This window comes from Rhipicephalus microplus, chromosome 4, assembly GCF_043290135.1.
Source record: "Rhipicephalus microplus isolate Deutch F79 chromosome 4, USDA_Rmic, whole genome shotgun sequence".
Classification (NCBI taxonomy): Eukaryota; Metazoa; Arthropoda; class Arachnida; order Ixodida; family Ixodidae; genus Rhipicephalus; species Rhipicephalus microplus.
The window spans coordinates 74,811,903-74,883,991 of record NC_134703.1 but is presented as its reverse complement, the minus strand read 5'-3'; the positions used below and the strand labels follow the sequence as shown (position 1 = coordinate 74,883,991).

General features: G+C 45.3%; 1 protein-coding gene across 1 annotated transcript; it reads right to left on the bottom strand.

Annotated features, from left to right (window-relative positions):
- Window positions 1-13,129: 13,129 nt before the first annotated feature.
- On the bottom strand, window positions 13,130-53,942 carry LOC119172728 (solute carrier organic anion transporter family member 4A1). The gene is made up of 12 exons (XM_075893103.1): window positions 53,612-53,942; window positions 47,963-48,274; window positions 45,142-45,244; window positions 43,032-43,131; window positions 41,400-41,521; window positions 38,804-39,157; window positions 27,335-27,424; window positions 25,373-25,571; window positions 18,488-18,644; window positions 15,694-15,946; window positions 14,542-14,744; window positions 13,130-13,309 (listed from the first exon to the last, which is right to left on the bottom strand). The coding sequence occupies exons 1-12, from the start codon at window positions 53,933-53,935 to the stop codon at window positions 13,130-13,132; spliced, it is 2,397 nt and encodes a 798-aa protein (XP_075749218.1). The 5' UTR covers window positions 53,936-53,942.
- Between the last annotated feature and the right edge of the window lie 18,147 nt (window positions 53,943-72,089).

Here is a 72,089-nt window from a genome sequence, read left to right as displayed (position 1 = left end):
AATTATGCGGGTGTCCAACAAGAAGGGCGGCATAGGCGAGGATATCCTCCTTAGGGCCCACCACGCTTTCCTCATGAGCCATATCATATACATAGTGGCGGCTCTCAATTGGACCAAAACGGAAAGGGATAAATTGGACACGCTCATGCGCAAAAGTGTCAAAAAGGTGCTCGGCGTCCCAATCACCACTAGCACAGAAAAACTCATGAAGTTGGGAGCGCACAACACCACTTCGGAATTAATTGAAGCGCAAAGGTCAGCACAAATAATTTGGTTATCGAGTTTCAAAACAGGAAGAAAACTGCTCGATGCGGCAGGCCTCCGTCCTATCTTCAATCAGGGAGAAACTACGCAGCTTGATTATCAAACAAGGAATTCCTTTATTGTTGACCCTCTTCCACGAAACATCCATCCCCAACACAATAAAGGTCGTAGGTTGGCGAGGGCTAGGGCTTTCATAAAGAACCTCTCCGGAACAGAGACATTTGTGGACGCGGCGCGCCACGCCGGCGGCAGCAAGTTTTCCGTGGCAGTCGTCAATGACAGGGGAGAACTTGTCTCGGCAGCTTCAGTGAAGACCTCCTTGGTCGATGTAGCAGAACAGGCTGCTGTAGCGCTGGCATTACTGGACACGAAACGCACCACGGTGTACACCGATTCCCGAGCGGCCGTTAGGGCGTTCGCATCGGGATTGATAGCCACAGAGGCAGCCAGAATTCTCCACAGCAAACCCCCCTCAGACGTCATTCATCACATAGTCTGGTTTCCCGCTCACATGGGACCAGACGTACTGCCGGGTCACCTGAACCCAAACGAGATAGCCCACGACTGTGCACGAGGTTTCACAAGCCGCGACGGGGTGGTCTCTCGGGTGAGATCGGGAGAGCTCGTCCACAGTGATCCTCTCGTTACTTTTCACGAGATAACATCTCATTACAGAGGAGAGCGACAGACTTTTCCCTTTCCCCATCATAAGCTTCACAGATCACAAGCAAGCACGCTCCGCATGCTCCAGACGGGGTCTTACCCCTCTAGGGGCTTTCTGAGCGTGCTTCATCCGGATATTGATCCACTTTGCCCAGATTGTGGTGAATTTTGCTCTTTGAGTCACATGCTCTGGCAGTGCCCTGCGTTACAGGAATTTAAAACAGAAGAAGACTGGACGACGGCAATCACAGACCCCAGAAAAGACGTCCAGCTTCAGGCTGTCCAGAGGGCCCGTGAACGAGCGGAGAGGCATGGCCTCTCTGTTCCGACATGGGACTAGCCAACGGCTGGGTGGGGACCTCCATAGTTGGCCCGCTGCCTTGCCTCTCAGGACCAAATAAAGTTGTTTGTCATGTCATGTCATGGAAGTATTTTTTTCTGAGTGTGGCAAATATCTTCAAGCGTATTAAAAAAACACGAATATAGGAAAACTTTTATTTTTTGTATTATGCGGCAGGAAACATTGCTAACGTATTGAAACTGTCTGGTTTGTTTGGACGCTAAAATATGCTGTGCTTCAAAAACAAACATATGGAAAACGTTTGAATTTAACGATTTTTTACTAGTCCTCATAGAATGAAGCAGCTTTCAATATCGGCGTCATAAAGCTGTTTTCTAATTAGGTGAAACACATGTATGGTTGTTCTGGATAAGAGGTCGTAACTAGTTTTGAGCTGTAGCTACATCATATGCCATGTGCCAGCTTAGGTCAGTCAATTCGTGACATTCTCCTGCTCTCACTAAAAACCAGGCGTCTAACATTTCATAGAAGTACATCTCGCGGAGTCCTGACAAGGACGGGAACGAGTTATTTTACGGCAGATTAAATTACACGCTTGAGTTTATATTCTTACATGGGTTTTACGTGATTTGTAGCGAAAACGACAACCACAGAACCTTCATGGCGCAGCTGTGTTCTAAGGACTTCTCTATGAGGGTCCCGGTTGATGTGGCCAAGAGTACTCATGTACTCAGTATCGAACACCAAGTTAAGTTCTACGTAAATCCCGTCACTTCATATTGAATCACACCTTCCGGGTTTTTTTAGTTGAAAAGCTTGTTCTCGAAGACCTTGTAAGTAAATAAATGACTGAGTAAAAATGCTAGAGCATTCAACCCGAGCAATCGCATAGCAAAACATGAAGGATGATTGAGCGTAGCCTTCAATATTAGAATGCGATGTCGTGATCCGGCTCCATGCGCAGCGCCTTCTCAACTGTTAGCTTATAGGGGGCTCTCGATAATTGTTTCAACCGTGTCGTAAGCAAGCGAATGACTGTGTGCGTAACATGGCCTTTTCAGACTATCCTTAATTGACTACGGCAAATGCAGTGGTTAAGTGCCTACTACGTCCTAAGTCTTTGCTTCTCGAATCAACGAAGGGCTGAACATGCTTACAGTGACAAAAAGTCTGAACGCTTTGCAATGGGTGGGCCTTTAAAGCACCCACTCGTCACGCAATTCATATGTTTTGACGGCTGGCGCAATTATATGCATCGGCCAAGCAATACTACATGTTTTAAGGAAATATCTTCACTGCGTGACCATAATATAGCGTTGTTTCGACGCAATTAAAAGCGATAGCATAGCGTTGTGTTAGAACCTTGCTTGCCACGCAGATGAGTTGGGTTAAATTTTAACTCAAACCTAAGTTTATTGTTAGCTATAATATTCACATATATCTCAATTTTTCCCATGAACAAGATGATGATTTTTCGCTCACAACCAAAGTCAACAATACTGCCGCCGACGCCTGAATTTTTAAACAAGCTTTTTAAGGCTATCACTTTAAAAAGGCCGTCATAATAATAGAGTTTCAAATTTGAAACCCTCTTCAACTCACTAACTTTTAGTAAAAGAATATTTCAGGCATCCTTGAAGCTGCATAGATATCATAAATGAAGGCAGCCGTCCACATTCAAAGAGTACTCTGAAACTAAAATTGTTGTGACTTCAGCGCCAGCTCATCAGTCTTGATTTTTGTACGGAGTAGATGTAGTTACTACATTTCACAAGAAATTCCCCGAATTCCACTGCGCAGCGAATATGTTCAGCAATAGTAATGATACTGAACTCATCAGTCTGGTTTGTGGGACGATGGAAAGAGAATAATTATTGGAAATGCGCAAGTGAAAATAACACAAAATTTATCTCATAAGAATGTAATTATTAGGATTAGATATGGTACGAAATTTCAACAGAACACAAAAATGTTCACACAAAATCTACCGAAGGAAAGAGCAAATCTGCCTGCAAACATACGTGACGACTCAGCGATCACAAGTTCGAAACTCAGAGGAAAATAAGCCTTGTTATAAAGAGGGCTACCTTGATCCGTCAGAAATCTTTGAGCTCTCGCTGGATGATGTACCAAAGCAAACAAACTATATGAGTGATTATGTACACAGCCCCGGACGCTAATATGCTAGAAGCTCCTATTTGCTGCTATATAAAACATATTGCACCTAATAAGGGTCAACCTAGTAGTGTCAATGATGCATGCGCAGCGTGCTCTGTTTGTGTACCTACGTTGTTTGTGTGTTACTCATAAAAGCTCAGTTTCGTTTATTGCGTGGTACCAAGCAAATAACCAGGCTTGGCTCACTGTCATAGTGTAAGTGATCTATAGTATTTTTTTTTCTTTTTTGCAGCACGGAACTGAGGGAAGAGACCATATAAGCTTGCAATAGGCGAAACGTAATCCCGGCAGCCATGTTAAACACGGAAGTAAGAAGAGACGTTGCGGTCAATCTTTATGACACGCCTTAACCGAGTCCACCTGCAGGATATATGACAGCTTACTTATCTTTTCTGAGTTCTGTACTGAATATTTAAATGTGCTTGTGTTTATTATGCACAGACTGCAATTTCACCATCATAAAAAAGAACCTAAATATGCGACTAGATTACGGCTGACTGCTCGGCATTCTGCACTTTTGTTTCCTTTTTATGCAGACGCTCGCCCCCCGTCATCAGAAGCACTGAAATGCTCTGTGGGGTGTGTAAAGCTCTTATTGCACTCGAGGTTTAAATGACGGAATCTTACATGAGCTAGCTATGGAAGCTACATATACATTCAAATCTCTTTGACTATGATTCGTTCAACCAGTTTTCTCGTACTCAAGGTTGTGCTGTTTTCAATACTGCAAGAAAATGTACTGCGACAAGTTTTCTGCAAGGTAGCTGGAAAACATTCCATCTATAAGAGCCTTATCAACCTCTGTGCTATTTGATGTTTAATATGGAAATCTGGAAAAGACGAAAGAAAATAATGATGGCCTCTGTGGAACTAAAGTGTTACGCCAGTGAGCCGACATGTGTCACCGCTTGAATGATAATATTACATCCGCTACCGCTCACATATCGTTTTACTAAGTAACGTTGTACTAAGCACAGTAACGCTGTTAATCTCACAGCACAGGGTGACGATGCGCAATGACAAGAATCAAGGTGGAGCTCGGACTCCCAGCACGAGGTACGTTCTTTCAGAAAAAGATCCAAAGAAGACCGCCTACTAGATGGCATTAGGAAGGGAGACTAATTGCAAACTCTTAAGGCTTCACTATAGCCCACTTTTGAGGATTAAATTTATTATTTCGTCTCGAATTTTATATGGCAGTTCTTGTACACCCTTTTAAAATGCTAGGGTTCAGCGCATGGTCTGCACCGGTGTCTGGTCGTTTAGCCCACTCTCATTTTGGTTTATTGCCGGATTGCACATCTCTATTACGCGAGATTACATAATGGGTGACATATGATTCTATAAATTTATGTCTTTTTCTACATTTTATTGTTTTTAACCAAAACGAGCCCACCAAGTAGTTCTCTCTAACTTCTTACTTTTTTGTTTTTTTATAGATTTACAAATTCGTCTCTGTTTTTCGTCCCTGTTTTTGCTTGAATTTTTTTCTGGTCTTGACTTAAAATATCGTGTGGAAATATCTGTGTTTGATTGGTATAAATCGTATGTTCAAACATTCATAAGCATTTTGTTCTCAAACTACGATGGTAATTGAAGCCCCTTTCTATTTCATCTTCAAGGTTTTATCGAAGCGCTCACGCCAAACACAATCTTCTGTACACTCTCAATAGTGCATACGGGACCTTCTAGTATCTAAAAGCAAGAATTGCAAGTAGTGGTACATATCTGCCAAATACTGACATCTTCGTCAAAGAAACGCCCAAGTTATAAAGTTAAAAAGTTGTTGAGTTTTCAAGCATCCACTCAAAAAAATCTCTCAAAAATTTTCCAACACCTAGTTCCGTTCTTTTAAAGAACTCAACACTTACAGTTTATACCGTTCAGTATATTTCGGTCAGTTTCAGCTTAATAATATAGGAATGCCACTATGTCATGCCAACTCATCCGATATCATTATGGGTAAGCTCACTGCATCAGCCAGATCAGGACTTGAGTTATTTATTGCAAATAGAGCAGTAGCATCGCCTTACCTGAAAGTATTGTAGATACATTGATTCTGATACTATACTCCCCGAGTATTTAAAAGACCGGAAGGGAGCAATTATGCAAATATTTCAGCACTTCAGCTCTGCACGGGGGCATCATGTAATGTTAAGGTGCCAAAGAACTGACGCTTTAGTATTCAGCTGCATATAACTTTTTTCAAATGAAAGTACGAAGCTCATTATAAACTTTCAGACCAGTATGAACTCGGGAGTCAGTACAGAGACAACAGACATGTCTAATATAAAAACGCCAATTGCTGTACGCTTTACAAAGAGTTCAAGATTCAGGTATGAATCTAATTTATGCATACATGTGCTTTGCAGTCGAATCTATGGTTCCAGCTTCCAGCTGATCCACTTACTGATTACAATCCTTGGCATATATTTACGGTGCAATGACTTTCGTGACTTGCCTTAACTTCTAGAGAACAGTGTATTTTATTGCTGGGCATGCGCAGAAAGACTACCAATTCTGAACCAGTTCACTACCCGACCAAGGTCCACGTAAACACGGTCACTACGGCGTATATTCTTGCTCAAAGACATCCTCCATCATACGTGCATTTTGCGCTCGAGCCGTACACCAGACAAGTCATAAGTGTGGTCTGCCTCGATGCGAGGTGCTTGCTTCTCCTGAAATCCTGACAGCGTCGTGTATCCGAGTGCTTTTTCCATCGAGTTCAGAGGAATATCATTATTCTCTTTATTTTGCACGCCTAGAGAAAACTGATACGCTTTCTGGCCTCCTTTCACGCCCCGACGTCCTTCTGTGCATCAAAAAACAAGCTAGTAGATCCTGTCTTCGGGTGGCCCTGGAAGAAAGCTCGAGAGGTGACGTCCAATCTGGCCCGAGGAGACTGTGGCTTTCGGGGACTGTCAGGCGTCAACGCATCTGCTTAGACGGGTTCGTGCGTGTTCTCGAGAAAAAGTTTGCGTTGTCACGTATGCAGAGCGGGTGCTCAGGGTTGGCACGTTACAGCATGGCATTTGTGTACGTGTATTTCGCGCAGTGGTGGCGCAAGGAAAAAGATGAGATGCGATCGGGCGGAAGAAGCATCGCATCGCATATGTGTAAATGCTTGGATGTGTAGAACGTGCGCATGGTTTGAAAAATAGCGTGAGCTGCGAAATCGGTCATGGACTCGCAAAAAAGTCAAGACAGCGCACCCTACAGTTGTCAGCTTCTTCTACAAGCAGTGGAAACCTGCTGGTGCGCTGATGTTTGGTCACGGCCATTGGATAGTGTGATTCTGCTTAGAGTCAGACAGTGCTAAAGGGGGCAATGCGTGTGGAAATTCTTGCGTTCGTACCCTTGTAAATTTGTGGTGAGGTATAGAACGCAACACATCCAAGGGTTATGACTTAGTTGAGACAATCATGAGTGGCAGCAAGTTTACCTTTCTAAACTAAGTTTTTTTTTTGTTCAAGTAAGCTACATCAGGTGAATAAATAAAAAAGCAAGGAAATAAAAATTAGGGCTCCGTAAACCTTCGAGAAAGAAGAGTTTATTGACAAAAAAACACAAATACAACGAAAAAGCACATAAAGGTGGAAACTGCGAAAGTTGACAAGATTCAGTCGGCAAGTGACCATCAAAGAATATTACATTTTGTGCTGTGAATTCCTTTCGCCAGGACAAAAAAAGTAGCTTGGTGTATTTTCAAAGGACCGAAATAAGTTATTCGTAATAGGTTGCTGACAAAAAAAAAAAGCTTCGTACAGCATGTGTGTGAACAAGACTGTTCAGAAAAAGCTTATTTACACTATGTAAGGAATAAGTTATGCGTGATCAATTAGTAACCAGAAGTACATTCACATTTTCACGCTTCATCAACACACAAAGAACTATATTTTCACATAGAGCAAACAGCAGAAATCAACCGATTGATATGTCGGGTTTAACGTCCCAAAACCACCATATGATTATGAGACAGGCCGTAGTGGAGGGCTCCAGAAATTTCGACCACCTGGGGTTCTTTAACGTGCACCCAAATGTGAGCACACAGAAATCAAATCAACAGAACAACAAATGCTTATAACACACAACTGACATTAAAGGGAAAGGATGAAATGAGTAAATGGGTAGGTGCACATAATTTTCCGTAGTATACTGTGGAACAAACTTGGTAGAATCACCAGGGCATGAAATACTAAGGTTACAAATACAGTTAAAAAGGCTACTTCTCTTGTGAAGTATCGAGCGCAGGAAAAGGCTCACATCTGGACATCGTCTTCAAGGTGTGCCCATTCCGTTGTCCCGTTCTTGCCCTTTATTTTGCGCTTAGATATGCGAAACTACAAATTATGGCAACACTATTCAAACAGTTTTGCGTGTGCTTATGTTCAAAGGTTAAAATGTTTCGTGTCACATTTTAGGGGTGAAGCTCCTTATAGCAGCACCAGTTCGTCCCGCGTCCCGTCGTAGTATGTAACCAGTCTTATACTTTGACCTGCAAGGTGGTGGCGGTGGGAAATTTCTCCTGTGCGTTGTTGAAAAATAAAAAAAATTCGCAGCGTGCGCGTCAACTAAAAGCCGAATTCTTCTGTCTCTCATTCCCCATTAGCAGCCATTGGCAAGTTCCAGTAGGAAACGTTAGTAGAAGTAGAAGTGTAAGTGTTAGCTAAAAGCTGACTTCTGCTGTCTCCCATTCCCAGTAGCAGTCATTGTTTACCTCCGTGATTAATGTTCAAAACGCCGTTGATTGATGAAAAAACCAACGACAGACGCCAGATGACTTCTAAAAGCAAAACGAAAAGACGCCAGATGTTTCTAAAGCAAAACTAAAAGACGCCAGCTGCTTAACGAAAGACGCCAGGTGTTTTCTAAAGCAATGGTTTTCTAATCAAAACCATATCGCGATACAGGTTTGCAGTTGGCGATTCTCGTTGCCTTCGGTGTGTGCTCGTATGGATGCAGGGGTGGATGCATGGAAGAACCCAGAGCGGACGCACGAACAGACGCACAAATAGACGCACGCACAGACGGGCGGATGGATGCATGGACGGTCACACAGACGGACGCATGGACGGACGGAAGCAAGAACGAACGGACGGACGACTGCTTCGCCCCACTCTCCATCAATCACTCCGTGGATATGCTGCCAATTTTTTTATAACTTGGCCTTCTGTTACGATTCCTACTATATTGAAAAAAAGATCACAGCATATCCATAGAGTGAATGATAATGGGTGGGGCAAAGCGTCCACCAGTTCGTCCGTGCTTACGTCCGTTCGTTCTTGCTTCAGTCTATTCGTGCGTCCGTCTGTGCATCCGTCTGTGCGTCTGTCTGTCCATGCATCCGTCCATGCATCCATTCGTCCATGCCTCTGTCTGTCGGACCATGCGTCCGCCCAACCTTGCGTCCATACCTCCGTCCAACCTTGCGTCCTTCCATCAGTCAATTCGTGTGTCTGTCCATGCATCCGTCGATGTTCGGATATAGAGGTACTGAAAGCGGCCACTGACATACGGTGATAAATGTGTTGAATTCGATAACATGCCCACCCAAAAATGACCTTTTATAGGAGAGGACGATAATTCATCCTTTTTTTCGCCCTTTATTGCTTTTAGCAGCCATTCTATTGCTTTGTAGTTCCTTGCACGGCATGCCCCACCACCACTCGATACATTTGCTTCTTTTCACAGATCGGCATCCACCGGACGCACCGATTAACAAAGAACAAAAAATTAAGCATAGCTTTTATTCTACAACCTTTGCTGGTGCTCAGTATCTGCTGACACCGAGAAAGCGTGGCCCTACCAAGTGACACGTGACGGGCTCACAGGTAATTGCGTTGCCATTAATCGTCGGACTCTGTGACCTCAACGAGCAGTCCTCCTAAATCTTTCTTTCCAGCTTGTCTGTTTTTGGTTGGTAAACATCTGGCCCTCACCTTACCTGAAGACTGAAGCATAGGCGAAAAAATCACAGCATATCCACGGAGTAAATGACGATGAGTTGGGCGAAGCATCCACCAGCCCGTCCGTGCTTCCGTTCGTTCTTTCGTTCTTGCTTCCGTAAGTCCGCGGGATCCATGCGTCCATCCTTGCGTCCGTCTGTGAGTCCGTCCATCCATCTATCTGTCTGTTCGTTTTTGCGTCCATCCGTCCATACGTCCGCCCGTCTATCCATTCTTCCGTCCATCTGCTAGTCTGTCTTTCCGTCCGTCCTTGCGTTCATCTAGTGAAAACTCCAAGTACCACTGTCACAAAACGAGCGCTCAAAGAAGAGCGCGCCGCCAAATTCTCGCGATAAAGCGCCGGAGAGACGCCTCGAGGTCAACGATGAAGAAGAAAATAAACATCCAAAGGCTCCCCGGGTGCGCCGTCCCTCTCCCCTCGGAAGCGTAGGTTCGCCGACGAACATCCTCACATAAGCGGCCGAGCAAGCCCTGGAAAGTTCTCGTTGGAAAGGGGCGTGGTGATGCCGAGTTGAGTCATCCGACGCGGAGGGTATTCGAACCGTCTCGCGCTTTCCCCAGCCTTCGCTGCGTATTGCGCCAACGAGATGATCAGAATTTTCTAGAATCTCGCGCGGAAGGTATTTAACCGAGCAGTAGAGATGGGAAAGGAGGAGAAGAAGGAAGTTAGTGCCAGTGTGCGTAGGGTCATTCCGCCGCGTCTGTCGCTGAAGGTTTTGTCCTTTGTGACAAAGCAGGAGAAGAAGAAAGTACGCGCCAGAGTGCGTAGGGTGTTCCGCCTTATCGGCGAAGTCTTTTGTCCTCAGTGACAAGGGAGGAGAAGAAGAGGACTTCCACCTGAGGGGTGAAGACTCGAGCTACAGGCAAGAGTGTGTGTCTACCGCCAGCGAGCGAAGACGCGTGGCAACAGCTGCGTGTGGGAAGCCGACGTGTTACTGGCGAAGAAGTTTGGAGCCTGGAGAACGGTCAATTGAAGACGCGAGGTTTCCTGAAAGAGAAAGTTCGGGGGCAGCGGAACGACAACACTGGACTTTGAGTGAGTGATTCTCGGAAGAGTATCATTCAGACTTTTGTTCCAAGAACTTTGGACTGAATAAGTTTTCTAACTCTTTAGTCTTTAAGTTTCTTGGTTGTTCGATGCATGCGACTGCATTGTAGTGCGTATTGTTGTCTGTGTTTGTGTTGGCGTTTGTTTCGAGTGTGGCTGATTGTACTGAGTAGTACGTTGTTTAATTGGTGACATATTGTATTCAACTATTGTGGAGTGTGCACACTTGTGGATTGTTTTGATCTGCCATAATAAAGAATACAATTTTGTTTTGTTTATCAACTCTCGGCTCTGACTAGTTCTTTGGGCCACAGCCGGCGTCCGCAGGCGCGCCGCATAGGACCACTTCTAAATTGTCCACGCTTTCGTGGTGCGGTTCGGAGGGCCGATACTTCGGCCCTTGGAATTAGCCCGGCGATCGCCTCCCTAATTAACGGGACCTGTGACAACCGCCGTCTCTCATCTCATCTCTCATCTCATGTGCCACAGGCGATGCGAGATGGGAGATGGCGGTACAAAAAATGGCAGCATATCCACGGGGTGAATGATGGAGAGTGGGGTGAAGCATCCGTCTGTCCATTTCTTCTTGCTTCAATCCGTCCATGCGTCCATCTGTGTGACCATCCATGCGTCCATTCACCCATCCGTGCGTGCGTCTGTTCGTGCGTCCGCACATCTATCTGTGCGTCCGTCCCTGCGTTCGTCCACAAATCCGCCCCTGCGTCCGTTCATGTGTCCATTCGTCCGTGCAGCCATCCATGCGTCCGTGCATGCATCTGTCTGTGTGTACATTTGTCCATCTATTCAACACTCCAAGTAATACATCTCGTGTCTTTTCATCATATATTCCCCATATAGAAGCACCGCCATCCAGCGGACATTCCAAGGACTGAACGAGAGGAGGCACACGCACACTTTTTTACGGCTTGCGCTTCGTGTCTACTCCCTACCTTTAACCACCTCGAGTTCATGGTATATACTAGTTCACTGTATTCGTGGCACTGCGGCCCAACGCTCGCTAAACCTTTATCAAACCAAGGAGGTTACGCCCAGCGAGTATAACGTAGCAACCCTTTCTTGTCAGATAGTGCTCAATGTACATGCTGATGACTGCTAATGGGAAATGAGAGACAGAAGAATTCGGCTTTTAGTTAACGTGCACGCTGCGAATTTTTTATTTTCAACAACGCACAGAAGAAATCTCTCACCGGCACCACCTTGGAGGTCGAAATGTAACACTGGTTACACACTACGACCACGACTACGAGGGACAAAGGGGTGCCGCTATAAGGAGCTTCTCCCCTAAAATAACCACAGCTTTTTGACTCACATTTGTAAAATCGTACGCACGTGCGTCCGTACGAACGCTCCACAACGCGTTTCTTTCGCCGCAGGTATTGCTACGGCGTCAAGCAGGTTGCCAATGCTGGGCGTGAACGTAATGCTCTTCTCGCACGCCTCTTTAGCAGGCGCATGCTGACGTCAATTTTTTCCTCACCTACAGCTGCCATTTCGACGTCGCGTGTCTGCAGGAACCTCTCGGCGTGCACTTCACCGACCACAACGCCGTGGTAGTCGAGGAAAACGTTCGCCTGCTCCAGTCCAGCGCTCATCTCGACTCTGTAGAAACGATGACTACAAAGTCTCGCCAAACGTTTTAAGAGGTATTTAGCAAGCTACGAAAAGACGTTACGGAAATACAGGGTTCCTTTCAATATGCGCGTACAATGGTCGCGCATGCGCACTCGTCAGCCGGTTCCGTGTTGCCGTCTTTGCGAAGCGTGTTTTCGTTGCTTGCTAAAAACCTCTAATGAAACTAGCACGAGACCTAACCTGCTTTTCGTGTGTTTGTGTTTCAATCAAACGTTTACTCGAGTAAACGCTACACCGAGTTTCACTTCAAACCTTTTCCAGCCCCCGTGTCGACGCCTATTTCGACTGGGCAAACGCCGTGCGCACCGCTGCTGCTTCGCATCCCATCAGGGTTCCTTTTGGGAAGATGTTTTGGCGAGCTCTCACCGCTATACCCTTGGCGGAGGGCCCGCATTGCAGCCGCGCTGCGGGCTTTCCGCGCCGCTAACTTCAATTCCAGGGTATTTATGATGGTTAGCTGCGCGGAGATGTGCACTGAGCTCACAGCAATCAGAAAGGAAGTGCACCGAAAAGACTTGTGCTCGTGCTCGTCTCGACAAAGACTGGTGACGGTGCGCCGAAGGAGTTGCCCTGAGCAAGAGGAGCTGCGCCCCTAAAAAACCGGGCGTCTCAATACATCTGTTGTTTGCTACGCTGCCTTTGACTACGGCTACACAACGTTCTAAAACCGCTGATTCGGGGCGAAACCTTATTGATGTCGTGATGAAGTAATCCTCTATTTTGCGTTAACGGTAGAGATGGTCACGAGTCGTTAGGACGCGCAGGAGCTGGCGCTGCATATCTTACCAGAATTAGATCAAGCGACTTTACACAGAATGAGTTACGATCGAGGCTTGGGTTATAAGCGAAACTGGTCTCGACCACCGAGCACACATCTGAAAGTAGTTGGATACTACAGCTACACGTTATATTACAACAACCTCAACTGCACGACGGCAAAATAAGAGTTCCTTTGATTGTGTAATAGATGGTCAGTGTGACGCACTGCTTCATTTTGTTCGCTTAGTAATCAATATGGTTCTCTTTATTTCCGAAATAGCTGCGCTGTGCGTCCTAGTTTCTGTTGTCGTCTTCGTTGAGGAGCTTGTCGTCCCTATCATCGCCATGGTCCCCGTCATCAACACGGTCCCCGTTGGCAAGGTCGTCAGGAGAATCTCCTCGATCCTTCGTACCTCCGTGGTCACCAGCCTCCCCTTCTAGAGCTGTTCCTCCGGACACGGGTTCAATGATGTCCTGTTGATGAAACGATCGATTTACCGAAAACCTCGATCTATGCACTCGTCCCGAATTCTCGAAGTTAATTTTAAACTGGCAAACCAACTTACGCCTAACTTATTCCTGCGTTTTGTAGATGTTTATTAAGTTGCGCTTTTCTTCATTTCAAAAAAAAGAAAGAAAAGCGTCGATCTTCTGCAGGTCTTACTGTCGTTCCCAATACTGCGCCTAATGCAGTTCCACCACAGTTAAACCTAAGGAAGTGTGTAGCACTGGCAACACAGTGATTTTCCTGGTACACGTAATCACCACGTTAATCATGCAGTCTAATGGAGATGGCACTCTCTCTAGCGCGAAGTGGGCATCAGTCACATATTTCAGAAAGGGGTTATGTGGTTCATATATATGTCTCGAATTTCGGTAAAAGTAGTGCATTTTCTTACTGATTCTGAGCATTGTTAGCCCTGCTTTTGGTCCTCTATCCTCTGCATGATCCTGCTACATGACAAAGTGCATTAAAAAAATTGAGATCCTTAAGCTTCTCCTTCAAGAGTTGAACACGATAGCGATATCCTGGTCATTGCGTTTACTTAGGGCATACTTTTTTTTGTTTAATTATTCTAGAATTCTAAATTGTCCATTTCTACAAAGTAATTGATAAAGTTGAAAGTAGCCTAAATCAGTAAAGCTTTCGAATATGACTGTATTTTGTGCAACGAGTAGCTAGTTTCATATCCCGATGCGCAGGAAATGTTTTCGAACTAGCTATTCTCCCATTACGTGGTCTTTTGTCACACCCCGATGCGCAAGAAATGCCCCAATGCGCATGGAATGTTTTCGAACTGTCTATTCACCCACTAAGTGGTCTCTTGTCATGGGTGGCTGGTATTAAACCATGAAGTCGGACTGATAATAGCATGTTCTGACGTCTGATGGCTTCTACGACGCAATATTACTGGGGCATAAAATGTTTTACCGGGAAGCTTGCATACAGGACGCCTGGGCTTATAAAGCATAACGTTATTTCCACGCACAATATCACGATTTTTTGCTCCCTACAAAGGACACCGACGCCAACGCCCGCATTTCTACAAAACTAGCAGCACTATTGCGTTAAAATTGAAGTGAAAATATCTGAAGAAAAAACTGCATGAAAATTCATGTCTCGAAAATTCATTTACCATGCTATGCCTGATAGTGCAAGAATGCGTGCGCACGACACTCGCTTTGAGAATAGACTTTCTGCTTGCCTCAGCCTTGGTGCTTAGCGACGCGCAGAAGAAGAACATTATGGCGGCAGACTTGACGACGATCATGACACGGAACAGGTTGACGCCCATTTCGCTGTTCTCGTAAATAGCGCACGCCCCAGTTCCACCGCTGCACGTGGTTTGCCACAAAATGCAGCTTTGGTCTATTAAGTGGCCGAACACTATGGGACCCGGTATGGTCCCTGCAAAGCGACAATCAAAATGCCGTGAGGATCCTTAGTTTTGTCTAAACACTCAAGTGAGCACGGGTATGTTACATTGTTACATCACGCGTAAGTAAAATTTCTGTCTATGCACTAAAGTTGCAGTACCGTCTGATGAGTATTGATTATACCAAATAGCGATTCTGTGAGTCTTCATACACAGGTGCTTTGAGCTCACCAATTCACGTGAAAAACTTTTCTTAGGGTATCGGTTTTCATGCTGCATGCCTACCCACATGAGTGTCATATCCGATGGCTTGATTATAAGATGAAACAGACTTGAAAGAAGATGGCAAATATTTGCGTGAGGAGCTTTATCAGGACGCCCGAACGCGTGTATTTATACCAGGAGTACGACAGAAGTCGCTTGTGCTACACGGTCGCTACAGCCAAACTTTGTTCTTTTGTTGTTTTTTGCGTGCTATAATTTTTGCTCTTTGCGCGATCTTTGCGTTCGCTCTTACTCGCTACGTCTTGATTTTGTTTCACTTGTTTGTTTGCTTTTTTTGCACGAGAAACAGGTGAGTCGAATAAACTGAAACATTTCTCCTGCGTTTTGATTCATATAGGCTAACATTTAGAGTAAATATTCTCGTGTGTGTGTGTGTGTGTGTGTGTGTGTGTGTGTGTGTGTGTGTGTGTGTGTGTGTGTGTGTGTGTGTGTGTGTGTGTGTGTGTGTGTGTGTGTGCGCGTGCGTGTGCGTGTGCGTGTGCGTGTGTTCGTGAAAGTTGTATAATGAAAAAATTGGTCAATTCGTTTTTCTGAATCCTTTATACCTTATTACCAATAGAATTTCACTAAAGCCACGTCGCAAACGTGTTTCATTCGTTTATTCTTCGTAGATAACCGTATGTACTCTGCTCTTTCCGCCTCGACTTCTTGTACACATTGATGAGACGAATCAACCCAGCACTCGTAGTCGCGTACCGAATATCCTCATGAGGACATAGTTGACCCCTATTCCGGTGGACTTGATGTCTTCTTCGAGGGAGCGCAGCATGGCCGTCAGAGCGGGCACTACGAGGAGGAAGGTGAAGAACAGGGCGATGAATATGGCGCCCGCGTAGACGAACACGAGGCCACAGTCGGCGTCGCAGGGGTCTCGCTTGCCCATGTAGTCGTACACGGTGTCGTTGCTCTCGGCGGTCATGTGCAGCGTCGGCCCGTTTACGCAGGTGCACTGCGTGTAGAGCTGAAGAGATTGCGAGCCTTTCAAATCGCGTCGTCGTGAGAGTTTCGAGCTCGGGGGTTTACTCCGCCACTATGGCCGCAGTGGTCAACGTTGAGACCAACAACCTACTCTCGCGTCAAGCACTCGTGTCGCCTTACTGGCATAAGTGAAACCAGTCTCTGCCACCTCACCAATCCCCCCACCTCCATTCATTAGTCGCTGAAACATGCTCTCACTGCGTGGTGAACGATTTTATATCGCGTGTTATTGCTTGGTTACTGTTAGTTCGTGGTTAATTCTACATGATGAAACAAGCGCTAAAAATACACACACTTGGTCACGCTATCTCTCTGCAGTTGTACCAAACATGTGCCATAGTTTAACGAAAGAAAGGGTGGGTTGCTGAAGGTTCATGTGAGCGTGTGATGCAGTATCCAGAAATAAAACAAGAAGAAAAAAAACGACTCCAGAACGAGAAGTGGTTGTCCTGTATACAATCCTTTCTTTTTGTATCTCGTTTCCGTGCGCTGCTGAATATGTCGAGGTGATGTGCCATAAAGGCCAAAACCATGCCGTACAAAACAATCTTGATGTGTTTTCTAAGAATGAAGTCAGTCCGAGCATGGCTGTGGTTCGGCATACGATATGGGAGACTGGCGCTCGATAGGTGGCGTGCCGAAAAGACCACCTGGCGGAGAGTTACGACACAACTCAGCCGCTGGCGCCCAGACGACCACCCGCGTTCCACCGCGCTAAAAACGTGCGTGAACCGCTGCTGTGCTTCATTTTGGAACGAACAGCTCGAAAAGCCATTGCGCCAGTAATACTGCACTGTGGTTTAGAAAAATACCTTTGCCCGAAGGCTACTCTCGCATAAAAAGCAATGAAAAACGGAGAGAAGTCCCATACAAAGCGGACTGCGCCTATGAATATAGCATTGAAGGGACAGTGCAATGCCGTGATGACGTCCATATTTTCTGCTTGCATGTTGGTATTTGTGTTAAGCTGGTGCAGGCTGACATGTCTTCATCGATAAGCTCATGCTGCGACAATACCACCCTGCCCACATATGTAGTAAAACAAAACAAAAGCAAAAGAAGTGGTAGCTGCGTCAACTTTTTTTTTATGGCATCGTATGTACGCTTTGTTCGCTGTATCTATGCCTCGGGACGATTGTCCAGCAAACCACCGTAGCAGCACAGCATGCGTGGTGTAAAATGCAAAAAGCACCTGTGAACCAAGATATATGTGTGCATGGGAGAACCTCAAGTGGTCACAATTAATCCTGATACCCACACTACAGTGTGCCTCAGAATAATCTTGTTTGGTACATGGAAGCCTAGCAATTGTTGATGTACAGCTCGCCCTTTATTTTAATCTGACACGGGCAAGCGGAAAAACTGAAAAAGAATGTTAGACAAACTATACGACGAGTAAAAATTGAAGACATTTGATACTTCTCAAGCAAGGCATATATTGCGATGTCAGCCACGGCAGTCATTGAAAAAAAAAAAAGCTTACCGCATCGGCTGACTCCAGAAAGCTAAGCTTCGAGTGTACATATAGTCTGCTGCTTTCTTCGTAACAAGAACTTTCTCATCAGCACAAACTAATGTAAACAGCGACAGTTCAGCATCGAGTATTCACCGCAAGAGTATCTTTGATAACAGTTCACAGGCGTAAAACCCACCCCCGCACAAATCTTTCAGGCAAGGCAGCTTTCTTTTATACGTAACTGTTAACAAATAAATTGACTATACCTGCATATCATATCATTCATTTCACGTGGTGGTATGAGATGAAGTTTAATAATGGTGGTCAGATAGAATGATGTATGAGAAACTTTGCTAGTCCAGAGGTACATGACGCACCGCTGAGTGGGTGAGATAAAAAAATATATATGCGACTTGCTGCATAATACGGTCGTTTTATTTCCGTCAAAACGCCGTTTGAATTCGACTGTTTGGTCCTGGTTTCCAGAGGTCGCGATCTTCACTGTCAAATAAATATAGAAGACACGCACCATTTGGTTTAGAAACCAGCCCGACACTACTAGGCAGGAGAACGAGAGCTGAACATACTTTGCTCGCCTGACCACTTGATATGATGAAGAAGGAAAACCATAGACGGATAGGTCCTCCCTCTTTCTACATATTATTAATGCGCAGGAGTACCGTCAGCGCTCTTTGGTTTCGTTACGGGGATACGCACATGCAACCCCTCTACCAGCTGCCACTCACATGGGCTGAAGTGGCTGGAAAGTGCGCGCTCGTACCACCAGGGCGGCCGAGGAAACTCCAGCGCTGGTTCCCTATTCTACTCCTCGCAAGTAGTTGCCGACGTCAGCTGTTCTGACGAAAGCAGTAGTCGCTATTGAACATTCTCTCGACTGACATTCTGATCGACATCGAACTTTCGTTTTATACTAAAGGGTTACGCGCTGGAACAACTGCGCTGAATGAAATTCTGTAACGTTGTTAGTTGGGCGAGTTTGTTATAGTTCATGTTTACTTATAAAGCGGCGCAAGCTGCGCAGAAAGACTCGCTCACCTTGGTCTTCTCATAGCGTCTCACTTCCGCACATCCGGCGATGCAGGGCGAGTAATAGGTCAAGTTATCGGTTCCGCAAAGAGGGTTGTAATCCACACCGGAGCAGTTGCAGTGCGCGTTGCAGCTTCGTTCCAGGTCACCGAATACCAGCTTCGGGCTGCGTGTAACATTGGGCATTTCTGCAACTTCTCTTTATTGTACGTGGACAATTGCCAGCGAATAAATCGTTATGTCATTGACCATTAGAAACAATCAATATGACTGCCAAATGGTAATGCAGCCTAATCAGATGATAGGCGTATCAGCTGGTTTTTTTAACAATTCAGGTACCCACTTATTATACAATTATTGTTAGCGCACGTTGCTGTGTTCTTTTTTTTATGTTCGTGTTGTTGTAAGCTATTCTTTATTTGTTTTTGTTTCAAGAACCGAAGCTGTCATACAGTATTTTCACTTATGCATGTCACTGTACTCGTTGTGACACAGTGAAGAAGAAAATTAACATCCATTAACTCCTTTCCAGTCATCGACATGATTCACGCTAAATTTGTAGCTCCAACTATAAGTTAATGTAATAAGATAAATGAGTGACGCAACTGTTTTGCGTTTTACTCAAGTAGCGCATTTAAGCTTTGAATAAACGAAGCGGACCAACACTTCTGTCAAAATGGCGCCTGGGCTCGAATTGAAAGCATGATTTGTAGCTTAGTCATCACTCAATGTCAACAGATGTCAATAATGCTTGAAACCGGTGGACAAGTTACCATGGGTCCGTAAACCTAGCCCTACTACTATTCGTACAAACAGTTACCGATTCAGAGCACCTATTTATTACACGTTCGACAGGGCCGGAACTTTTGACATCATTGTGGAGACTAGACCCGGTTACAGAACGCAGGTTAAATGAATAGGTTCAAGCGGTCCGTTATGTATTTTTTAAGCCTACTCGGTGGCGAAAGCACTCTTTTCTTTTACTCTCGGTTTATCGTTTTGATGCCATCCCCCGCCTCAATGCGCCTCGGTAGAACAGTGGTTTTGGTGCTCGGTGGCTGATTCTGAAAGTCGCGGGTTTGATACCAGCCGCGGTGGTCCTATGTTCGTTGAGGTGAAATGGTAGAGGTCCATGTGTCAGTGCACGTTAAAAAACACCAGATGACTGAAATTGCTGGAGCCCTCCATGATGGCGTCTCCCTTCATCATATTGTTACGTTGCATTATCTACAGGAGCAAGCGTGGCACTTAGCGAAGATGAAGAAGACGCCTGTGCGTTAGGCGCTTGCGAGAGAGGCAACTCAGACATCTTGTTCGGCTGCCGATCCTCGGTGGACGCTATCCTGTAAGCCTAGACCTCGCCCCGTCACATTTGGTGGAGGTGCTGGGTAACCGCCTCGTAACGGAACTTCGCAGCGGCCGACGTTTGAAGGGTCATTCCACAACAATGATGGAGAGTACGGCGTCTGCATCTGCTCCTGGTGTTCCTGCGGCCGGAGATGATGCGGTAACTACATCTCCTTCTGCGACCACAACCGTCGTGCTCGAACCCCCGCGGGATCCTGGCACGTTCAGCGGTTCCGGCGACCCAGATGAAGTTGACGTTGAAGATTGGCTGGCAGAGTACGAACGTGTGAGTACTCGATACCGACGGGGCCCGACTCTTATGCTGGCAAACCTGTTATTCTATCTTAGAGGAACCGCCAAATCGTGGTATGAGAACCATGAAACAGAACTTGGGAGTTGGGCAGTGTGCAGGGAGAAAATGTTGGACCTGTTCGGAAAGCCGATTGGAAGAAAAATGGCCGCGAACAAAATGCTCCCGTCTCGGGCGCAGACCTCGACCGAGTCTTACGTCTCCTATATAGAAGATATGTTGTCGTTGTGTCGCAAAGCCAATGCCGAGATGCCGGAGGCTGACAAGTTTGGGCATATTCTTAAGGGGATTGCGGATGACGCATTCAACCTCCTCATCTGCAAAAATTTCTCAACAGTGGACGCCATTATAAAAGAATGTCAGCGCTTTGAGCAAGCGGAGAGCCGGCGGATAAACAGCGTGTTTACCCGCCTTCCGAATACGGCTGCAACATTATCTTGCGAAGACCCTGCAAGAACACAGCCACCACCTCTAGATTCTACGGATCAGATGACCCGAATTGTACGGCGTGAACTTGAAGTCATTGCCTCTGCTCCGGCTCACACCGCTGCAAGTGACACCACCCCACTGACTTCTAACATGGTTCAAGCCATCGTCCGCCAAGAACTCGCCAGCATAGGTATTCCCTCGGTGTGCGCTTTGCCCAGCCCGCAGCGAGCTTCATGGCGTCCACCCTCGTCCTATCACGAGCAGCAGTTTACGGCCCGATCTCGCGACCTTGCTGCGTGGAGAACCGCCGACAATCAACCAATTTGTTTTCATTGCCAACGCATCGGTCATGTCGTCCGTTACTGCAATTACCACTGGTCCTCGCCACCTCGGACTTCATCTCAACCTCACTACCGGCAGGACAGCACCCGCTTCGCGTCTGCCACGCAGCCTTCTCCGCAAAACAACTACAGAAGGTTCAACAGCCGATTTCCGACACCGCATGGTCATCAGTCGCGTTCGCCTCCAGGACGTCGCCAGTCATCTCGCTCACCGCAGACTCGCAGGCCGTCGTCCCCATTCAACCCCGCTCCTGCCTACCCGGAAAACTAAACGGTGCAGCGCCCAGAGGTGACGCTGCATTTTTGACTCCCTCCACAAGTCCTCTCTTGACGCTTCCGAAGAGACAAAATTTGTTAGACGTTGCCGTTGACGGTGTAGCTATTTCTGCCCTTATAGATACTGGAGCGCACATTTCTGTAATGAGCGCGAACCTTCGCCGACGCCTACATAAAGTGCTCACGCCTACCGCTTCCCACAAACTTCGTGTCGCTGATGGGAGGACCCCTGATGTTCAAGGGTTGTGCACGGCCCGTGTGTCCATTGCCGGTCATCCTACATTAGTTCAGTTTGCCGTCATTGAAATGTGTCCTCATGACCTAATACTTGGTTTGGACTTCCTGTCACGTCATTCTGCGCTCATTGATTGTGCCACTGGTGCTCTTCAGCTTGAACTGCCGCAGTTTGCCGATTTTCCAGCTGACTATTCTCCCCGTTTATGCTCTCCTCACCACGTTCGCTTGCTCCCGCAAGCTGCTACATATGTCACTTTGTCGTGCTCACGTCATGCGCCCGATGGTGACTAACTTGTCACTCATATAGTCGACGTACTGATGGCCCGAGACGTCGCCCTTGCTCACATTGTTGTCGCCGTCGCTAATAATACAGTGGTTATACCACTTCTCAACGCGAGTCTCTTGACTCAAGTTATTGCGCAAGACATGTCTTTGGCCACCCTATCTCCACTTGACAGGTGCAACGTTATTATTTTGGACATCAATACTACATCCCCCTGTCTTGGCCGCAATTACACTCTGCCTGCAGATGACATGAACTAGATGATTGCTCCCGACCTCACTGCAGTGCAAGCTGCCAGCCTCCGTAGTCTCCTAACATCATACAGAGTCGTTTTCGACTTTGACCACCGCCCTCTCAGCCAAACAACTGCAGTGACTCACCGGATCAACACTGGTGATGCCAGTCCTATACGGCGGCGTCCATATCGCGTATCTCACAAGGAACGCCAAGTAATTCAGAATGAAGTGGACAAAATGATTACTAAAGACGTAATAGAACCCTCATCCAGCCCCTGGGCCTCCCCAGTCATGCTCGTTGAGAAGAAGGATGGCAGCTGGCGCTTTTGCGTGGACTATCGCCATTTAAATAAAGTGACCCACAAAGATGTCTACCCTTTGCCTCGGATTGATAACGCCCTCGATTGCCTCCATGGTGCCCAATACTTTTCGTCTATCGACCTTCGGTCCGGCTATTGGCAAATTTCCGTCGACCCCATGGATCGTGAAAAAACCGCTTTCGTTACGCCCGACGGCCTCTACCAGTTCAAAGTCATGCCGTTTGGACTGTGTAATGCACCGGCAACTTTCGGGCGAATGATGGACTCCCTTCTCCAAGGATATAAGTGGTCATCTGCTTATGTTACTTGGACGATGTCTGCGTCTTTACACCTACCTTTTACAGCCATATAACACGTCTGTCAGCCGTTCTGGATGTTTTTCGAAGAGCTGCTCTCCAGCTCAATTCTGCAAAATGCCATTTCGGATGTTGCCAAATCACCATACTCAGCCACCTTGTCAGTGCCGATCGTGTTCAACCAGATCCCGAAAAGGTGCGAGCAGTACAACAATTTACTGAACCACGCTCAACCAAGGACGTCCGAAGTTTTGTAGGGCTGTGTTCCTATTTTCGTCGATTTGTCCACAACTTCGCCGAAATCGCTCGACCGTTTACTGATCTCATAAAGAAGGGCGTTCCCTTCGCATGGGGTATAGAGCAAGCGGACGCCTTTTAGGCTCTTATCCATCTGCTGACTACGCCACCAATACTGCCCCATTTCGACCCTGCATCACCTACAGAGCTTCGGACCGATGCCAGTGGCCATGGAATTGGAGCGGTCTTGGCCAACGACAGCACGGGAAGGACCACGTGATTGCTTACGCCAGTCTTCTTTCACCTGCCGAACGGAAGTTCTCCATCACTGAGCGTGAATGCCTAGCTTTAGTGTGGGCCGTGGCGAAATTCAGGCCTTACCTGTATGGCCGAACATTTTTCACTGTTACGGACCATCACGCTCTTTGCGGGCTGTCATCGCTAAAGGACCCATCTGGACGTCTTGGTCACTGGGCGCTCCGTCTGCAAGAATACTCATTCGTGGTCCACTACAAGTCGGGACGCCTGCACAAAGACGCAGACTGTTTGCCACGTTATCCGGTTAAAACGCCCGACTTGACAGACCTTGATTCAGACCCCTGCGTTCTCTCCATCCACGCTTTGGGTGATATCTCCACCGAACAACGATGTGACCCGTCGTTACTCTCCATCATCGAGCGTCTGACCTCTGCTCCAACAGACCCTTCCATTCGCCTGTTCGAACAGCACGACAACATTCTGTACCGTCACAGCTTCAACGCTGATTGCCCGGAATTACTACTCGTGCTTCCCCATCACCTGCGTACCAGCGTTCTCGAACAACTACATGACGTACCTACAGCCGGTCACCTAGGCGTCTCTCGTACCTACGATCGTGTGCGACGTCGCTTTTTCTGGCCCGGACTGTATCGTTCTGTGATTCGCTACGTCACTGCTTGCGACTGCTGCCAATGCCGCAAGCGCCCCTCTGTGCTACCGTCTGGCCTCCTACAGCCCATTGACATACCGACAGAACCATTCTTCCGTGTTGGCCTTGACCTGTTGGGCCCGTTTCCTACGTCCACCTCCGGAAATAAGTGGGTTGCAGTCGCCACAGACTATGCCACACGCTTTGCCATCACTAAAGCACTGCCGACAAGCTGTTCCACTGACGTCACTGACTTTCTCTTGTATGAAGTCATTCTTCATCACGGCGCTCCGTGGCAGCTGCTTACTGATCGAGGAAGGTACTTTCTTTCACGTGTTGTGGATGACATTCTCCGCGCCTGCTCCACTGAGCACAAGCTTACCACCACTTATCATCCACAGACAAATGGATTGACCGAGCGTCTGAACCGAACGCTGACGCAGATGCTGTCAATGTACGTTTCGCCAGATCACCGTGACTGGGACAAAGCACTCCCCTTTGTCACGTTCGCGTACAATTCTTCATGGCACGACACAGCTAGTTATTCGCCGTTTTATTTGCTATTTGGCCGACATCCAGCATTACAATTTGACACGCTCCTTCCTTCGGCTGCCCCCTTGCCTACTGAGTACGCCAGCGATGTCGTTTCTCGAGCCCATGCAGCCCGTCAGCTTGCCCGTGATCGGCGGCACTTGTCGCAAGCGCACCAAAAAAACCGCTATTACAGTCGCCACCAAAGCGTGCACTTCTCACTGGGGTCTCTGGTACTTCTCTGGACACCAAACCGACAAGTCTGCTTATCAGAGAAGCTACTATCACACTACCATGGCCCCTACAAAGTGTTACAACTTAGTGACGTGACCTACGAGATCGCACCCCTAAACAATGCCTCTTCGACCACCTCACTCCAGACAGACGTTGTACACGTTTCCAGACTCAAACCGTATCACCCTCCTCGTTTGTCGCCGCCGTACTAAGCGCCGTGACGGCGCTTCCGCCACAGGGGAGTGATTTTACGGTGAATCATCGACAGGAGCAAGCGTGGCACTTAGCGAAGATGAAGAAGACGCCTGTACGTTAGGCGCTTGCGCGAGAGGCAACTCAGACATCTTGTTCGGCTGCCGATTCTCGGTGGACGCTATCCTGTAAGCCTAGACCTTGCCCTGTCACAATATCTTGGTTTCCCAGATAATAATAAAGACCCACCAACCAGCCTGTTGGCTTTCTGCATCTAAAGTTCCTCCAATATCGGCCCACCTTTCAACAAGCGATGATGTCACGAGGTTACGTCACCATGCGACGTACTGATAAAGTCATGACCGATGATTTCGTCACGTGTTGATTCTGTTGCGTTAATTGTTTTGACGCCCGTAATGGTTGAACTGTTGATTGTGAATTGTTAATTTTTAGGTGGGTCGATGAGATTAAAAAGTTTGCAGGTCGAGCGTGGCAGCAGAAAGCACGGGACGGGGTCGATTGGCGCATCATGGGAGAGGCCTTCGGTCCGCAGTGGTCTCAGTCGGGCTCATGATGATGAACTGTTGAGCTTTTGCATCACTGGCTACTTGCAGAGTATGATAAGGCATCAAATGTTATAAACTTTATGTCGCTAGCATAACTAACTCCGCTAAACTGCGCATCTCGCTCCTCGGCGAATGAAAAAAGAAAAGCTTACACACTAGATGCGCCGGTGGCATTCATGATCGCGCTATGCCTGCTGGGACATGACTGCAGGAACGCGAACATCGTGAACCACGGAACGAGCGCCAGGATGGCGCAGTATCGCACGATGGTCGGCGATTTCATGTTGAACTTGGTGATGGCGTATCCGCCGAGAACGGTGCCACCACACGCGCTGGGCACCGCCACCATACCTGCGCCAAAAACATGTGATCCACAAGTTGTAGCGACAAGTGCGCCAATTGTCTTCTTATGGAAGAATACAGCGTGCGGTGGCACGGACAATGTCAAACATGACTTATACGAGCAGCTGAGGCATATAAGAAATAATGCTTAAAAATGCGTTTTTTGTTCTCTGTGCTGTAACAGTATGATAGGTTTTACGTCCCAAAACCAAGATAAGATTATGAGGGAAGCCGTTGTGGAGGGCTCCGAAAATTTTTACCAACTGATGTTATTTAACCTGCACTGACATGGTACAGTCTACAGGCCCCTATACTATTTCGCCTCCATCGAAATGCAACTGCCGCGGCCGGTATCGAACCCGCAACCTTCGGGTCAGAAGCCGAGCATCGTAGCCACTGCTTCATCTCTGTGCTATAGTTTGCAACTTATTTATGAATCTGCCTGATGACCTCGTGTTTGTGGAATGTATTAAAATAAGTCAATTGAATTTTGTTTATTAGATTAGTATTCGTAAGGTATTTTTATTGAAGAGCAATTTCCTTAGGCTCTCACTATTCTTTTTTTATCACTTTATTTTACCCACCACAATGGTGTAGTCGTGAAGGTTTTTCGATTGTTCTCCTGATGGCGGCGGCATAGAATCCTTCCCAGCCGCAACGACCACATTTTTCATAAAGACAGAATGTTTTGGGCCCGAGTTCTTGAACTTAAGTGCACGTTCAACGCCCTATGTTGTCTAAATTTTCCGAATTCTCCACTACAGTATCCTGAATATCATATCATGGCTTTCAGACGTTGAATCCCAACAATTATTAATATTATGTAACTGATTTGAATGTAGTCAGAAGATTGTCAACAGAAGGGCTAAGAATTTTGACCAAGACACGTGGCGTGACGCAATACAAACTTCTATTCTGGCTTGTTCAGTATTCAGCCCCGCCGCGGTCTAGTAGCTGAGGCACTCGGCTGCTGACCCGCACGTCGGTGGGATCGAATCCCGGCTGAGGCGGCTGCATTTTCGATGGAGGCGAAAATGCTGCAGGCCCGTTTTCTCACATTTGGGTGCACGTTAAAGAACTCCAGGTGGTCTAAATTCCCAAAGCCCTCCACTACGGCGTCTGTCAGATTCATATGGTAGTTTTGGAACGTTAAACCTCACATATCAATCAAATCAATTTTTCTGTATTCAGTTTGTCATTTCCTGTATTTCTTAAGAGCATGGCGATTCTGTACGTGCTGTATATATCTGGTAGTCCGAAAAATACACACCCAGTAAGTGCATTGCGGGTGATAAAGTCTAAATAAACCTTAACAGTGTTGTATGGTGGCTATGCTTACCACTTTTTAGCGCTTTGTACAGAGATAAGTATGTATCTGGCACGCAGCTTCTATGTGACGGTGAATGATCCGAACACAAAGTTTAGATGCTGATTACTCTCCTAAGAAAGTAACAAAGAAATATTGTGTGGCTCCAAACCAATATTTTATTTCAAATGCCTTTTGACACACACACACATCAAATTCGGACATGGTCAGCGTAAGTATCAACAGGATTAAAAATATCATTGATCCTGCTTAAGTTTTTGACTGCAACCATTCTTGCAGGCTTATCATCTTTTCATTATTGTGTATGCCGATACCAATGAATATCCTAAATTATGTTTTGTTGTGCCATGAATTCACGTACATATCACGAGTAAACACAGACTGTCACGTGGTCTCTGAATAACACGTGAAGTATTCACGTTGGCACGTTGGCGCATGTGCGTACCCAAAAGACTTGAGGCCCGAGTGGGAGAGACGCCAAACATGGAAATGAAGATTTTTGTTGCAAATCCAGTGAGTCCGGACCCGATCATTGCTGTAAAAAAAAGCACTGTATTGAGGCTACCACTCAGCGGTCGCAGGATCTTTCACCGTATATTGTCATAGATAGCTCCAAGTATTTGGAGGTACGTCGTACAGGGCCAAGGAAGTGACAGATATTGCGAAAACGTTCAAAACATTACCCCCTTTTACCATGCTTATTTTGGAGTATATATGAAAGTAAAGTCTTTAACGTCTTTAAAGTCTACAACGTTTCGAGTCGCTATTAGGTTGCCGTAGTTAGCCCCTTGTAAAATCAACATGTAAGAGTGGCAGTGTGCCTGCTATAAAGGATGGCCAACCAATCACGTGAGAAGAATTCATGCCAACAAAGACTGAAAATTTTATACACTGAACTAAGATACAAAGAAAGAAATCCATGTAGTTATAGCACTTTGTGGCTACTCTCAACTGCCTTTTGCCGTCTGCGATCATCACTGCCATCATGCCCCGTATACATATATTTTTGTATATAAATATCAAAGCCTTGGAAAAAATAATACAGAAAACTGTTTTCTGACGTGCGGAATCGAACAGCTGACCTCTAGCTCCGCAGCTCAGCGGCGTTAGCCATTGAAAAACGAGAGCATAGTTTCTTGGTTTTCGTACCACCTAGCGTTAAACCTTCTTTCTTCAAATTGCACACGGGCACGCTACCTGTAAAAGCATGGCTTGAACAAGGAGATATTTTTGTGCCATGGGGAGTGAACGCTCTTTTGTGTAACGAAGCTGAAACTGTGGAACATGTTTTTATTCATTGTTGGTATGTTGCATTTTATTGAACTGTCCTGCAGAGAACATGAAAGAAGGATCTACGAGTTGACGCTTTCGGTATTCGTTTTCTGCCTGTTCGAAAAAAATAGTGTCCCTCATTACTGTTTCATGTTTCTATGTCTTATAGCATATAGAGGTCACGTAAGGATATACGAAATATTGAGACCTAAGTGGGATCAGTTGACGCCCGTTTTGTTAAACAGGTCTAGAAGCTCAGAGAAGTGTTGGAGTACTGAGGGGCAAGCGATGAAATCCTTGGTATATTACCCACACTGAAACTATCAAAAAGAGTAAGTAAGTGCACCCAGTCTTACTTACGCTGGTCAGTGATGTGTGGCACATGATGTGTATATATGTATCAAATGTACCAACATTGCAATAAAGAAAAATTCACAGCATATCTATGGAGGGAACGATGATCAGTGAGGTGAAGCATCTGTCCATCCGTCCGTCTGTATGTACGCCTGCATGTCTGTCTGCATGTCTGTCTCTTTGTGACGGACGGACATATAGACGCTTCACTCCATCTGTCATCATTCAATCTGTGGAGATGCTGTGAATTTCTATACAAAACCCCTGACGCCGTCTGGCAGTATCACTAGCAAGGACATGTGCACACAATGCCATCTAGTGAGCAATTCTTAAAACGTGGCTACTACTACAGCATAATACTACTACGACGTAACGACCCACATCCTGAGGAGCTTCCTCCCCAAAAAAGGTGGAACGCACGGCCTCTCATTCAGCGCCTACAGATACCTGGCACGCTGTCCGCTGAACCATGGTCACACGCTATGTAGACATTAGAAACAAGCCATTATATCTAACACTTTCCTCTCACAGTGAGCGTGCTAACAATGTCGTGTGGCATCTGGAAGCAGAAAAGCAATGTAATGCATCATGACCGCGGCCTACGCGAGTTACTCCTGTAACACGTCGGTGCTACGTTCCGTCTCATTCAGCGCGTTTTAAAAACGCCTGAACACTCCGCGAGGGGGTGACCAAGATGGCGCGCCCACCTCGCGTGGCTGTCTCATCGCATTCCTCGCTTACACTCAACCGGAGAAAAATTGCGGCCGGGCTAAAACGTGGACCCGAAGCGCGGTGTATTTCCCTGCAGTCCAGCGATGGCGTTAAATCGTTCTTTAGCACGACGTGGGATGGCGACCCTAATCCAAGTTTTCTATGCAATCAGAGACACTTTTCTGGCTTTCAAGCAGCTTTCAGTAATTAAGCTCTCACCATTGACTATTAAAGCTACCATTTAGGATTGTTTACTAATTATTCGTGGACGTTCGCCACCGTGACGGAGATGTGCCGCTAAGCGTCAACAGTAGGTACATCCACGTTGGACGATATTATAGCTGCTGCAAGCACATTGACATTGTGCAAGCTATATCATATACAATAAAATATCAATTCGAGCATATATTAACTAATATCAACATACAATAATTATATCAATTGCAGTTGTAATAATTGCAATGATCATTCCACTAGGTATGTAAAGATCGTTTTTCGGTTCGTGTTATCATCATCATCATCATCATCATCATCATCAGCCTGTCTACGTCCACTGCAGGACAAAGGCCTCTCCCATGTTCCGCCAGTTAACCCGGTCCTGTGCTTGCTGTTGCCAATTTATACCCGCAAACTTCTTAATCTCATCTGCCCACCTAACCTTCTGTCTCCCCCTACCCCGCTTCCCTTCTCTGGGAATCCAGTTGGTGACCCTTAATGACCAGCGGTTATCCTGTCTACGTGCTACATGCCCGGCCCATGTCCATTTCCTCTTCTTTATTGCAGCTATGATATCCTTAACTCCCGTTTGTCCCCTAATCCACTCTGCTCTCTTCTTGTCTCTTAAGGTTACACCTACCATTTTTCTTTCCATTGCTCGCTGCGTCGTCCTCAATTTAAGTTGAACCCTCTTTGTGAGTCTCCAGGTTTCTGCTCCGTAGCTAAGTACCGGCAAGATACAGCTGTTATATACCTTCCTCTTGAGGGACAGTGGCAATCTACTTGTCATAATTTGAGAGTGCCTGCCGAATGTGCTCCACCCCATTCTTATTCTTCTAGTTACTTCAATCTCGTGGTTAGGCTCTGCGGTTATTACCTGTCCTAAGTAGACATAGTCTTTTACAACTTCAAGTGCACTATTACCTATCGCAAAGCGCTGCTCCTTTCCGAGGTTGTTGTACATTACTTTCGTTTTCTGCAGATTAATTTTAAGACCCACCTTTCTGCTCTCCTTGTCTAACTCTGTAATCATGAGTTGCAATTCGTTCCCTGAGTTACTCAACAATGCAATGTCATCGGCGAAGCGCAGGTTACTGAGGTACTCTCCATTAACTCTTATCCCTAACTGTTCCCATTCTAGGCTTCTGAAAACGTCCTGTAAGCACGCAGTGAATAGCATTGGGGAGATTGTGTCCCCCTGCCTTACACCCTTCTTTATTGGTATTCTGTTGCTTTTTTTATGAAGCACTATGGTAGCAGTTGATCCCCTGTAGATTTCTTCCAGAATGTTTATATATATTTCATCTACGCCCTGATTCCGCAGTTTCTGCATGATGGCTGATATTTCTACTGAATCAAACGCCTTCTCGTAATCTATGAAGGCTATGTATAGTGGTTGGTTATACTCTGAGCATTTCTCTATTACCTGATTTATAGTATGAATGTGGTCAATTGTTGAGTAGCCTGTTCTAAATCCTGCTTGTTCCTTTGGTTGATTGAATTCTAATGTTTTCTTTACTCTGCTAGCAATTACCTTTGTAAATAGCTTGTATACTACAGACAGCAAGCTGATCGGCCTGTAATTCTTCAAGTCCTTGTCATCTCCTTTCTTATGTATTAAGATGATGTTAGCGTTCTTCCAAGACTCTGGTACTTTTCCCGTCAGGAGACACCTCGTAAATAGAGTGGCTAGTTTTTCTAACACAATCTGTCCTCCATCTTTCAGCAGGTCTGATGTTACTTGATCCTCACCAGCAGCTTTGCCTCTGTGCATGCTCTCCAAAGCTTTTCTGACTTCTATCATTATCGGTGGGGTGTCGTCTGGGTTACTGCTAGTTCTTATAGTATTAAGGTCGTGGTTGTCTCGGCTACTGTACAAATCTCTGTAAAACTCCTCCGCTATTTTATCTATCCTATCCATATTGGTAGTTAATTTGCCTTCTTTGTCCCTTAGTGCATACATCCGCCTTTTGCCTATCCCAAGTTTCCTCTTCACTGCTTTGACGCTTCCTCCGTTTTTCAGAGCGTGCTCAATTCTCTCCATGTTATACCTTCTTACATCGCATACTTTACGTCTATTAATCAGCTTCGAAAGCTCTGCCAGTTCTATTTTGTCTGTTGTACTTGACACTTTCATGATTTGACGCTTCTTAATTAGGTTCTTCGTTTCCTGGGAAAGCTTGCCGGTGTCCTGTCTAGCTACCCTGCCTCCAACTTCCACTGCACACTCCGTGATGATACTCGTCAGATTATCATTCATTGTATCTACGCTAAGGTTGGTTTCCTCGCTAAGAGCAGAGTACCTGTTCTGCAGTGACACTCTGAATTCCTGTACTTTCCCTCTCAGTGCTAGCTCATTGATTTGGTTCTTGCGTATCAGTTTCTGTCGTTCCTTCTTCAAGTCTAGGCGGATTCGAGCCCGTACCATTCTATGGTCACTGCATCTTACCTTGCCAACCACTTCCACATCCTGCACGACTCCTGGGTGTGCAGTCATTATAAAGTCTATTTCGTTCTTATTTACGCCATTAGGGCTCCTCCATGTCCACTTGCGGTTTTCTCGTTTTCGGTAGAAGGTATTCAAAATACGCAGATTATTGCGTTCTGCGAATTCTACTAGTAGCTCTCCTCTGGCGTTTCTAGTGCCGATGCCATAATCTCCTACTGCCTGGTCTCCAGCCTGCTTCTTCCCTACCTTTGCATTAAAGTCGCCCATTACTATAGTATACTGTGTTTTCACCTTACTCATTGCCGATTCCACGTCTTCATAGAAGCTTTCAACTGAAGCGTCATCATGGCTGGATGTAGGCGCGTAAGCTTGTACTACCTTCATTTTGTATCTTTTATTCAGTTTAATTACAATGCCTACTACCCTTTCATTAATGCTATAGTAATCCTCTATGTTGCCAGCTATGTTTCTGTGAATAAGGAACCCTACTCCCACTTCTCTTCTGTCTGCCAAGCCCCGATAGCAAATGACGTGCCCATTCTGTAGCACAGTATAGGCCTCATCTGTCCTCCTAACCTCACTCAGCCCTATTATATCCCATTTAATGCCTTCTAGCTCCTCGAATAATACAGCTAGACTTCCCTCACTAGATAACGTTCTAACGTTAAACGTTGCTAAGTTCAAGTTCCAATGGTGGCCTGTCCGTATCCAGAGATTCCTAGCACCCTCTGCTGCTTTGCAGATCTGACCACCGCCGTGGTCAGTTGCTCCGCAGCTGGTGGGGACTGAGGGCCGTGAGTTAATTGACGAATGCCTACAGGAGGGGGTGGCCAGATACTGCACCAGGGTGGCCAATCCTTCTCTGGTGAGATCATCGGTGCGTACCGGCTTTAAACCGGTACGATCAGACAGTAGTGGGAATGCTCCATGCATGTCTTCCTTATTGTTGTTCAGCAGCGTTGGCGGCCACCCACCACGGAGCCCAACGAGGGGACGCTGCAAGGTTACAAATGCTGAAACCTGCAGACGCCAGCCGTACAACGCCACTATAACCCAATGCGCCTAGACCAAGGTAGGCTATTTGCACAGGGTTAACCCTAGCCGCCAGGAAGTTTGGAAGTAAACGGAAGAGAGTAGAAGACAGGAGAGATAAATAGCAAGAGATAAAGACGAAGATGTAGGGAGAGAGAGATAGGAAAAGGCGACTGCCGATTCCCCTGGGTGGGTCAGCTCAGGGGTGCCGTCTACGTGAAGCCGGGGCCAAAGGGGTGTGTTGCCTCTGCCGGGGGGCCTTAACGGTCCAATCACCCAGCGTCGGCTCAACCCCCAGGATCCCCTTTTCCTCGGACACGGCAAAGCCACGCACGGCTAGGCGTGGGAGGGAGTCGAAACTCCCCCGTTAGCTCGGGTTCGTGGTGTCGCTACACACCAAACGCCTACTTGCGCAGGCGCCCCTGCGCCCTTGACAATTATAACATGTAAACTAATGAAACACTATTTTATACTTTAATCATGTGACATTTAATTATAAATAAACCCGGCATGGTTTCCGAGAAGATTTTTCATGCCCTGAACAACTAACTATTTTTGTTTCAATCTGGTTATGCGATAGATAAAGTGCAAATAATAGAGTGCATATTCCTCGATTTCAGAAAGGCATTCGATGCAGTGGCACACGATCTTCTTATTTCAAAACTATGATCCTACAAATTGAATGAACATGATGTCGCATGGGTTGCTGAATATATTTGTCCAAGGTTTCTCATCTACATATACTCCTGTGACTTCAGATGTTCCGCCGGAATCAGTTCTTGGTCCCTATTTGTTATCGCTTTTCTTTAATGATATTACAAATGATCTTAAAACTCCAATTAGGATATTTGTGGCTGACTGGGTATTTATAGAGTTAGACATAAAAAGAGTGACATTACTGCACGGTGTTTTAAACATAGGATTACATTTTGATGAATGGGAAGCGTCCTTTTATTTTCGAAACTGTTTTCACGTCACCTTTTCAAGAAAACGCATATTTCAGTCTTGCACACATATACACTGTATAATATTGTTATGGAAAAGAAGAGACGCTGTAACGACGAGGCTAGGGATTAGATATATTCAAAACCAGCGGTAATGGCGTAACCGGTTCACCAGCGACCGAGGAGACACAACTCTTCGTCTTACTCATCAGGCACACACGCGCGTAGCCCCCTAGAATATTAATATACATGCATGTAGCATAACCCCCGGCAGCACAAGCGCCGTCTCGGCGCATCTAAATGTCAATGTCACTAGAAGAGTTGCAGGGCTTCAAGCGCGCAACATGTACAATATTGGTAGCCTGTTGGGCACATGAAGGCGACGGGATGGCAGGACCAATTTCATGTTACAGGAGTAACCACACAAAGGACTCGGTATGGGCCTGTGTAGCGAGTAAGCAGTTTTTCTGACAAGCCAACTTGACGGGTTGGAGACCAGAGCAAAACCAAAGAACCGGGCAGGAAGTGTACGTCGCGGTGTCGTTGGTCATACAAGTGCCGTTGCTTCTCTTGAGAGGTCAGAAGGTGAGTAAAGGTGATTTCGCATGCGTGAGCGGCCCGAGTGATAGCGTCCATGGCATATTCACTGGTCGGTACTCCAGGGGACGGTATGACGGTGTCTAGAGGCAATGTTGGTTTTCGGCCAAACAGCAGAAAAATGGAGAGCAACCAGCAGTGTCATGGCGGGAAGAAGTGTAAGCAAATGTGACGTACGGCAATGCGAGATCCCAGACGGTGTCGTTGGTAGAAACATACTTAGTGAGCATGTCTGTAAGAGTTCGATTTAGACACTCCGTGAGTCCATTGGTTTGCGGGTGGTATGGCGTAGTCAGCTTGTGTCTCGTTTTACAGGACTGAAAGATGTCGGCTATGACCTTCGACAAAAAGGTGCGGCCAGGGTCTGTAACCAGCTGCCGTGGGGCTCCGTGTTGCAAAATCACGTCTTTGAGGAGGAAGTCGGCGACATCTGTGGTGCAGCTTGTTGGGAGAGCTCGTGTGATGGCATAACGCGTTATACCAACACCTATAAAGGTGGGATCAACCACGTTTTGGGGCCATCCTCACATAAACAAATCTTGAACTATATGCTGTATTCCCAAGCAGAAAGGAAAATATGCCATTTGCCTCCCATAGTTACGGTGTCCCAAATCACCCACAACTTATTTGTGTGGGGGGGAGGGAGGGGGGCAGTTGTGCTCGAGTAAACATCGAATCAAGTACAACAGACAAAATAGAACTGGCAGAGCTTTCCAAGTTGATTAATAGACGTAAGGTATGCGATGTAAGAAGGTATAACATGGAGAGAATTGAACACGCTCTGAAAAACGGAGGAAGTGTCAAAGCATTGAAGAGGAAACTTGGGATAGGCAAAAGTCGGATGTATGCGCTAAGGGACAAAGAAGGCAAAATAACTACCAATATGAATAGGATAGTTAAAATAGCGGAGGAGTTTTACAGAGATCTGTACAGTAGCCGAGACAACCACGACCCTAATACTATAAGAACTAGCAGTAACCCAGATTACACCCCACCAGTAATGATAGAAGAAGTCAGAAAAGCTTTGGAGAGCATGCCAAGGGGCAAAGCTGCTGGTGAGGATCAGGTAACATCAGATCTGCTGAAAGATGGAGGACAGATTGTGTTAGAAAAACTAGCCACCCTGTTTACGAGGTGTCTCCTGACGGGAAGAGTACCAGAGTCTTGGAAGAACGCTAACATCATCTTAATACATAAGAAAGGAGATGACAAGGACTTGAAGAATTACAGGCCGATCAGCTTGCTCTCTGTAGTATACAAGCTATTTACAAAGGTAATTGCTAACAGAGTAAAGAAAACATTAGAATTCAATCAACCGAAGGAACAAGCAGGATTTCGAACAGGCTACTCAACAATTGACCACATTCATACTATCAATCAGGTAATAGAGAAATGCTCAGAGTATAACCAACCACTATACATAGCCTTCATAGATTACGAGAAGGCGTTTGATTCAGTAGAAATATCAGTCGTCATGCAAACACTGCGGAATCAGGGCGTAGATGAAGTATATATAAACATTCTGGAAGAAGTCTACAAGGGATCAACTGCTACCATAGTGCTTCATAAAGAAACCAACAGAATACCAATCAAGAAGGGTGTAAGGCAGGGGGACACAATTTCCTCAATGTTATTTACCGCGTGCTTACAGGAGGTTTTCAGAAGCCTAGAATGGGAACAGTTAGGGATAAGAGTCAATGGAGAATACCTTAGTAACCTGCGCTTCGCCGATGACATTGCATTGCTGAGTAACTCGGGGGACGAATTTGCAACTCATGATTACCGAGTTAGACAAGGAGAGCAGAAAGGTGGGTCTTAAAACTAATCTGCAGAAAACGAAAGTAATGTGCAACAACCTCGGCAAGGAGCAGCGCTTCGAGATAGGTAATAGTGCACTTGAAGTTGTAAAAGACTATGTCTACTTAGGGCACGTAATAACCGCAGAGCAGAACCACGAGATTGAAGTAACTAGAAGAATAAGAATGGGGTGGAGCACATTCGGCAAGCACTCTCAAATTATGACAGGTAGATTGCCACTATCCCTCAAGAGGAAGGTTTATAACAGCTGTATCTTGCCGGTACTTAGCTACGGAGCAGAAACCTGGAGACTTACAAAGAGGGTTCAGCTTAAATTGAGGACGACGCAGCGAGCAATGGAAAGAAAAATGGTAGGTGTAACCTTAAGAGACAAGAAGAGAGCAGAGTGGATTAGGGAACAAACGGGGGTTAAGGATATCATAGCTGAAATCAAGAAGAAGAAATGGACATGGGCAGGGCATGTAGCGCGTAGACAGGATAACCGCTGGTCATTAAGGGTAACTTACTGGATTCCCAGAGAAGGGAAGCGGGTCAGGGGGAGACAGAAGGTTAGGTGGGCAGATGAGATTAAGAAGTTTGCGGGTATAAATTGGCAGCAGCAAGCACAGAACCGGGTTAACTGGCGGAACATGGGAGAGGCCTTTGTCCTGCAGTGGACGTAGTCAGGCTGATGATGATGATGATGATGATGATTATGATGATGATGATGATGAAACATCGAATGCGCTCGTTGGCTCGTCTGCGCACCTCTCCAACTGCCCTTCAAAAAGCGTAACTAGGGGGTGTCACACTTTGTCCATGGCTCTCATGAATTTTAGGGGCGAAGCTCCTAATGGCGTGGCTTGGGCGTCCCTCGTATGTAACCACCAGTGGCACATACCCGAAATAGGTATAACACTTGACCTCCAAGGTGGTGCCAGTGGGAGATTTCTTCTGTGCGTTGTTTAACATTAAAAAATAGTGCTCAATGTACATGCCAATGGCTGCTAATGGGGAATGAGAGACATGAGCATTCGGCTTTTAGTCAACGCGCACGCTGCGATCCCCATTAGCAGCCATTGGCATGTACATTGAGCACTATCGGACAAGAAAGGGATGCTACATTATACTCGCTGGGTGTAACCTCCTTAGCTTTAGAAAGGTTTAGCGAGCGTTGAGCCGCAGTGCCATGAATACAATGAACTTGTATATACCATGAATGAACTCAAGGTGGTTAAAAATGAGAAGTAGATACGAAGCGCAAGCCGTAAGAAAGTAAAAGCCGAATTCTCCTGTCTCTCATTTCTCATTAGCAGCCATTGGCATGTAAATTGAGCCCTATCTGACAGGGAAAGGTTGCTACGTTATACTCGCTGGGCGTAACCTCCTTGGTTTTCGAAAGGTTTAGCGAGCGTTTGGTCGCAGTGCCATGAATACAGTGAACTAGAATATACCATGAACTCGAGGTGGTTAAAGATGGGAAGTGGACCCAAAGCGCAGGCCGTAAGAAAGTGTGCGTGTGCCACCTCTCGTTTAGTCCTTGGAATGTCCGCTGGATGGCGGTGCTTCTATATGGGGAATATATGATAAAAAGATGCGAGATGGTGGGACTTGGAGTGTTGAATAGATGAACGAACGGACACACAAACAGATGCATGGATGGACGCATGAACGGACGCAGGGGCGGATGCATGAAAGAACGCAGGGACGGGCGCACAAACAGACGCATGGACGGTCACACAGATGGACGCATGGACGGACGAATGCTTCGCCCCACTCTCCATCATTCACTCCGTGGATATGCTGCCTTTTTTTTTCAATTGCCTATAGAGAAAAAAAATGACTATTTTGAAAGAATGAAACCCGTTCTTACCCCCCACCCCGAAAATTTTGCCTACGGCCCTAGCCCTCTATCATCGCCTCCGGTGAAAACTCATGGAGTGCGTATTTGCCAGCAGAGAATCCAGCATACGCATGTTAGAACTTTAGGGGCCTGGAATATTCTTCTTTCGCCACGTGTTTTTTTTTTTTTTGCTCACAAATACAAAATCATTGTGGTGTAAAGATGAACAGTTTCGCTGCAAAACATTAAATTCACAGAGATATTCGTTCTTGTTTTTCAGTGTCGAAACTATGCTGTCTGCAGTGTACCGTACGCACAGGGCTCATCAAACGAAGGTCTTCGGAAATGTTCCCGAGAGCAAGTCAGTGCGTTCGATAATCCGGAACATTTCGTCTTGTACTCGATTTGCTTTGCAGTTTCAGTAAGTGAGAGTGGTCTACTACGGCCATAAGTTATTATTAATCAAGCCTAATTTTGTTATAATAACTGCTGGGGCTTTACATCCAAAAATGACCATCAGGATTGTCGTAGCGGAACGCTTCAAGAATTTAGACTTCGTGAGCTAGTTTCTGCACGCGTCTCTAGCATTATGCCTCCATTGAAATGCACCCGTCAATGCCAGGGTTCCATCGCATGACCTTCGGGCCAGCAGTTGAGTACAGTAACCACTATAACACAAAGGTGAGTCTTAAGGCTTACCTTCAGCGGCTGCAGCAAATGTCAAGCACAAGAAGGTGGCGTTGGTGCTGAGCCTCTTTATGTGGTTCTTGAGGCTGCGCTTGGAAAGTTCCGGTGTCAACACGCCGGTGGTCCGCGAGGTCTGCGCCCCCTGGCCCTCTGGTGTAGCCCCAGTGGCCGGTGGTGGCAGATTCACAGAGGCGCGGCGACTTCCATGTGCATGATCGGGGTCTGGGTTGAAATAAACCTGGCCATCCGGTGCCGCTATGGCTGGTTCCACACTCGGGGCTACCACTGGTACAGTAAGGGGTTTCTTCGAATTCTGTCTCTTCTTCCTCTGTATCTCTGAGAGGTCCTTCTCTCTCTGCTGAGCAGCTAGACAGAAGAATGAGAACGGTTCTCACGTACAGGAGCAGAGGCGGAATCACAACATCATCGTGTTCGCTAGTTTCTCAGATGTTCACATTTCCACGGGCCCCTCACGTCCTTTCGGGCGCAGCTGTTTTGCATGTTTGTTATTCCAAGACACTTGTTGCTCCTATTCATCATCATTATCACCAGAAGCCTAACTACTGCCGTGCTAAGGGCTCCCCCCATGTTTTCCAGCACTCGACCTACACCTCTACGTGCTGCGCCCACGTTACCACCACACACTTTTTAACGCGAAAGCGTTAGAGAGCTCGTGTCACAGAAATTCCGCCGTTGGCGTCAGCCCCGTTGGTTGTGAGTGAAAAATCGTCTGTGCATCTGTGAGCGAAAAAGCAAGTTACAAAGATTGCCACGGGAAGCCACTACTTGTCAACGCGTGCGCATGCGATCACACTGAAAAAAGTCCCGCATTCGGAGGCAAAAGAAGTGCTCAAGGTCAGGAGGCGTGGTAGTTTCGATACAAGAGATTGTACAATTGCAGCATGCGACAATTTGTAACTCTACTCGCACTGGATGGGGGTGGGTGCACGTTAAAAAACCCCAGGTGGTCGAAATTTCCGGAGCCCTCCACTACGGTGTCTCTCATAATCATATGGCGGTTTTGGGACGTTAAACCCCACATATCAATCAATGAATATGTGGTCGGCTTCATCAAGAGACCTGCTTGTATTCCAATCGAAGATGCCAGACAAAACTCCACTCTTTGCAAGCAAATGATGGTGTCATACTTGCTAAGGAATTGGAAAACATTTTTCGCGTCATTTTAAGGCGCTTACAATGAATGCTTATTGTAATGCTAATGTCTTTTCTTTTCACTAGTACTACTTGGGTGGCCCAAACGCTGCGTGAAAGCTCTTTTACTCTATGTTGAAATATATCAATCAACTGAGCACCAATGTCATGGCGTTCCGCGCAAGTCACTCGATAAGAACGCTCGCACAAAAGTGCATGGGCGCCCGTGTCAATGGGGTGAACTAATGTACATCCGTGATCCACAGATAGATGGTTATAGTAGAATGTCGTCCTCAACCGATGGAGTAGCTCCGAGAGTTGCGTACGCTGAGTGCCGGGAAGTTTAAAGTGAATCGATGGAATGAATATTTCTAGATGTCAAGAAATGGCACTGGTAGCTGAGGTAATGCTGTTGACGTGACATGTCGAACCGGGTGACAATAACAGCCAGAACCGATTAACCCCAAGGTGACTTGCGAGTTCGCCCCGAATGAAAATGAAGATTGGTGGAGAAGAAAATGAGTTCGCAGAATAGGTGACACTGCAGCAGACTATGACTCAGTGGCTGGATTCCATGATGAACTATTGTGTCGTTCACGACCTCCGACGACAGAGTAGCTCTCGCCGACCGGTCCGTCGTCCGCAATCTCCTGACACCGTGTAGCTCTCGCCGAGTGGTTCCCCGTCCTCAGGTTCTTTCGACAGTGTCCCCCCTCTTTCATATCTCTTCTCTCATCTTTTTTTTTTCACTAGTATGCGGCAAGTGCCCTGTCTTCTATGTCTTTCTATTTCTACTGTTTTTTTTTATCTCCTAGCCCCACCTGCTAGAAGGAGCTTAGCCGTGTCGCCTACAAGGCAGACAGAAATTACCTCCCTTTTCTTCAAGAACCACTTAATACAACAGCTTTCTCTTGTGAGAACTGCGAAGAGGAGAAGGAAGTTCTTGCGAGAGACGAAGGCTTCAGGTGGTGCAATATGGACAGTGGTAGTGGAAATGCCGTCACAAGAAAGTGGCGCAGAAACAGAAGGCATAGAAGAGATCTTAGTGTCCAGAGTGATACCAACTCAGGAAAATAACCCTGGTAGAGGGCCCTCCACTCATCGGTGCTTTGCATATCGGTGATTCACACATCAGTGACTAATGGAGTTGAGCACGCGCGCAGTTAATGACGGCATGCAAAGTTGGAAGTCACCTCGCACAATGGCGTCGCACAAACAGTGAAAATACGACAACTTCAGCTATATATAGGACGCCCTGCATGAATAGGTGCGCTTGCTTTTTGACTAAGACCCGGAAAGTGGTATAGATCGCAATTATTACTATGCGGCACAATTAACCACGCTTGAAAGCGTGGAAAGCGACAGTCACTGCAACATGTGGTACAGTTTACCAACATAATAGTGTGTCAAAGGAAGTCTGCATAGAGCCAAAGATACCGAAATATGTAGCGCTTACTTGGCAGGAATCTGGGGAAGCTGGACATGGGGAGGCCGGTGAAGAAGGTGACGATGGAGGCTCCGAAGAATCCAAGCCACCAGGCGCCCACCCAGTTGTTGCTTGTAGATGATATGCCTAGCCTGAAAAAAACAGAGGTTTGTCCTCTACGTCCTGCTAACACTAATTGGAATTTATTTGCCTCAAGCTGCATACTCTTAATATCATCGCCACCTCATTTGACAGATGTATTATCCCCTTTCTTTCACAGCAACCCAAAGAATCATCTGAATTCACTCTCATATTTGACATTTTATAACCATTCACAATATTTTTGAAGGATCACGGTCCAGACAACTTAAGGAGTGAAAGAGCTGACTGAGTGTTGTTTTTTCTCACATGACAACCAGCTGCGCTACGCATTTTGCATGAGACAAAGTGGACGAAAAATCTGGTCCTTGATTTTATAGAGACTGTGTTCTGGTAATACCGTCAAAGGTATCTTTCATCACCTCCAATATTTTCTTTAAATTCTCGGTAAAAACGCGCGTCGGGTTCAGAACGCCGTCGCGATCAACAACGCCAAACGCGGTAATGCTACTAGCCGTGAGCGCTTCACGAATTTCAAGACGCAATCTCTTCTCTTCTTCGGACCTTTTTGGAATCCTTACCGTTCACCGTGGCGCCAACATTTGGTTCTGCTCATGTATTTTAAAGAACTTGTTTGTCTGCTCGCAAGTACTCGCGCTTGCCGCTCATCCTCCTCACACGTTGAGGAGCACTAGGTCAGGGGGAGAGATGAACAGAGCGAAGCGAAGGGAAGTAGAAAACGGGTGATGTCCCGTTTTGAGTGGTCAAAACCGTGCAACTCCGCTATTAAGGAACCATTTGAAAAATGTTTTCATGGCTAAGTGATAATTTTAGTCAGTGTAGACTCCCGCAAAACTACTACAATGCAACGAAATTTCGACCTCTCAGAGGTTTAGGAGCCCCTTTGAGTGAACTAACAACTTACATTTCTGTTCACAAACGTGAATCCTGATATTCTGCTGAACAAAATATTTGCTCATGTATCTCTACTGGGAAATCGACAGTTTTCTATGACAAATTTCATACAAGAAACGCTGAAACCACACGGTGGCCCAAGTTTGAATAAATAAGGCGTGTCACAAAACCACCTTCATGCGCAGTGCCAATGTAAATATCAGGTGAAGTCCTAAAGTGGGCACGTATTTAATCTATAGATGTCAATGTATTAACTATCCGCTTCGTGGTAAGCCCACCTCTGACGTGTAGTTCTATTTTGTATAGGAGGTCAGTCAATATCCTGGGGCCGTCTCTAATGAAAACAGTTCGAAAGCTTTTACGCACTCTAGCTTCAGTGTTTAGGCTCCGCTTTGTTGTATTGCTACAAATATGCATAATAACGTCCCACTAATGTGTAATACATTTTATAGTATGGCACACTAGCATGATTAGCCCATGTTATTTCCGAAAACATAGTAAAGCGTTGATTTATGAATATTTTAGGATTCCTAGTTTTATTCCCGTGTGAAGGCGGCTTCATTAGTCACTGAGCACTCGCATTCATCTTACAAATTCATCGACATTGTTCATCAAGTGCAGACATGCCAAAACAGCAGCTTCGCTTACTCTGAGGAGTCGACCGTTATGTTCGTGAATTTTGACAGGAAGAACGCTCCGAGAAGAAAACCCATCGCTGGTCCCAGGATCGATGTAGCGTAGAATACGCCTGCGAGAGCACACACAACCTGATTATTATGTTGATACTCCTCGGTGCATTTTACTTGCCATCGTTTCAAAATATTCTAATAAATTAAAACAAAACTGCATGATTAAACTTTCTGTGGACAATTGTTTTATTGTTATTACAACTCTCCGTTTTTTTGCTTATATTTTCTTGCACCACCTTATAGGGTCCTGCAAATGTCTCAACCTGAGCCAAAGTGGCGTTCTTGCCAACTTCAGGAATTTTGTTCAGTAACCTATGCACTGCACACAGGCAAAACTGAAATTTTAGGAGATGATATGCTTCTTTGAGAGTTCTATAGGTGTAATTTTTGCCTTCGCAATATAACTATGTTTTCAACAAAAAGAACATCCGTTAAACGCTACACTTTACTGAATATTACCTACGCAATAAATAATGAAAAATGTGAAGTTACAGTAGGTAAAGGTGCTATATTAAAATGACTATACAATGAAACCGCGGGAATGAATGAATGAATGAATATGCGTTACTTAATGTCCGGCAGTTTTACCGAGTCAGGTGGGAGAAGAGGGGATTAACCCCTGTCGCTTCCCACTTTCCGTTGATTATGACAGTGATGCCTCAGGTGACCGTGTTCAATCCTTGCATGAAACGGTCAATTTAAAGTGAATTTTTTCTGTACCTGGTTTGCAAGTTCAAATGGCGCTTACGTGGCCGAAACATTTTCGCCACTCAAAATATTTTGGAAACATGTTCGAACTAAAGTCCATCCGTAATATTCTCAAAATTTTTAGAGAAATTAGTTTTGTCGAAAACCACGGTAAATGCAGTTGGCGCAGAATGACCCAAATATTAATGTGCACTTGACTACTGAGAGGTGCACAGACCGATCTAATGTGCGTCGAGTACCTCTTGGTAACATTTAGAAGTTTTTTTTTTTCATATGACGTGAAGCCCGTTGCGAGCGGCAACATGTATTCGCCGTAGCTACCACGAATTACGCAGGAACTTGCTTCGCGAGCGCTACAATACGCATTTAAGAAACGGAGATGGCCGAAGAAGAGGCGGCAGCCCTCGCGATATCTACTACGGATGCCGAGGTGATAATAGGCGACTCTCAGGCGGCCCTACGCAACTACGCCAGCGGCCCGATCTCCCGCGAAGCAGCACACATTCCCAGAATTCACGAAGGCAATATTTGCCACAAAAACGGTGGTTTCCTCGTATGGACACCCGACCACACAGATCCTCCACTCGCAGGCAACGCGACTGCCCACGCCGCGGCTCGAGGCCTTGCACGCCGAGCTGTGGAGCCTGCCGGCAGCCCCGATGTCTCGCATACATCGAGAACAGTGCGGGAGTAGACGTGGGAGGATCGCATTACAACTTTCAGAGACATCACCCAACCCTACAGACTGAACAGATGCAAATATCCACCACCACGCGAAAACTAAACAAGAAACAGGAGGTTGCCTGGAAACTATTACAGATTCACACGTACCCGAGCCCAGTGACCCTGCTCCTCTGTTACCCAGACATTTATACATCCGACGACTGTAAGGCGGGCGGAGCAAGAGCGACGCTGCAGCACATGCTGGGGGAGTGCACCGAGAGCGTGCAGCAGTCCCCTACGAACCGGGTAGACATGGCATTCTCGAACCACGAGGTGCGATGGGAGGCGGCTCTGCTCAGCTGCGACCTCGCCGATCGACTGTGGACAGTCCGCCATACCCAGGAAGCCGCCCGTGTCCAAGGACTCGAGGCTATCACCTAGGCTAGGGTGCTCGTAGCCCCACCCCGCTAAATACCGCCGGACAACGTCAATAATGTTTTTACTCCCTCCCTCACTCACTCACTATGACGTGAATGTTCCCCAAGTGCGGTACGCCCCTGAACGAAACACAACACAAAGTGATGCGTGAACTAAAACAATTCCTTGAATGGTTTATCACAAACCGAAGAATTTGGTCGCACCGGCAATTGGTGTCCACGTCTGCTTGTTGGTAATGTCCTCAGCACACAGTAACTCACCCATGTACAGAGACACCTTATCCGACGGCGTGTTTTGGTCCAGGTAGGCCACACCCAGTGTGAAGAATGGCGAAGAACCGATGCCGTGCAGTGCGTGACCCAACTGAGGCAAGAGAGAAGACGTTTAGTGAAACCCTTTGGTGGACTCGCCGACTTCCATTTGCATCAGTCTTACAGTATGAAATAAATAACGACGCTCTTTGTAGGATGTTTTGTAATGTGTCGGCTGCCACTCCAAACATCAAGCATTGTTTGTCATAAATACACTTGGCATTTAGAACTTACTACACCAGCAATTCTCATTTAATAAACTTTTAGGCGTAAGGAGGAAAAAGAGTTTCAGCATACACACCTTTGAATGCCTTTGCAGGAGCCACATATGCAAGCGTACTCAAGTTACTAGGCTGGCTTCAATTTTATGAGTTCCCTAATGCTCTAACCTATTGTAAGGCAATAAGCAAAGGTCAATTACATATATATTGTTTCGAAAAGCGGGTCTAATGAAAAAAGTAAGCAATGTCTATGTCTTAAAGCGTGCATGCTCGCGTATGAATTTTTTAGTATGGCAGCCTCGTCATATACATGAGACGGCTTGAATTTACTTGTAAAGGCAATTTCATGTCGTTTTCCTTCACAGCAAGTGAATAATACCACCTTTTCTGTGCCTGGAATAGTTATCGCTTCTGTCATGCCGGCCAAAGCCGTAACTATTTTTCTAGTTCGGCTTAAAACAAAGCTTCAGCCGATGGAGGGAGAATGAATTTATTCATTCGATTCTTTTTTTTTCACTGACAGTTTGCAAGAACTGAATACACTCATAGCCGTATAGGCTAGTTTGACTCTAATGTTTTACTGATGGTACTTTGCGCAATACAACTAGGCATTATTGAAGTCTTACATGTAATTAGCAATCAGTAAAGGAACAATTCAGATAATGATGAATCAGATGATAGCCAACAATTTCGCTTTCAGCAGAAATAAAGGCATACTGAAAATACCCTTTTCAGATCACAAGTGCCACTTGCAAATTTTAGCACGAGAGCACACTCAGAGACCTGTTATTACTCCTACTATTGTTGTTTTTACGAAATAAACGTGTTACATTTTAATAGCATTGTATTGTAAAAGATGTTCGCGATTACGTTATTGATTTGAAGATTGCTCAAATTACCAAAAGTTTGTTTCCTAGAAGAATCATATGATGCGAAAGAGAAATATGACATTTGAAAAGTGTGTTTGAGATTGACATTATTGTAGGCATGTATTGCTAGTATTAGCTTCCACAGTGCTTCGAAGGGTACAATGAAGCAGGCATTGCCAGCGTACATCAATACGTTTCCAGACAAATATGTGCAGAATACCGGGGATTAGCCAGCAAACAAATTGATGCCCACTACTACCTCCTTGTCTGTGGCCCATTTTGGCGCAGTTTTCATAAATTAGTACTTACTCAATTCTCCTTAGAACATCCCCGAAGGCCATGTTATGTACGTAACTTATGATTTGTATTTGCTTTCGCCACCTTTTTTCGCTTACACAGCGAAGCTACGAAATGCCCCTTGTTTGTCCGACTCGGGATGTAGACAAAAGAACAATAATGGTCAAGCCTGTGCGTTCTCGTCATTTTTTTTTTCGTCTTCTGCTGCACTCCTTGAAGACGCGAGCCAGCTGTGCGCTCTTTGGCTGCGTATCTTTGTCCGGCGTTGGAGGCAATCTCAGAGAGGCGAGAGAACGGGTAGAGAGGGAGAGAAAGTGACAATATAAAAAGGTATATGCGGTGCAAAATCGAAAAATACAGAAGGAAATGTACAGGCATAGAGAGGGATAGAAAGAAACTGAAGCAGATATAGAAAAAGACAAATATGTATGCTAATGCAGGAAAATAGTAGAGAGACGGACACATGGAAAGGCACAAATAGAAAAAAGTAACTAGAAACTCCGAATAGATAAAGAAAATATATGGAACAAAAAAATAACCGAAAGACAAAAATAGAAAGACATGAAGAGATACGAACAGAGACGAAGAAAAAAAGTAAAAAGACAAACAAAGAAGGCCACCAAACTGTCCTGTTTGCAGTTTTGCAGCTTTTTTTTGCAAATTTCATTCTTAGTCAATCTTAACAAGTCTTTGTGCTAAGCTGGTCTTTCATGTGAAAACTTCAGGCAGGACAAACACGGCTTCTTTCGTGGGTATTGTCGAGCGCTTTATTTAAACATTAGGGCAAATGGTTTACATTAGTCGACATTAGGTATAACCTATCCAACCCTTACCTCTATTTTTTCATAATGTAAAAACTTCAGCCAGAACAAGCACGAGTTTCTCTCTGTGTATTCTAAAGCCCACTATCGGATTATTATGGTGAATAGTGAACATTAGCCGTCACATTAGGTACAGATTATCCAACCCTGTGCTTTTAAGCCGACACTGAGCAATATTGGCAAAAAATGGTCGCTAATAGCGATCATTTAACCAAAGCTAACAAAACATAATCCGAAGAGGTCAGTGTTACTATAGCTTGCATCTAAACACAGCAAAATAGGACAGGCCTTCCACAAATGCGGTAAAAAAGTTTGGCCCCTTATGAGAAGTCGAAGGTATTCATCCTCTCACGGCTCCAATCCAAGCATGACTCGAGCATTGAAAGCTTTCTTCAGCTGACCCAATTTTGCACTGGCTTCATGATCGGCCAGTCTTCGGCCAAGAGAAAATTCTATGAGATGACGCCAAAAGGTGTGGCGATCTGTGACATTATCACGTAATATTTCTCAGGACCTATGCATAAAAGGCCTGCGTCTTTGAAAAAAAATGCCCAAACGTCACAAAGCGGTGTATAGGCACAAGCCAGGGTTCCAGCACACGAACCATGAAGTAGTACTTGTAGCTCCTGATGCTGTAGGTGGCCGAGGCTCCGGCACACTTTCCGGGGCCTCGCTCCGGGCAGATGTCGCTGGCGCCCACGTCGGACGGCAGGTACGGCGGCGCGAGAAAGTGTGGCGAGCAGAACACCATCGAGCCGGTCGCCATGACGAACGCGCCGATGCCCATTATGACCGGCTTGTGGCCCACGCCGCCGTAGTAGCTCACCGGCATGACCATGATGCACGAGGCCACGTTGAACATGCTCAGTATCAGCTGCGCCACAAAAAAATTGGTAGCGGGAACGACTTTAATTTTTCACAGTACGTAAAGAAAAGCTGGTGATGCGCTCAATCATTGCAGTGGGACTGGATGAAAGCAATACTGCTGATCCAACCTGCCGCCAGTATGAATAACGATGTTAAGTAGCAGTCGCCCGACAGTAGTGAACATGTGATGATAAACCCAGAGCACGTGACGTTATTAAGGCGTCATCCTCTTATTTCAAAGCACGTTCAGCTCTTATTCCGCGTGTCCGTCCATCGCATTCATTTCTGTCATTAACAAACACTGTCCAACAATATTCACCCTTAAACCATGATTATTCCGCCCTTGCAAGAAGTTACGCAATGTTACATAGTGATGACACCATGAATATAATACTAACTGCTGGGGTTCAACTTCCCGAACCTACCACGTGAATGTGCCCCGCCGCGGTGGTCTAGTGGCTAAGGTACTCGGATGCTGACCCGCAGGTCGCGGGATAAAATCCCAGCTGCAGCGGCTGCACTTCCGATGGAGGCGGAAATGTTGTAGGCCCGTGTGCTCAGAATTGGGAGCACGTTAAAGAACCCCGGGTGGTCGAAATTTCCAGAGCCCTCCACTACGGCGTCTGTCATAATCGTATGGTGGTTTTGGGACGTTAAAACCTACAAATGAAAATACCACGTGAATATGAAGGTCATCGTAGTGAAGGGCACCGGAAATTTTGACCACCTGGGGTTCTTTACGTGCACGTAAATCAACTTGTATGGGCCGCAAGCATTTTCGCCTTCATCGACAAGGTGGCCGACTTGGGCGGTATGCGCTTCCGCCACCTAAAGATCAACTGTCGAGCGCCATAACTATATATCACCGGGGCGGGTGCTGGTAGTAAGAGAGTTTATGTCATGGAATTTGTTCCGAAGTTGCTGTAAACTGCATGCCATATTGCTAATTGTGAATAAAATGATTTCTAGCTTTTTTTTTCTACTTACTCTCTCGATTCTGACCATATTCAATACGTCTCCAGCAGATGCCCTTGTTTGGTTTTCACTTTGCACAGTACAATTGCCTGAGAAAGGTAAAGATGCTACTATCTGTGGGAATAAAGAAAAGTATTCTGTAACGTTTGTGTTACAATTATTTCAGCTGCTTCATTTTACAGGAATATCAATGTTCCAGTTAAAACTGCGTCAGGACGCTGAAACGAAATTGTCCAAAATGTCATTACCTTCCACACAAGTAAGCCACGGGAAACTCTAGAAGAGCGCCGACAGTGAAAACGTGTGAGAGAGAGCATTCGCCGGGCCGATGGTGCAGTCCGGGCACAAAAACAGGCCCGAGAAACCGAGTGATGGCAGAAACGGCGTTCCGATGATCCGACAGCCTTTCATCATCATTATCATCATCATCATCATCATCATCATCAGCCTGACTACGTCCACTGCAAGACAAAGGCCTCTCCCATGTTCCGCCAGTTAACCCGGTCTTGTGCTTGCTGCTGCCAATTTATACCCGCAAACTTCTTAATCTCATCTGCCCACCTAACCTTCTGTCTCCCCCTAACCCGCTTGCCTTCTCTGGGAATCCAGTTAGTTACCCTTAACGACCAGCGGTTGTCCTGTCTACGCGCTACATGTCCAGCCCATGTCCATTTCCTCTTCTTTATTTCAACTATGATATCCTTAACCCCCGTTTGTCCCCTAATCCACTCTGCTCTCTTCTTGTCTCTTAAGGTTACACCTACCATTTTTCTTTCCATTGCTCGCTGCGTTGTCCTCAATTTAATCTGAACCCTCTTTTTAAGTCTCCACGTTTCTGCTCTGTAGCTAAGTACCGACAGCCTTTCAAGCCGTGCTAAATCACGAACGGGAATGCAAGCGCCGGTCGCGGTCTGATCCTGCAAACCACGCTGCCGAGATAACTCGCGATGTCCAGCGCGTGCAACAACACCACGCCGAGCAAGCGCTGTTGCGAGCACGACAGCGTCGACGTGACGATTGCGGGAACGCGTTGGCCGGGCGAACGCTTGTTCGGCTGCGACGTCTTTCACACTCTGCGGTTCGAGAGCCACCAATGTAATTAATGCATTGTGAAGTGCGTTTAACCCCTCATTACACTCCTACATGACCGTGATCATACGAGGTACAATGTGCGGCATGTTAAATAAACACTGTGCACTTCAGACGCGCAATATGATGCCAATGTCAGAAACACGTGAAATTTGTGTGGAATGATTTCAAAGCACTCAGTATTACATTCTAAGAAAGAAAACGAATGAAAGTGTTGTTTTATGCAAGTTTCACTACTTAGGTTAATGAGTGTGCAACTAAATATCTAATTATTCTGTTATCATCCAGCTTCAGTACTAGCATAATTAACTTTTCGGCCCAAAATGCATGCACAGTTGTTTGGCTGCATTCGTTTTGAGCGAAGAAAAAAAAATCACAGCTTATCCACTAGGGGAATGATGACGAGTGGGGCGAAGCGGACAGATGGACGCATGGACACACGGACGGACGCACGGATGGACACACGGATGGAATGACGGACGTATACGGACGGATGTACCAACAGACGTACGGATGGACGGACGAACGGACAGGTAGGCGCACGGATGGACGAACGGACGCACGGATGTACAAATTGACGCACAGACAGAAGTACGGACGGACGCATGGACGGACGCACGGACGGACGCATGGATGTTTGCACGACGGACTGAACGACTCTTCGCCCCACTCATCATCATTCACTCCATAGATATGCTCTGAGACTGTTTTGAAACATTAAAACTGGCTACTAGTACTACGACGACGACACGGGACGGACGAGCCACGGCGTAAGGAGCTTCGTCCCTGAAATACTTTTCACGTTGGTCCTGGACCTTTCGAGGTTCGCCCCTTTGAGGTTCGCGTCCACAATTGTGGACGCTGTGACTGAAAGGGCTACGGTAAACCGAAGCTAAACATGTGTCTAACGTCGTTAAGAAGCACGGACACGTTGTAAACGGTAATTGTAAAACGAACACTTAAGCGCAGCGTAGGGTTGAACCCACTGCTAAACACCAGGGCCGCACGTTTCAGCTTTCGCTGCTTAATCATTTGTACGGAATGCCTGGGTGGTAATGTTTATACACGTCCTCCATAACCATGCCATGATGTTCCTTGGTAGAGCTGAACCTATAGATATTGCATTTAATTTCATGGCTTATTATCAACTAGTCCGTCTCTATATGTTTCGCTGCTTCGGATGCTTACTACTACTGAGAAGCTACCACTCGCGCTGGCAATCCACCATTTCGCGCTCAACGTCCCTCGAATGCGGCTCTTTAAATCGCATTTTAAAGGTACTAAATAGTAGACCCCACCAGAATGCATCTATATGTCATTAGCATTTATATCAAAGGCACCCAATCTAACTCTAGCCAGAACTCTAAACTATACCGGAACACTCTACCGCGCCCCGACCAAATGCACGTTGCTGACTGGTGCATGGATTAAATCACACTATTTGCGTGTACTGTTTGATCGCTTGCTTAGTAACGTTGACCTACTTTTTTCCTGAAGCAACGAGATGGGACCGACTTTTCAATCAGAAAGCTTTGCAATAGTTTGCAAGCAATCTCATTAGGCAATTTTCAACTTTCTATCAAATAATGGGCTTCAGAAGAGGTCAATCCAAAAACAACAATGCGGACCCAGCAGCAGTCACACGCTCGAAATGGATTACATCAGCCTAATTAGAGTAGACTTGCCTGGACTTTTATCGTGGCAAAACGTGCATTACAGTAGACCTGCCCGGACTCTAATCGAGGTTTTGCCTCCATAAGCGTCCACGCAGGCAGCCTGATGACGCCTACTTAGCCTGACGTCACCTATAGCTAGTGCGTGTGGCTGCCGATGGTTACGCATTGTTTTAGGAGCAACCTTTCCACGATCCCTTTAAGTATCTCTTTTTATTCTTCCTATACAGAGTCTCGTGAAATAGAAAATAATTCCCCATGACAAGCGCATTAGTGCACCAGTGTAAGCCTTGATTGCTGGGCTTCCTAACGTGCCACGTTCCATAGCATGTGCTGGCTTTGTCGCCGCTTAAAAGCTGACAGGACAGCAGCGGTGGCAGTGGCTGCGCGTGGCTGCTAAATAACGCACTTGTTAATTGCCGCACAGGAGAAAACCAGTGCTATTTACTTATCATTATCATGAACAGCTGCGACGGCAATCTCCCGTTTGTACGGGGAACCTTTCGGTGCACTGCAGTTATGATTCACGAAAGGGCATGTCACGTGATATATTTTTACTTTTCGCAAGCAGCTGCAGTAAGCAGAACAACACTAATGTCTTAGAGAAATATGTAAGAAGTTACCTAATCTAGTATTTCGCAAACTGATCTATAATGTTCTTATTGGGAGCTAGATCTAGCTTCGTTTTTTCATAAGGTAGTTAACTATTCTTGCTTAATGAAGTGATTAGGCTGAACACACAGTGTGACGCAGCCCACCCAGCACTCAGCAACATGTGTTTCGCCGCCTCGTCGTAAAGTGCATCGGCATATTTTTAAACTCTGGCTAGATATATATAGCAGGAGCATCCTGCTTATCTAGTTCACCGTGAGTAACCACCCTTCACAGCATATCTTGTTGGTGGCGGCGTCGGGCTGATGAGTCCATGGATTTCACTTCAAATGCAAAGGTTGCCCTTTGTTGGGTACTTATAGCATATGCTCATGTAGTTTGTGTAACACAAAAATGACCAGTGCCATGGAAGACGGGGACAAGAACAAATTACATCGAGTGTATTATGGCTGATACTCATTTAGCCTGTCGAATCTGCCACACGAGATTTATAACTTTAGTGCTTCAGACTTCTATGTAGGCAACATTATTACAAAGTCATAGCGATCAATCGCTTTTTGTAAATATGCCTTAACGTCGCTTCGTTTTCCTGTCGCAAATATTCGGCATTTATTAAAAAAGTTCTCACTAGCATATATTAGCTTGAAGTGAAGTTAACAATACTGAATATACTTTGAATATCAATCAGTATTTGAGAAACCTGAAAAAAAGAGTGCTTTTTGTACCTATAGTAAAAATACTGCACAGAGCAATGGAGTACGCAGAAATTACGGGTTACAAACTCAATTCTAGAATCAAACTTTTTTTATTATGGTTGCTGCATCATAGAAATTAATCACGAGGCTAGAAGATACTATGAGAGCAACATCAAATATGTCATATGAAGTACGTTCTCAGTAAATTAGGCTTAACATTTCTATGTAATATAAGATTAACGATTGTTTGTCTTATGGCATTCACGTCTGCAAAAGTGCAGTAGGGCGTCGTTCACTTACGCCGGATTCGATGCCCAGAAGCTGAAACCGTTTCTCGATGGTCGGCGTCACCACGGAAACTAGGCCGTTCACTACGAAGCCTTGGGTCATGCCCAGGAGACAGATGCAAATGAGGTAACTCATAGGCGTACGGTACGCCTGCAGGAATTCCGGGTACATGCCCAGCAGGCCGCAGTACACGTCATGCTCGTTTGCGTCCGCACCAGGGGCTCCTCCTGCTTCATCGGCCTCCGGTGGCGACCTCTTCACCACCTCCGGCACCGAACCACCGAAGGAGGAAACGGAAAACTCCTGCGATCTCTGGTTGCCCTCGGGGGACCACATGGTTTCCGTGCAGTCCTGCGTCCGTCATCATTTAGTCCCAATAGGCTTGCTGACGTCGCAAGTACAGTACTGATAGTAGCAGTCTCGTTTCTCTCAGTGAAGACAGCACTAACCAAGGCACATTTTGGCGTAGGTGCTCGCCAGCCACAGATGCTGAAAATGTTTCTCTACGCTCTAAACGCTGCGCTCCGCCCTGCAGCGCATGAATCATCCTAGCAGGAAGAAAGTCCTGCAAGCGTGGACACTAGTCGCTTGTGTCCTCGATGGCCGGGTTGGCCACTATGATTCATTCTACCAACTAGGTCAGCCTTCTTTTGTTCTAGAATATGGTTTCTCTTTAAGCCTAATGTGGGAGGGCATTTCGATTTCCGGTCACAACCACGGGCTTTCGCGAGATCTAGTCTGATAGCAAAACAAGAGTAACGTGTCAATGCAGTAGAAGCTACAAAATGTAACTGTTGCGTTTACTCACGTCTAGTTGAAACGCCTTGAAATAACCAAAGAAAGATGACCGTGACCAATGCGTTCCTTGAAAAACACTCGCGTGCCGTCGCGTTCCCTCGTGAGTTCTTCTTCTACTTCGACTCCTCTTCTTGTTTCTTCCGCGAGTATTCTTTTGAATGTCGTAGCAGGCTATCTGAAAATGAAAAGGACGCTGCTTTACAAGGAGACATTGATTGGGCTTGGAAATTAATCGTCAAATAACCCGAACACATTCTTATAGTCTCTTCCTTCGAACGTGTCTGTCTAGATTGCAAATCTACCAATAGCTTGCATAAAGTTAGTCTGAAATAGAAGAAAAGGAAGAGCCTGTAATCTGTGGCACACACCCACGCTGGGACAGTGGCCAAAAACGGGTAGTTCTTACGAAATACTTCTGTTTTCTTACGTCTATTAAAATGATGAAAGAGATAAAAAAAGTTTGATATTAAGAATTGACAAACAAAATTAAGGATATCGAAAGTGAAGGTGATAATTTCAGCAACAACACTAAATAAATGAATAAATCAAGTAATTTGGAAAGAAATAGTTTGTGAGTAGTAATTGGTTGTACAGCTGGAATCTCTTTGAGCCTTCAATAAACTTCTGCAATGTATCGGCAACTTTCCCATCACTGAGTCATTGTTGTTGTTGTTCTCCTATTGTTAGTAGCGCATACCCACTGGGGGGGAATTGGCCAAGATTCGAGTGGTTTCAAAATTTACTGTTGAGATTTGGAATGATGGACGTTTAACAGAAAGATTACGGATAGCCAAGGAAAGTGTGGTGCTTAATGTAATGCATACAAATATTTACATAAACGAATTTATTCTTAGAATAGAGCAATAATCTGATTTTATACGTATATAATTATGTGGACCTGTTAGGATAATAAAACTGGTTAATCAGTCCTAGGGAGAAAATTAATTTGTAATCAGTGACCATCGTCATCTTCATTGGCCTGTGACTACTGGGATCACTGTGCGCTACGACTTCACGAACAACCAACCAATGAAAATCTTCACTAGTTGTAAAGGCGTAGTTTGTCATTCTATCAACAACACAGTATGCACACGTATTTAAAAAAATTATTGCCATTTCATTTAAACTCCCCGAATCTCATCGTCAGAGGCATTCGATATGTGCTTAACTGCGCCTTCACCATTTTTGTTCATTGGGCATCTTTAACACAACGAAAGACGGCCCGCTTTTAACAGCGTAAAATAGTTATTAAGTGGTCAGGGTGGCTGATTTGTCTGAGCCGTCACATGTCCCAACGCTTGCGGCACAGCACCAGCTGTGCTCATCGAGCGTAACCTCGTGCACACTATAGCCCACTTGCGAGTGATTCCAGCGCTGCGTCGATCTACATCGGAAACACATGAGGGCAAATGTAAACATGAACAAAAACGTTACGACTTTGAAATTTCAACTGTGGTCATATACGTATAGTGCAGAATACATATGCTGTAATTCATGCACGTGAGAGACATACTTCCTAACGCTGAGTAGAAGCGCTTTAGGGAAAATCCCTGCCCGCGAGAAGTAATGAGTTGATGCTTTCCACGTTTTACACAACACCCGAGGAACGGTTTCATTAACATTCTTATTCATGCAAGCGATGTGTTTTCACAAAGCCAGAAGCTAAGTGTTGTCGGGTGATCATTATGCTTTTCGGATGGAGAGTGCTCATTGGCGAGTAACAAGTTCTAATGTCAATTTCTTAAGTTGTCATGTAGAGAGTGGAAAAGAGTTGTTTCGTCCACTCTTTTTTTTTCTTGCAGATTCAATCAATCTTGGTCTTAACTATGACAATCATTCCTGAGACACGTATAACACCACAAGCGCCCTACGACACTCCATTCCGCGCGGTGGGTTTTACAATTACATAGACATAACTTCATGGCTTATCGCTCGAACGACAACGACAATGTTACCGCTGAAGTCCAATGAGCCTTTCTATCTCGTCTCTCTCTCTGATTCTGTGTGTGTGTGTGTGTGTGTGTGTGTGTGTGTGTGTGTGTGTGTGTGTGTGTGTGTGTGTGTGTGTGTGTGTGTGTGTGTGTGTGTGTGTGTGTGTGTGCGTGTGTGTGTGTGTGTGTGGCTGTGTGTGTGTGAGCGAGGTTATTATGCGCATATTTTAATAATAATAATAATAATAATAATAATAATAATAATAATAATAATAAATGGGCCTCTATCATTTCACCTACATCGAAATGCGACCACCCCGACCAACCGGTATCGAACTAGCGACCTTTGGGTCAGCAGCCGAGTATCGCAGCTATTATTCCAACGAGGTGGACTTCATGCGTCTTTTATTTTGCTTTTTTTTTGCTCTTTAGAATTCGACTGCAGAATGTCGCCATACGCACAGGACCATGGCCATGACGTAACTTTCAAAGTGAGCATGCTTAAATCACATTATAGTGGTGTTCGGTTAGTTTGCTTGAAACAGACTGCACCCGTACGTTGGTTAACTGCCCCGCTTTCATATTGGGTGTTCATTACTGTACTTAAGTGTTCCGTCACTAGTGGAGACTTCTCACGCTGAGCCCTATAGAAAGGTGTCTGGAAACGGGCCGTTTTTTAGCCGAGCGACTAAGAGTTTTTTTTTTTTTTTTGTCAAGCGATGAGACATCATCGTCATCGGTGAGTCTCGACGGGCCGCGAGCATGTGCGAACGTCCCATCCCACCGCTACTATAGAAGTTTGCTTGAGCTATCGGGAAAACGAACAAGTATAGCTTTAGCAGCAGACTCAACCTAATTCACCTTCGCGCCTTTCCCGTTTACAAAGTAAGCACGTGCCAAACAGCCTAACTATCTGTCACCTGCATGCTTGTGCGCCACTTTGTGGTCAAAGGCAGTGGTGGGGAGGGAATGAGTATTCTTGTTAGTCATTGGCATATCAATTTTTAGCGCTATAGATCCATTGGTTTTCACCCAAAGTCTTCACGTGGGGTAAGGTAGTCCCACTTTTACTACTTTTACTATGATAGCAGAATCTTGGCACTCATAGCGTGCCTAAAGTTGTATTCACACGTGGACGTGATCGCGAAAGAATCAGTCACGCGTCATGTGTCGTGATTCTGATCCTTTCGCAGCCACCTTTCCCACAACAAGGGAGAATTCACGCTACATGCGAGGATGTCGTCATTGCTCCTCGAGGATCCTAACTGTGATTGGGGCCTCCATCATTTCACGAATCGCACCGCGCGAACAGAAGCGGGAACGCTGGAACGGCTGATGTATGCTGACGTAGCACGCAATCCGCAGGCTCAAATTACATTTTCGTCCGTCGTGTGAATACAGCTTAATAGTATTTACAGCCGGAGAGATATTAGCTTGAACGGAGGGTTACAACTGATCAAATTTGCATTTTTGTTTTGCTTTCTAGACAGCACCAGGTATAAGCATGACTTGCGGAGAGCGCGTAAAAGAAGTGTACTAAAACTGACTGATGGGCTACGTGGTTTTGCAAGGCCTATGCATACCATTAATTGATTGATTTGTGGGGTTTAACGTCCCAAAACCACCATATGATTATGAGAGACGCCGTAGTGGAGGGCTCCGGAAATTTCGACCACCTGGGGTTCTTTAACGTGCACCCAAATCTGAGTACACGGGCCTACACCATTTCAGCCTCCATCGGAAGTGCAGCCGCCACAGCCGGGATATGCATACCATTAGGAGGAATTACGAGGGTGCATAAGAAGACAGTGTTATGTCCACATGTCTCCTTTTTTATGCTTGTATTCTTAGCGCTAAAGCATAGGATCTGAAGAAGTGCGTTTGCATCCTTATTCTTTATCAATTATATAAGCTCTTTAAAACTTTTGCATGTGCTTAAGATACATTATTTAGTGTCCCTATTGCCATTGAAGTACTATATGAGGTTACAATTTTCTTGGAGATTTGCACGGCTGGCTTCCTTTCAGCGTGTCATCCAGCCGTTGAGCCTGTTTGTCTCATTCTACAGCCGCATACTACACTTTCAGTTAGTAACATGCTGAGAATAAGCGCAAGTTCAGGCCACGTTCATCGTTTTCCCGCGAACAGGAAATTCGGGAGGATGTTATAAAGAAATACGCTCGCTCCCTTTCATGACGTCATTTTCGAGCGTGTTAATGGCAATCAATTATTCTACATATACACACGTGTGTCACTATGAGCGAATATATAGTAAGCCACCAAGTTTTGGCATTTTTTAAATGCGAAGCATTACTTAGCGAACTTCGGCGACATTGAGCGTATTTATCTATCTATCTAGCCGCCTACGACTTTTTGCTCTCCTGGCCATTTGCATAATGGTATCGATACCAAAATAGTATAACATAACATGACTGTATGGCGAGCACATTTGAGTAGTAATAACATGCAAATCATGACATGTATTTCATGAATGTCATGATTTACATTTCATGGTCTTGCTGCTCTTGCGGTGGCTTAGTTCACATGGCATGTTGCAAAACTGGTATAGTACGGCAAGATTGCATGGCGAACGCAAGCGACAGACCGTAACATGAAAATTATGACATGCGGTTCATGCAACAACATGACTACATGCCACGCTCATGATGCTCTCGCGGCCATTTCGCTTAGCGTCACATATATTAAATTTGGTATTACAGTACGTGAATGGATAACGAAGGTATGTGACCGGTGCAAACATGATAATCATAAGATGCGTGTCATGTAACAACATGACTACATGCCACGCTCATAATGCGCTGGCGGCCGTTTCGCTAGCTTCAAAACTACCAAACTCGGTATTACGTGACGCGAACAGACGACATATGTAAATGACATGTCCAAAGATGATAATCATGACATGCGTGTCAAGTAACAACATGACTACATGACGCACTCATGATGCGCTTGGGCCGTTTCGCTAGATTCATATATGCTAAATTTAGTATTACATCACCTGAATGGATGACGAAGGTATGTGAGTAATGCAAACATAATAATTATGAGATGTGTGTCATGTAAGAGCATTACTACATGCCACAACCAAGGTGCCAATACACTTAGACGTGACCCGGTGCGCGTGTGCTCCAGCGTTCGTTTCGTCGCGTCATGCCGGCGTTGCCACGCCAGGCACCGATCTGCCTGGCATATACTCGCAGGCACGCGCCGCACTGGGTTGCCTTGACGCATGCGCGTTTGAGCACGCCCAGCGTCTCTTCGTCACGAAGCTAGGCAGACGCAGTGCATTCTGGGTAACGTGGTTGGTGCGAAATGCAGCTTGTCCCATTTCGCACTGGTTGCTGCTGGTCGCGTCTGGCGTCAGACTATAGAGTGTTCGCGTTTTGCTAGCGTAGCGTCGCTGCGCCCAGCGTGTGCGCGTCAACGTTACGTCACAGTATATTGGGCCCTTCATGAGGCTCTCCACGCCGTTTCACTAGCTTCACATTTTCCAAGTTTGATATTACGGGACTTGAATGGACGACGAAGGTATGCGACTGTTGCAAACATGATAATCATGACATGCGTGTTACGTAACAACACGACCACATGCCACGCTCATGATGCGCTCGCGGTCGTTTCTCTAGCTTCACATATGCCAAATTGGTATTGCTTGACGTCAATAGACGGCGATGTTAAATGACATGTCCGAACATTATAATCATGACATTTGTGTCATGTAAAACATGACTACATGCTACGCTCATAGCACGCTCGCGGTCGTTTCGCTAGCTTTATATATACCAAATTTTGTATCACGTGACGTGAATGTATTATGAAGGTGAATGGCAAGTCCAAACATAATAATTACTACATGGAAGTTATGTACGGCCTAATTTACGTTCGCTTCGTAACGATGTTCTGATCTTAAACTGACATATAAACCTTCCTCATTCGTGCTTCACATATCATCGATTCACACTGTACGTGGGATCTGCCATTTTTTTTTTCTTTCTGAGATGCTGACGTGTGCAATCAGTCAAATATAATAGTTGAATAAGAAAAGGCAGACTATTGTTTGTTCGCAGGTATAACGGGGCAGCAGAAAGAAGAAAATTGGGTTTATTGGAGGATTATGGGAGAGGCCTTTCCCCTGCAGTGGATGGACTGAAGTTGATGGTGACGATGATGACGATTTTTTGTCAATATGTCTAGTTGTTTACATGAGCAGAGATGAAGTGATGGCGCTTTTATCGAGAATTACTTGTTACGCCTGTCTGGCCAGACGTGACGGACAAGTCTACTGGTTTTTCTGTTGTTGTTTTTTTAGGGAGGGGGGCAACCAGGGAGAATGGCACCTATGGTGTACCACAGGCTTTCCTCTTTTGAGGAGCCAAGTGTCACCGCAGCACTCCCTCCCCCCTCCCTACATACTCACACTTTTTCTAATGGTTGAGTCCGACACAAAGCAAGCTTCGCAATGGCAGCCAAAATCAAAGTGAAAAGTGACAGTGATGACGGGCTTTTGATAACGGTCTGGGTTTCGTCCCCCTTTCGAAGGGTAAAAGTGAGACGTAAAATGCGCTCGGAATGCAACCTAAAGGCTTCTCCACTGCCATTAGTGTTGCGAGTTACATAGTCGTAACGCTGCACTTGAAACAATGACCTAAAAAGTGTGATTGCTTAAAAGTATTGGGCATACTAGTCGACCCTCGTTCGATAACTAAAGGGGGTGGACACCCCCCTCCCCTTGTGCCACCGCCCGTGCCCACGAAATGGAGTACTATTTATTTTCAGGTATGTTTGCCGAAGCTCGAATGTCAAGTCTGCCCCATGAAATGTCTTTATTTCAGTTTGCTTATTTACTTATTCCTTGGCTTCAGTACAATGCACTACATCACCGTGCGGCTCTTAGATGGTACTGATGTTCATCTGAAGAGCGTGGAGGCAGACGATGGGGTGTGTTACATTACGAACGGACGGGCGCACGGACGATTTGCCGAGAAGTAAATGCAGAATGTCTACGCATTAAAATTCGTGTATTTTTACCTGCAATGCATAGCAAGATTAATGTGATTGTAACATTTGCAGTGACTGCTCCGGAAAGTGTGCTGATAAATGAACGGCACCACATGCGATGCAAGTTTTCATATGTAATGCCAGATGCTTGCGTGATGTATTTTGATATGAGCCTTGGGAATTTGTTTTATTCAGGCCACAGGCACGAAAGGAAACATTCTTACTTACGTAAACAAGTGTGGTGTTATTTCATCAATAATAAAGGCACCACTTTCTCACTGGGGAAAAAGCGAAATACAAAGGATTTTGTGTGTGTGTATGGTGGGGGGCGGGGGGGTACGTTCTGCTCGGATACATCAGATTTAGAAAAGAAAGCAGTCTGTCTACGATGTTTTATTTGTTTATTTTTCAGCGCTGTTGCCAGGGAGGCCTTTTTAAGCACTTATTCTTTATTTGAAATTTAGACGCAGCTTCTACCAAATTTCCTCGACCAGATCTTGGTAAGGACGCAAAACTGAAAGATGTTCAATTTATACCGCTTTTGCAACGTGTTGAGACTGTATAAGTGCACAATTTTTATGGCCTACGTTCGTAGCAAATGCTTATATCCACAGTTTTTTTTTTTCATGACAAAAACGCCCTGCAAGAACTCCTCGAGTCACCATAAAAGCTTTGAAGTCAGCGAAAAGTCCACAGCCAAGCAGACGGTCACGCAGCACGCCAGTTCTGAGAAACGCGTTCAAGGAACAAAAACGCATCAAGCTGCTGACTGCGCCTAGCAAGCTAAATGCGACATCGTGAGTCAGCGAATGTTGATGGTTAGAGGCGAGCAGCGTGGTATACAATGCTAGTTACAGGGAGCACCACTTAAATTGGATGTGGCATTGTCGGCACCTAGGGTGTGTGTGTGTGTGTGTGTGTGTGTGTGTGTGTGTGTGTGTGTGTGTGTGTGTGTGTGTGTGTGTGTGTGTGTGTGTGTGTGTGTGTGTGTGTGTGTGTGTGTGTGTGTGTGTCAGAGAGAGAGAGAGAGAGCGGAATAAGTGGAGAGCATGCCGCTTCCAAGCGAGTAGCGCCAGCCTTGCAGCATTGCTGCGTCAGGGCTTAAAATGAAAGCCTACACACCTCCGCAAAACATTAAAAAAAATGACTGACACCTTCGAATGCACTGACCTGAGGACAAGCGTAAACATGGTGTGGTGATGTAAGATGTTGTACGCTTACTCCAACCCACAAAACAAGGATCGAATCTGCAATGGTGAATTGAGGATAAGATCGACTTGAGGGAAGAAACAAGCATGCGGCGATGGTACAATGACCATGCAGTTCTGCTGTTGATCAATGAATCGTGGCTCTGACTGCGAACGGAAATAGCTATTTTTTTTTACGCTGTACAGTAAAGACAAGAAGAAACGCAGGCGTGGAACTACGGTGGTATTCATTCACCCTAACAATAGACTACTCACTCCAGGAGTGCTGTTCTCGTGTGTACGCTTTCATTTTGCAGAGTTTCCGGAATACCTGATAGAATGTGCGCATGCGCACAACTTTGTGGGACGTACGCCTGCTTTCGCGGATTATTAACTGCTCGCCCGATGTGTTTTAGGTTCACCTTCTTGTGTAGTTATCCGCTTGACGGAGACTCCAGCAGCCGAGTCAAAGTGAGCTGAAGTGCAATCGCCAATTAGGCTCTCGTTGTTTCATTCCGATCACCGAAGCTACATCAACCTGCACTGCCAAAGGCAATAACAGTAGAGGCCTAAAGCCACCGAAAGGCCGTATCTGTGGTGACATTTATCGGGGCCAAGATGAATGAGGTAAGCACGAAATTGTTTTTGCAGAATTATAGTGCATTTTACTTCTATTGTCGATTTCTAGCAGTGGAACGATTACGAATTAATAGCATTTCTAATCCCTTTTTTCCTCGTAAACACTAGGTGAAAGGAAGCGTGTCCCTGGCTGCACTTGCACCAAGCGTCCCAAATATGTTGACACCATCGCCTAGTAAGCCGATATTTCTACACCCCGTTGTGCATTCCGAAATACCGTGCATACTAAAAGCTTCCTTTAGTATCTGGCGGGAATCACTCTTATCTTGAAAAAACATAGTTTTAACGCAATCATCTTTTTCTCAGTGGTTTCCACATAACGAAACGCTACGGAGACAAGAATGGGCTACAACACAAGCACCCGTGTAGTTGTGCTTTTTTGTCCGGGCCTTTGTAACGATTTCATTATGCGTACTTCATTGCATTTGACTGTGTACTGCTGGCAATTGGCGTCTATCTATCTATCTATCTATCTATCTATCTATCTATTGTCTGGGTGCTCTCGTGATCACCTCCTTAAAAGGCCAGTCAACAGGCTCCGACTGTTTTTCTTGACACCCCCCAAACAAGTTCGCGCATCTTTCCTACGCCTGACCAACCTTCTTCCACGTGCAATAACGTAAACTAGGCAATCGGTGACGGGACGCAGCACGCAGATCGTCTGCTTGTCTAAACAATGCCTCAACGAACAGTAATAAAGTCAACGACATCGATCACAGGGTTGACGTCACTGCACGTGGAAGGAGGTTGGCCAGGCGTATAGAAAGCTGTGCGAGCTTGTTTAGGGGGTGTAAAAAAAAGTCGGAGCCTGTTGACTGAGCCTTTAACTTGGTGTGAACCAAAAATAGTATCGAAGGGTAAGAAGGTTTGACAAATATAACCCGCCGGCCGTGGCATGAATTGTGTTACAATCCCGTCGCGTACATCGTCAAACACTTTCCGCCAGACATAGCACATACCCGTGGGTGGGTATGTGCTACTGGTATGTGGCTATGTGCCACACGTATGGTATGGAAAAAGTTTATTTAGGTACACCACATGTGAAGAACAATTTATATGTACGCAGGATTGGTGACTACAGACATCGGTAATTTACATGCGAGAGTGTAAAGGAAAACTGACATCGGCAGCGTTGACAGATGACCATCAGGGTCTCAGCAGGAGTCAAACCAAAGCATTCTGCATGGCAATCCAGTGTTCTAGCACAGAACCACGTCACGTATCAGTACTCGGTACTGCTTTAAAAAATTAACTGTTCAGGTGAAGTGTTAGGGACATGTATCTTCTGGATGCAACGCTGGCTATCCAATCTTACAAGCATTCCGTATGTAGTGCTACGGGACAGCCACCCCATCGGGTTAACGTCAGTTGTGGTGAAATGCTATCCGCTGAAGCTAACTTATGTAGCAGTGCCCAGGGTTACCATCGTCGTGAGCACAAGCGTTAGACATCAGGTTATCACTTTGCGTGTTGCTGATACTCATGTCACTGTTGGCATCGTTGCGCAAGCGTAAACAACTGGTTATAAAAAAGATGTGCGACTGTTCAACATATGTCTGCGCACAATATCTATTTAGCGTCATTTGGTAACGTGTCTCTCAATAACAAAATTTACAACATGGTCCCCTTCCCTCCGCATGCTTCGCATAACGCCGATTCTCGGGGTATACTGGATCAGCCGAATTTTACAATAATGAAGCAGTACCAACTAGTTCGCCTTTTCGTGTTGCTGCAAGCGTAAATGTGTATGTTTATGTACGTACGCAAACGTTTACGTATGAAATGCCAGAACTCTGCGAAATCATGCGTTCCGGTACCATAATAACCACAATTTTTCAATCACCCTACACATCCACTCGTTGTGATAATACCAAAAAAAAGTTCTACCTTGAAATGCAGATCCAACACTACTTTGTGCTTATTTTTTCCAAAAACAATAAGAGAACGGAACAGCTTAACTTACGATTCAGTAAATATAACAAGTATTGATATAGTTTTTCTATGTTTCCTATGTGTTTTCTAGTTTCCTATGTGTATTGAAAATGTCTTTTGTGACCATTCAGCAAACTGGGAGTGCGGGGACGAAACACACACACGAAACAAAGAGGAGGCACGCCGCACGAGTGCTCACTAACAACTGGTTTATTCTCGCGCTAGGACGACACATATATACACATGGGTGCGCATGTCAACAAAAATAAGACTACAGCGCAAGCAGCAAACGCGGCGTTCAATCTAAGCACTTTTCTATGAATTATATATATATACTTAAGCTCACGCTCAAGTAGTGATACTGATGGATGGCTGATACACTGATCCTTATTCCTGGAAATGTGATACGCTTCAAAAATTTCACGTATTGTTGGAAGCGAATGCCGGAAAGGAACACTTGTTTTTTTTTTTCAAACAACGGTTGCCATTAGCAGGAATCACAATGCGATGCTAAAATGGAAAATAGGTGCATTTCAAGGAACTCCTATGTTCCCTGAGGCGTACATTCAAACATCGGCCGGTTTTACCGATGTACATGCGACCACAAAATAGCGGTATGCTATACACCACTCCTGAAATACACTTCAAAAGCTAATCCGCATGTTTCTGAAGACAGCTTTTGCATTTAGACGCGCCCGGCGCCTTCCTATGCACCATGGCACATAAGAGGCCCAATTTTTTAAATGCGAAGCGTTTCTTAGCGAACTTCAGCGACTTTGGCCGTATCTATCTATCTGTCTATCTATCTATCTATCTATCTATCTATCTATCTATCTATCCATCTATCTATCTATCTATCTATCTGTCTGTCTGTCTGTCTATCTATCTATCTAGCCACTTACGTTTGGGTGCTCTCGTGGTCACCCCCTTAACTTGGCGTGAACCAAAATTAGTATGGGAGCGTAAGATGGTTTGACGAATATGACGCACTGGTCAAGAGTACGTCGTCAAACACTTCCCGCACATACCAATGCGCGGGTATGTGCCAGTGGTGTACGGGCATGTGCCACAGGTGATTGACACTTAGCATCTATCCAGGAACGACAAGAGCACCCGTGGACAGTTTTAACGCGTCAGCGTTAAGAAATGTTAGTGAAATATTTTTTTATATTTTTTGGATTTCATAGCCACCACAAAGAATGCACCTGCAGCGCCAGTCGAGTCAGCCCGAGTGATCGCTAAAGCATTCAGTTAATCCTTGTTCACGACAATGTATGCGTGTCTGGACTAAAAGAATTATACTCACACTTCTACGTTTTATACGTATCATTAGACGTATCTTCTTTTCGCTTGCACCACATTAGGCTTTAACGGTAATGTAGTTCGACGGGGTTTCCGTCTTTGTCCATGATGCCAGGTGACACGCGCACGTTTGGGGCCCACACGAGAAGCCCGTCTTAGTACGCGTTCGCACTGTATGCTACTACCACAGTGGTAAGCGGGTTCCATTGGATGCATAGCTGGAATCCACGTACGTCTCAATCACGTCGATACCAGTAGCTGAATCGACATGGGTGTCCTACGTGGCTCTAACTGGTAGGGTGGTTCCCTCGGGACGACTTCTCGCTCTCCCTTAGTAGAGTACCGAGTGCTCTAAATCGTTAATCACTTTTGATAAACGCACGTGGGATTTTGTGTGATGCTGAAGAACGCATTTTCATTCTGCAGTTAAAGGACCGAGATGCCTGCTTGCGGTAACTATACGGATGACAGTGCGCAGCCATACTGCAACGGACTTGTAAAAGGTAGAGAAGAGAAGGAGAGGAAGACGAAGAGTTTTGGCATGATCGCAGTGCGCTGCCGCGAACGAAGATTTCCGTGCAATAGTTAACCACTCCATTAGACATTCCTGGATTCCGCCTAAGTGCAGAATCGCGAAAATAATTCCTTTATTAAAGAAACATGGATCTGGGTTTACTTTGGGTAACAATAGGCCTATTTCACTCACATCTAATCTGGTAAAACTAATCGAAAGAATTCTACACATTAGGATGGACAACTGGTTGGAAGAAAATGCAATTTTAAGCCCATGCCAAGTTGGATTCAGGCGTGGCTGCTCCATTTGGTGTGCCCATGTTGATCTGGAAAGCAGGACACAACTAGCTTGTTCTAAGAAACAGGTTTCCGCCTTAGTAACTTTAGATATTGCAAAAGCTTATGACAGTGTGGAACACATTAAACTAATAAGTTCGCTGACACACATCGGGTCACCAAATTACTTCGTCGCATGGGTTTACTCCTTTCTAAAAGATAGAGAATTATATTGCTCTCAATCTGGCATGTCGTCTTCAAAGTATAAACAAACTAGAGGTCTCCCCCAAGGTTCAGTACTTTCACCACTAATATTTAATACTTTATTGTGCACAATTTCAGTACAACATGATGTACAGGTGTATGTATACGCTGACGACATCGCATTTTTTGCTACAGCTACAGATATACATACATTATATTAGATGCTACAGTTTTATATGAAGGCTCTGGACACATGGTTACACGACATTAATCTATCACTAAACATCAGGAAAAGTGCAGTTGTAGTTTTTCCTATAAGTGTTCCAGTGCATATTTCCGTACTTTACAGACAGGACTTGATCCCGAAGGTGAAATCGATTAAATACTTGGGAGTGACTTATACTGAAAACCTAAATTGGAGTCCGCATATAGAAAATATGGCAGCTGAAAGAGCACAGACGCTTGGGATGCTTCGTAGACTCAGCAATAAACGTTATGGTTTACGTCGTGATGTGCTAGTAATGATATATTGTATGCATACTCGCCCAATATTGGAGTTTGGCTGCGTCTTGTTTTCTGGAGCACCCATCTACAAAACTAGACTACTGGTACTACTAGAACGCGAATCGTTACGTTTATGTCTTGGGCTTCCTAAATTTATCGCAATTAATATTTTATATAAGGAAGCACGCCTGCCTTCTCTTCGTGCTAGGTTCCAAATACTAGCAGTCTGTACTTTCCTAAAAATATATGCATTCCTACATAGGAGGTCACAATATGTTTTCATTAATGAGCCGACGTCCTTTTTTAACCAACAGTGGTCTAGATTTAAGTGTCCACAAGTCATCGTCATACAGAAGCTCTTGGAAACATTACAAGTTAACCTTCGTGAAGTACGGGTACAAAGAACACCTATTCAAACCATCAAAATATAATTTGACAATATATTTCCTAATGATTTGCAAAACTCTTTCCACTCGATACCTAAATGCCATTTTGAAAGACCACCTGGCAAGATTAGACATAAAGATTGTAACAGCAACTGATGCTTCAGTTCGCGAAGAGACGGCAGGATTTGGAATAGCATCTTCGGTGTTGGATCGGTCTTTTGCTATTCTTTTACCTGATTTTACACCTATTGATCAAGCGGAAGTACTTGCAATTCTCTCAGCATTACGAAAATTACATCAATCAATAACAGATGCTGTTATTCTTTCAGACTGCCTGTCTGTGTGTAGTTAAGTAACTGCGCCTATTATGTCTAATGCTCTAAAAGTATTTTACGCCCTTGCCCCAAGACATTTACGACTCATTCGCTTGGTGTGGATACCAGGGCATAAAGGTTTAACTATTAATGAATACGCAGATGCACTCGCGATGGCCTCACATAATTATTCTATAATTTCTATATTGCCGACGCTAGCATTTATCGCCGTGGCACGCTTTGAAAAATTTGTCATATCAGATAATTTTGAAAAATCTCGCTTCGCAACATCTGATTTTTTTCCATCTTAAGTACCCCTGGAAAAATCGATGGTGCTCCTCTAGAATGGCGGAGATATCAATTACGAGACTAAGATGCCGAGTCCCCCCCCCCCCTTAACTTTTATCTACACAGGTCTGGTCTGGCACAGTCTCCCCTATGCCTCCACTGCAACGAGAGTGAATCCCTTCACCATTTCCTCTTAACATGCAGGGTATACACAAACCAAAGGAAGAGACTGTTAGAAGAACCTCTCCGTAGGTTGGCTCTAAATTTATTCTTTCCAGTGGTCCTCCCCTTTGGAGCAACTGAAAAGGGATTTAGCCATTTAGCCACAGGAATGTTTGCGAGGCCATATGCAATTTTCTAAAGGCAACAAAACGATTAGAATGTTAGGCTGAGGCATAAATTCACTTTATTTCAAACCATATTAGCCTGTTCGTTCTTTGTATTACCTCTATTTTATTTCTAATCTATCGTTTACCAATTGATTCTCTGTTTAAACATCGTTATCTAAATAATCAGCGTGGTAAAACAACTCCACCTCACAAATGAGGCACCGTCTGTTTCATGACCGATCCCCCGTGGTGGGTTTATTTATTTATTTATTAGAATACCCTCAGGGCCCGTAGGGCATTACAGAGGGGGTGGGTACAACATTTATAACACACAAGAAAAAAAAAGACAAAATAAAGAAACAAGTGTCAGATGCGCAAATCAGGAAGGCAACATAAGTCAACTAAAAATGTATAAGTAAGAATTCAAGCACATACAAGACAAAGATAGATAATGGAAACTGCGTATAGTTACAAGCATTGCTGAGAAATTGCAGTCTTGAATAACAAAGGGTCTGTTATTGTTACAACGGAAGAGGGAAGGTGGTTCCAATCGGCGGCTGTTTTCGGTAAGAAGGCTGCTGAATAGAATTTGGTGCGGCAAAACGGAATGGCAACCTTATGCTGGTGATCAATGCGCGATGAGTGGTATGACGGTTGTGAAATGAGGTCTCGCTTCATTGATGGATTGTGAAAAAATATCTTATGAAAAAAATGCAGTCGCGCCAGTTTCCTCCGGGCAGTTAAATTGGGCAGGTCAAGGTTAGATTTCATTTCTGATATACTAGCAGTACGAGAATAATTAGAACAAATGAACCGAACTGAGCGGTTCTGAACAGATTCTAACGCGTTGATTAAATTTTGCTGCACGGGATCCCATATAGCGGACGCGTACTCAAGCTTTGGGCGAATTAGTGATCGGTATAATAGAATTTTGAGAGACAGCGGAGCGCGAGAAAAGTTGCGGCGTAAGTATCCTAGCGTTCGGTTAGCGTTATTACAGATGTAGGTAACATGCGCGTTCCAAGATAGATTGTTGGTAATGTAAACGCCGAGGTACTTATATGAAGAGACATGCTGGAGGGGAACGGCGTTAATTCTGTAGGTACAGGGGGGAGAAATAGATCGCCGGGTTATTTACATGCATTTAGATTTGTTAGAGTTGAGAGTCATAAGCCATTTATTGCACCAGGTTGAGACAGTGTCAAGGTCTGACTGTAGAAATTGGTTATCAGATTCATTGTTTATTTCGCGGTAAATTACACAATCATCTGCAAATAACCTTATAGCGGAGTTAATGCTGTCGGGGAGATCATTAATATATATAAGGAAAAGTAAAGGGCCTAATACGGAACCTTGGGGTACGCCGGATGTTACTTTAGAAAGAGGTGAGTTATAGTCATTAGTTGTTACAAACTGAGTGCAATTAGTCAGAAAGCATTCAATCCATTTAAGAATGTTCGGGTCAATGTTTAAGGCACTAATTTTCAGGAGGAGTAATTGGTGAGGTACTTTATCGAAAGCTTTTTGAAAGTCAAGAAAAATGCAATGCACAAGTGAGCCGCGATCTAAAGCCGATGCTATGTCATTAGTAAAATAAAGAAGTTGGGTTTCACATGAGTAACTTTTTCGGAATCCGTGCTGGTAGGGAGTAAAGAAGGAATTTGATTCTAGGAATGAGACAAGGTTGGAGTAAATTATATGTTCTAACAGTTTACAAGGAACACTGGTTAGGGAAATTGGTCTGTAATTGAGAGGAGACTGTGTGTTACCAGATTTGTGCAGAGGGACCACCTTCCCCACTTTCCAGTCAAGCGGCAAAGTGGAGGTCTGAATAGATTGCGAAAATATTAAGGACAAGTAAATTGATGAATACAATGCAGTGTTTTTAGAAACTTTGAGTTGATTTCATCTACGCCACAAGAAGAGGATAACTTAAGCTTGTGAATTAAATTTTGCACTCCAACGGCATCAACGGTAACAGGATACATGGGTAAAAAATCACGACTAGGCATTTGTGGCAACGCAGAAGCAGAACAACTTGAAAAATAAGTAACAAAAAAATCATTTAATGCAATGCAACACTCTTCACAGCGAACTGGCTGCCCGTCTGAGTTCGTAAGCGAAATGTTTTTCTTTTCCCTAGGTTTAACAGTTTTCCAAAACTTAGAAGGGTTGGTTACAAGAATTGAGGGAAGGGTATTATTAAGAAAAACGCGCTTGGCTTCCTTGATAGCTGCTCTATATTCGGAAAGGACAGATTTGTACACGTACCAACGGGCTAACGAATTAGTCTGCTTTGCCTGACGGAACAACCGTTTCTTTTTATTCCGCAATTTTTTTAAGTCAGTTGAGAACCAAGGGGGGCGTTGGCGACCCTTTATAACGTATGTGGGAATGTATCGCGTGATTAAAGATTCAACTTTCATTTTGAACAAGTTCCAGTTTTGTTGAACGCTGCGATCAAAGAAGCCATTAGCAAAGCTCTCAAAATTCGATTCGAGTTCACTGTTGATTGAGTCATAATCGCCGCGTGAGTAGTCTCTTATTGTTTTCCGATTGTTTGACCGACGCTTTAAAGAACCTGTTAGATTAAAGTGCACGAAACAATGGTCACTTATGCCTGCGATATATGAAATAGAATGGACAAGGTCTGGTACACTGGTGAGAATCAGATCAAGAACATTTTATGAAGTGGGGCCCATTCTTGTTGGTTGCGTTACGAGTTGGGTAAGGTTAAAGTCTTCGCACAGTTCCACGAAATGTAAACTGTCGGCTGAAAGTGAGCTTAATGAACAGGAAGGAAGTGACCAGTTTATTTTCGGGTAGTTAAAATTGCCTAGAATAAAAACAGGTGTATGCGGGTGCCTTTTG

Bases quoted from the DNA above. Each gene is read 5' to 3' on its own strand.
- LOC119172728 (XM_075893103.1), bottom strand. From the start codon at position 53,935: ATGTGGTCCCCCGAGGGCAACCAGAGATCGCAGGAGTTTTCCGTTTCC. The intron at 43,132-45,141 runs GTGAGTTACTGT...GTGCTCTCGCAG, and splicing joins TAAGGTGTCTCTGTACATGG to GCGTATTCTACGCTACATCG. The intron at 13,310-14,541 runs GCAAGCAGAAAG...TTTCATCAACAG, and splicing joins CGCTAAGCACCAAGGCTGAG to GACATCATTGAACCCGTGTC.